Consider the following 72,089-nt stretch of genomic DNA (forward strand, 5'->3'; position numbering starts at 1 on the left):
GACACGCCCTCGGCTCGTTAGCTCCGCCCCAGATGGAATCGGCACGTTGCTTCTCATTGGGTGCGTGGGGGGGTTACTGGCTCCGCCCCTGACGAGGAGCTGACAGCCAGCCCCTTCGGGGTAACGCCGTGGAGCGCATGGTCATGGCGGGTAACCGAGCCGGTGTGAGGACGCACACTCCCCGCCCCTCTGTTGTTGTAGTCGTAGTTGTAGTTGTAATTGTTGTTGTAGTTGTTGTTGTAGTTGTTGTTATTGTTGTTGTTTGGGGAAGAAGATGGGAGGAGGTATGGGAAAGGTCCTAAACTCACTACTGATGCCATATAATCACATTCTGGTGCAACGAAGAGTCATAATTAATGGAAACGAGGCCTTAACTGACATAGAATAAGAATAACTAGGAAGATGTCCGAAAGTTGTCTACGTGTGGTGCGGTGGACCTGGGCACGACATTTAATGGGGGAATAAGGGGAAGGTCGGCTCTACTGATTGTTATTTACATGCAATGGGACTAGGGAATGGGGGATTGGGGAAAGTTGGGGAGTATTGGAGAAAATAGGGGAATATTTACAAGCGGATATGGAGGCCAAATTCCATATTCGCAACATTGCACCCTTCTCTACCCTCGGGGCGTCCCGACCCGATAAATTTTTACCTACTTTAGTGTGGCACGCAATGTAGTTCCCTCTACTATTAACTCTACCCTGAGTGCGACAGTTTTACAGATATTCACAAATGAGTAAATATGTCCCCCTGCGACGTTGCACCCTTCTCCTCACAGAAACACACCCACAGGATAACCGAATCCGGAAAGAATCCTCAAACTAAACATACAGCCGGTAGGGAGCATTATTTACAAGACTACGCTGCTATTTACACTACGATCCAGGACCTGTTTTTGGAGGAACACATGCAGATGTTATGCATAGAGAGAGAGCGCGCTTGCCAACATCGATACACCAACCCACGAGTGCTCTGTGGCCGACGGCCTTTAATAACGTGCAGAGCACCCTTCCCGAGCATCAACAGCACCACCCCACCACCAATCGGTGCAGTCACCATTGTTCATTGGAATAAAAATAAATTCGACAACCCCTAACCCTGCAGGTGTCTCTTGTTCTTCTTGTGGTGCACTTGGTGGTGTTAACTATTAGTGGTTCACCTGTATGGCATAGGTGCCACGTTGATCCATAGGTCCATCCCCGGGTGGTGCTTGGCCGCAAACGAACTGCGGTCCATTGTGGGTGGCCACAAACATTGCGGTCCATATGGTGTATCGATCCCGGCAGCAAACAGCGAAAGTGCAGGCCCACAACTGCGCAGCCAGCACCTCTCTCTCCTCTCTCTCTACCCCAAAGCCAGATCCTCGGAGGTGGGAGACAAAAGAAGAAACAAGTGAGTAAGGTGGTAAGGGCGCAAAAGTGCACGCAATGTAAGGTGATGCACACTGGGGGCACATGGGAACCAGGTGAGACAGGTACGTTCCTATCGTACGCCCCCCCCCCACCAGGTAACCTACATGGCCCCTCCCTTACCCCTTACTGTATCCACACAACACAACACTACCCATAAACATCTACTTTACAAATCAACAAACATCCCTACTGTCTTCCCCGTTCCTCCCATATACCAAATTCGTCTTCTCTCCCTCCTAACCAATCAAATTTGCCATTTTCAACTCTCATCAAAATTTGCCATCTCCAACTCAACATCAAAATTTGCCATTACCAATTCATCATCAGTCCCTCCTAGGGAGGGAGAGATGGAATCACCCCAATGTCTCATCCACGTCGTGATGCGTCTCACAAATCCACAGCAATCTCATTTCCTGCTACAAACCAAGAAAACACAGGTGTGGAGTCATCATCATCACCTCAGGTAAGTGGCTGCGTATGGTGCGACAGGTTCATCAATCCTAACTATCTCCTAAATGACTTTAACAACTTTACACTACCCGGGGTCTCTCTCCGGCCAAACCATTGGCCCTCTTACACTATGGGTTCTAAAAACCAATTCCCATTGGCCAAACTGTGGTGCGCTTCAATTTGGGGTCTCACTCCCCCGATTCATCTCCCGGTGCCCTCGCACAATTTCTGGGCTGCGGCGTGTACCTCTCCCAGTGGGTCTACCCACCTGCACACCTCCACCACTGCAGTTGCCTCCGAGCTTACCTGCTCCTTGCCCTAACCTAACTACCTGGGGAAGGCCCTCTGGCACTCTCCCCACTCGGTGCCCTCTCTGGCACTGGGCTGCCCGATCCACACCCGGGATCCTCAGGCACCCACTCACAACTACCGGCTCCCAGAGCCCACCTGCGGCCTCACCTGGCCGACATCCTCACAGTGGTGGAGTGCCCAACCAACTACACACACTAACAGGCTACACGCCCAGCCATTTCCACAACACTAATGCACCCATTCACAACACCATTCTGCAACCGCACCACAAATGCCAATATCCAACCACAATTTACCTGCACCCTCTACCTAACACTTACACTACCCGCCCCGGGTACTCGTGAAAGGGGTCCACTCTTCCCCCATCCACACCTTCGCACCATGCACACCACTCCGTACCACTCACTCCAACTCTCTCCACACACCTGTACCTGCACACCTGTGCTCTCACACCTGGTGCCACCTGCACCCTTCTCTCCCCAAGCGCATTCGCGCTGATCCACACACTCACTACTCATACACTGCTCCACACACCTGTCCAGTTGCACACCTGTGCAATCACACCTGTTCAATTCTCACAAACACGGCATCATCTCAGCTAACTACTCCCTTCTGAAACTTGCGCTTCCCAGTCGTCCCTTTAAACTATTGCGCTCCCACGTCATTATCATCCATACTAATCTACCTGCGTCCCCACTACAGGTATCAGTCACTAACTAAACTTAACGTTACCTAAGGTCATCTTCTCTAGATCCCTACACACCATATCCTAACCCACCCGGGCTAGTTTTCACTGCCATACACCCCATAAGCTATTGCTCCTTTGCCCCCACATGGGAAGGATGGTGGATTTGCCATCCCACCACATCGGGGGTCTCTCACTACCAATTTTGCACATCAAATTTCAACAAATCAAAAATTTGGCCAATCACTGCCCATCATCTGCCAATCACTACTGCCAATCCCTTGCCAATCATCAAATTTTGTTTTTCTCTAATTTTGGGTCCAAAACACTAACCTCATCACCCAGTCTACTCACTAATACCTCTCGGTGCGCCAATCCCTGTCCAAAGCCCGGCTTCGTAAAGCCAAGCAATGGATGCTGGTTGTTTTGTGCCAGCGGCTGGATGCGTCCGGCATTCGGGGCAGGGACGGGGGCTTACCCGGGCCGAGATCCCACGCACCACCTCGGCGTGGAGCCATCCAATGTCCCGATCTCGACCTGCCGGCACGTCTCAACAAAACGTGGTCGCCATGACGACCCTTCCTATCCAGCTGCCCGCTCCACCTAGTGGAGCACGGACGCGGCCGTTCAAAGCGAGGCCCGGCACGCACCGAGGGCCTGCTTCGGCTAAAAGTCGCTCTAACCTCTAACCCGTCTAACGTCGATGCTTCACCTGGATTCTTACACCCCGCAGCCCGTTCCTTACTCACACATCCAGCCGTTCCCATGCTACCTTTCCTTACACACCCAGGTACACCCATTCCACTCACAGCTTTGGTCACACACCTGACCACCGAACACTTTGGCACACATTCGTTGCTCGCACACCTCACCAATACACCGCTTCGCACCCCTTCCTCGGTCACCTCCTCTGTGACAATCACAGGTGTGCCCTCATTCGCACACCCAATCACGTGCCTCACCACCAACTCCAGCGTGCATTCCCACTCACGCTCTACCATTCCAGGTGTGCATCCTTCCATCCCAGGTGTACATCCTCGCTCACCTGTCACAACTAACTCACGCTCCATGTCACTCCCACTACTTTCACCTCCATTCCTGACAGCGCACTCACCCTTACTCTTGACAGCGCACTCTTTCCCCATGCACCTGTCCGTCACACACCTTTCTCGCGCACACTCTCCCGTCACACCCTCTGTAACACTCACCACAGGTGGACACTCTTCCTTACTTCTGACAGCGCACTCTTTCCTCATGCACCTGTCCGTCACACACCTTTCTCGCGCACACTCTCCCGTCACACCCTCTGTAACACTCACCACACCGCGCTTCCATGTGCCCCCTTGCACACGCGCTACGACCGACTCACTCTCGCCAGCACCCTCACTACTCCTTGGCACGCACTTTTTCCTCACACACCCCAGAGTCGGACTTTCTCGCACACCTCCTCTTTCGCACACCAGACCTGTCGCACACTTCACCAACGGCCTCTCACGAACACCCGGGTCTATCTCGACCCCCAAGCTTCTTAAATCCCCTGGCGCATCATACGCACGACCATATTGGTCACCACTTACACCGGGTCCTCTTCCTCTTCGCTTCTCCTCCATCACCTGCGAATCCCTCATCCGGTTAATGAGCACATCATCACGATCCAAACACAGACTTTGGACCAATTCTTTTATCTCCTCTTTTATCTCTTTCTTATCCCCTCTCCGTCGCTTCTTAATTTCGCTCATCCCTTCTTCCACTTCTTCTAATTTGTGCTTCACCTCTTTTATTCCCCGGTACGTCTCCTCAAGCTCATCCTCTAAGGCTACCTTGACCGTTTCCAGGTGCGTCCTCACCTGCCGGTCCTTCGTCTCCATTACCTCTATCACCTCGTCCAACCTCGTTGTCAGTCCCTCACGTACCATCTGACATTCCCTCTTCGTCGCTACCAAGTCATCTTTTAGTTCTTTCTGTGTCGCCTTTAAACCTCCTAATACCGCAGTGTTCCTTTGAACCTGCTCCACTAACTCCGTCTGTCCCACCGTCAGCTGCTCCACCTCCTGCGTCAGGTCCTCTATGCCCCCTTGTAACTTTACAGTCCCCTTTCTCACCTCTTTCTCCATGTGCTCCTTACAGTGCCTCACCTCCTCGCGCACTCCTCCGACCTCCTCACTCACTCCTCTTCTGATCTCCTCTCCCATCACTTGCATCTCCTGCCCAGATGCCACCCTCATCTGCTCCATTTCCTCCCTGTGAGCATCCAGTTTGGTTTCTACCCCCATTCTGACCCCCTCTATCTGCTGCTCCATTTGTTTAACTTCCCTTTCCGCTTGGTCCCTCATGTCCCTCAATTTGCCTTCCATACTGTTTTCTAACCCCTCTAACCCAGTTTTCACTCCCTCTATCTGATTCTCCTGGGCAGCCATTCTATTTTCTACCCCCATTAACCCATTTTTCACTTCTTTTATCCCGTTGTCTAACCCCTCAAAATTATTGTCTAACTTCCCAAATTTCTTGTCTAACTCCTCAAAATTATTGTCTAACTTCCCAAATTTCTTGTCTAATCCCTTAAAATTATTGTCTAACCCCTCACCGGTACCCCTCGCTTCGTCCCTCATTACCCCCATCTGGTTTCCCATTACCCCCATTTGGTCCTCCAATCGCTCACCCAATCGCTTACTATCAGCCCTCATTTGCTCACTATTAGCCCTCATATCGTCCTTCTGCAGGTTGAGGGACGCCTGCATTTGCGCCATAAATTGCTCCATGAGGGCCTGCATTTGGGCCATCCCTCCCACTTGTGCAGCGGGTGCGGCCGCCGTAGCTACTTGCGAGGCGCCATTTCGCGCGCCCGCTACCTCGTGCGTGACGACGCTATTTTGCGAATCTGCTACCCCCGCTGTTTCGCTCTCCTCACGTGTCTCAATTTGGTCCTGGACCGACCCTGCTTCACTCTCCCCTACCGGACCCCAGCCGTCTTGATCCGCCATAGCGCGACTTTCAAAATTCGGGTTTTGTAAAACAAAACGAATTTCGGCCGCTCCAAATTTTGACCAAATTTTTTTTTTTTTCCTCTATTCGTTTTTTTTTTTCAAAATTTGGTCGGGCCTCGAATCTCACTCCCGACACCAATTGTTACTCTAATAGTACAATTGGTGTTCCAAAATTTGGGCTAAATAAATTTAGTCCCAGGTTCGAATCCAACTCCTGACAACCAATTGTTACAGACGTGGCTTGGATGTTATTTACCGAGCGGTTTTATGGTATGACCACGTCTGCACAAGTTACCCGATTGTGCCCGAACGTTGACTAGTCGCGCGATGCTGGCTCAATAAGAAAAAGAAGACACCCGGCTGGATTACAATAACACAATACGACACCAAGGTTTCGATTCTCAAGACCTCCGGAGGAGATTATATTCGTACGGAAAGGTCAGATTACAGGGGCTAGAAGTATAATCACAGAAAGACAGGCACTTAGACACACTCTTATATTAACCCCGGACAGACGACAGACAAACGGGACAACGGCTGACTCACACGGGGGTTTGATGGCTAGGAAAGGCAGGTATCGATGGCTCCAGGTCCTCCTGGGCTCGGGGCAGGGTACAGTACGGTCCGGTCCGGTCCAAAGATGCGGGGAGGTATCGTCGCGCTGGGGGTGGCGGTGGCTTCTCTCTCCAAGCTGAGGCGCATCTGACGTCACATCCGGCGCGGGGCCGCGTATATCCGGCGGGGAGTGACACGCCCTCGGCTCGTTAGCTCCGCCCCAGATGGAATCGGCACGTTGCTTCTCATTGGGTGCGTGGGGGGGTTACTGGCTCCGCCCCTGACGAGGAGCTGACAGCCAGCCCCTTCGGGGTAACGCCGTGGAGCGCATGGTCATGGCGGGTAACCGAGCCGGTGTGAGGACGCACACTCCCCGCCCCTCTGTTGTTGTAGTCGTAGTTGTAGTTGTAATTGTTGTTGTAGTTGTTGTTGTAGTTGTTGTTATTGTTGTTGTTTGGGGAAGAAGATGGGAGGAGGTATGGGAAAGGTCCTAAACTCACTACTGATGCCATATAATCACATTCTGGTGCAACGAAGAGTCATAATTAATGGAAACGAGGCCTTAACTGACATAGAATAAGAATAACTAGGAAGATGTCCGAAAGTTGTCTACGTGTGGTGCGGTGGACCTGGGCACGACATTTAATGGGGGAATAAGGGGAAGGTCGGCTCTACTGATTGTTATTTACATGCAATGGGACTAGGGAATGGGGGATTGGGGAAAGTTGGGGAGTATTGGAGAAAATAGGGGAATATTTACAAGCGGATATGGAGGCCAAATTCCATATTCGCAACAATATATATATATATATATATATATATATATATATATATATATATATATATATATATATATGTATATCCACGATATCCATTTTTCCGTTCTCCAACCTATAGCTATGTCTTTAAAAACTCAACGTTTCGGCCAGCAACCCAGCGTGCGCCGAGCCTCCACTAGCCTTCATCAAGAGAAGTTCCCTTGTTCACCTCCTCCCAGATATATCTGGGGGGAGGGGTGGGCCTATTCTATCAACCAATCACAAAGCTGCGTTGCAAGACCTCGTGACCATGGACCCATGCTCGGCTTATGTTGCAAGTGTTTTGTGCGTGTTTGAGCGGTGTATTGTGTTTTGCTGTCCGTGTTGCCTGTGTCGGCTATGCCCCACTTTGTCTTTGTCCTCCTCCACGCATCGGTGTGTCTCTGGTGTATTTATGCATGAGAGGTCCGTATGCCTGTGGTAACGCCACAGTCTCCTCTGTCAATGGTGCCCGCGTTTGGCCAGTGTGCCAGGCCTCCAGTATTCGCCTCCTGGCCCGGTTCGGGGATGCCGCCAGCACGTTCACATTGTCCCATAGAGGAACATGGCCCGCCCTTATTCCATGCTTGGCGATAGCAGATCTTTCTGGGTGATTACACTCAAAGGCCTTGTGGTGTTCATTAATGCGCTGGCCTAAGGTTCTTCCAGTCTCGCCTATGTATTCTCCACCACAGTCACATGGAATGGTGTATACCACACCTGTGCAATCATTCTTCAGTCTTTTGTCTTTGACCTTGGTCAGTGAACGTCTCAAGGTGTATATAGGTTGGTAGTTGACCCTCACCCCGACCGGTCTCAAAATCCTGTCAATCCTTTGAGATACCCGTGGCACAAATGGTAGCACGCAGAAGCCCTTTGGTTCCTGTGGCACGTCCTGGGTTCTTGGAGCTGCCAGTACCATTTCATTTTTTGGGCAGAGGTGGTCTGGGTAGCCATTGGCTTTCAATACCCATTTGAGATGCTTGATCTCTCTCCTTTTGCCCTTCAAGGTGGACGGTATATTCCTTGCCCTTTTTACGAGTGTATTCACCACAGCTCTGAATGAATCTGCTCTGAATGTGCTCTGAATTGAATGAGTGAGAATCTGAATGTGCTCCGAGTGCTCTGAATTCACCACAGTGTATTCACCACAGCATCAGTGGAATGTTTCCTTCCATCAAATTCACCTGTGAGGAAGAACAGGATGGGTCGCTTCCATTTTTGGACGTCTTGGTGATGAGGAACCTCAATGGAAGCTTAAGTACCGCAGTATATAGGAAACCCACCCAGACCGAGCGTTACCTCGATTTCACGTCTTGCCATCCACTGCACCATAAAAGAGCTGTGGTGAATACACTCGTAAAAAGGGCAAGGAATATACCGTCCACCTTGAAGGGCAAAAGGAGAGAGATCAAGCATCTCAAATGGGTATTGAAAGCCAATGGCTACCCAGACCACCTCTGCCCAAAAAATGAAATGGTACTGGCGGCTCCAAGAATCCAGGACGTGCCACAGGAACCAAAGGGCTTCTGCGTGCTACCATTTGTGCCACGGGTATCTCAAAGGATTGGCAGGATTTTGAGACCGGTCGGGGTGAGGGTCAACTACCAACCTATATACACCTTGAGACGTTCACTGACCAAGGTCAAAGACAAAAGACTGAAGAATGATTGCACAGGTGTGGTATACACCATTCCATGTGACTGTGGTGGAGAATACATAGGCGAGACTGGAAGAACCTTAGGCCAGCGCATTAATGAACACCACAAGGCCTTTGAGTGTAATCACCCAGAAAGATCTGCTATCGCCAAGCATGGAATAAGGGCGGGCCATGTTCCTCTATGGGACAATGTGAACGTGCTGGCGGCATCCCCGAACCGGGCCAGGAGGCGAATACTGGAGGCCTGGCACACTGGCCAAACGCGGGCACCATTGACAGAGGAGACTGTGGCGTTACCACAGGCATACGGACCTCTCATGCATAAATACACCAGAGACACACCGATGCGTGGAGGAGGACAAAGACAAAGTGGGACATAGCCGACACAGGCAACACGGACAGCAAAACACAATACACCGCTCAATCACGCACAAAACACTTGCAACATAAGCCGAGCATGGGTCCATGGTCACGAGGTCTTGCAACGCAGCTTTGTGATTGGTTGATAGAATAGGCCCACCCCTCCCCCCAGATATATCTGGGAGGAGGTGAACAAGGGAACTTCTCTTGATGAAGGCTAGTGGAGGCTCAGCGCTTGCTGGGTTGCTGGCCGAAACGTTGAGTTTTTAAAGACATAGCTATAGGTTGGAGAACGGAAAAATGGATATCGTGGATATAATTCCCAACCGCCGTTCATTACTTGATATATATATATATACTATATATATCTTATATATATATAAAGCAGTAAAGTATGTTTGTTTGTTTGTCCTCTTATAACTCGAGAACTACTCATCGCAGAGCAAAACCAAAGGCATATTCGGAATCAGTACGTCTCAGAGCAACTACAGCACACCTTAAAATTAAAAAAACTTCGCGTTTTAAAATTATGACGTCATCAGCGTTTTTCGGAACGTTAATTTTTCAACTTCATATTCGGAATCAGTACGTCCCAGAGAAACTTCGTAACGTCAATTTTTCAACTTCATCCGATTGACATGGGACCAATGGCATGTGACAGAGAGTGAAACATTTATTTGACGACAATGACTTCCGACTTCGGAATGTGGGACCAATGCCATTTGACAGGGAATAAAAAATAAATGCGACATTCAATTGATGACAATGACTTCCGACATGACTCCCCCCTCCCCTTCTCTCTCCCCTTCTCCCCTCCCCCTCCTCCTCCCATCCCCTTCTCCCCTCTCCTCTTCTCCCCTCCCCCTCCCCCCCTCCCCACGCCCCCCTTCCCCCTCCCCTCCCCCATCCCCTCCCTCCCCCCCCTCCCCTTCCCCCCTCCCCCTCCCTCCCCCCTCCCCTTCGTCATATATATATATATATATATATATATATATATATATGACGAAGGGTTAACGCCTGAAACGTCAGCTTCTCCTTTAGACTAGTTCCTTAAGAAAGATAGCTTCACCAGCAAGACTAGTTCTTCATTCCATCCTTGTGAATGGCTGTCAGTGATGTCCTATAAAGATGTCTGTTCCTATGTGCCCATTTTCTATTTTAATTTGACACTGAGCCAAGATTAGTTGTTGATATGAGTTTTTCAGAATTTCCTGATGATTGCATACCGCTTGTGGACAAGTTCCAAATAGCAATGACCTCACTGCCAGTATCATTGAAATCGCCACGATTTCCTTCTACTCTGTCCTGAAAAGTCTTCACATCAAACATTTTTGTCACCACAAAACAGAAGTTTTTAACTCCATTAGTTGTGTTTACTTCTCAGGCTGTTGCGTCTTCCTTTGTAGACATTGCTGCATTTCTGGAGAGCGTGAACGTGCTCGAGGGCACTCAGGGAGATGTCCGCACGCCAGACAAGCTCATAGATGGTGTCAACAACACTTACGACGGTTGTCATATGTGGCTTGTGCCACTGCTCCCCAACATGGTAGTTGGTCATAGGAGAAAAATTCGACAAATGATTGAGAATATTGATCTTTGCCTGATTTATGCACATTTTTGTTGATATCATTTGCTGTAGTTACAGTGACATCTCGTAAACTCTCATTTTGTGGATCGCTGCATGCAGGTGAATCGTGTGTACATCATATTTGACGAGCCAGTTGCGATCTCCATGTTGAAGCTATGGAATTACAGCAAGACCCCTGAGAGAGGAGTGAAGGAATTTAGTGTAAGAAAAGGGATAAAGAATCCCAATATAAAGAAGCCCACTCTATATCACAATAATGGCAACTACACTTTTAGGAAATAATTTGAAAGTTGGTTGTGCGAGCAAGGACACGTGCCCATTTACTATCCAGTGACCTACAATGTCACCCTGCAGGTGTTGGTGGATGACCTGCTGGTATACACGGGTGTGTTGAAGCGCTCTCGCTTGAATTGGAGTCTGGATGACATGCCGCCTGTTCCCTGCCACACTATCACGTTTGTGGACAGATCGCTGTCGGCCTCACGATCCCAACCACTCACTCGAAAGTAGGTCATGGAATATAGAGCCATCGTTAACCTCGTGTTTGAATGAATTTTGTTCATGATATTTCTGATGTTGCTTATAATATTATAATTGTTGTTTTATTTTTGGATGCAATTTTTCAGCTCATGGAATGGCGTAATGACAGGGTAAAAGGCAATCATCTCCCAGTGAGGCAATGCAGCAGCAGTTTGCCACAACAAACAAGAGAATGATTGAACAGGAGAATAGAGGAGATGGGAAGAGAGAAACATAGTAACCTGAAAGTAAGAGGGAATGGTTTGTGAGGATTAATGGAGGTAGAGAAGATCCACAGGTAAGGATGGGAGATGGTGGTGAACCGCAAGTTTTCAGCCTTGAAGGGAAGTGTCCTTTTGAACCATCTTGGTCTACAGCTGTCTTTGGTGGCCATTGCTGATTGTAAGGTCCAGAGGTTTGAGCGACGTCTTCAAAGAATGATCATGGAAATATATAGGTTGTTTGTTGGTGATCCTTCTGAAGGGACAGGGTGACAATGTGAGATTTGTCTGGATTAAAGGACACGTTCTAAGTGTTAGACCAATATATGATCCCTTCCAGGTCAGGAAGCTGCAGGTGTTGCCTGTCGATGTGATTTGAAATTGTATGGTATAATGTAGAATCATCTGTGAAGACAAAACTAGGATTTTCCAAAGCATCAGAGAGATGATTGATGTATACTCGGAGCAGGATGGGATCACTATATACTACTTGGTGGCAGCCCAGCGTCTACTATAAGAGGACGAGAGGACTTTCTTGAGAGCTACATGTTAACTGTATGAGTCGAGGAAGTCATAAAGCCAGGAAAGAATGTGGTCTTGTTCAGATGGAGAAAACAAATAGATCAGTTTAGCACACTTTCCATTTCCCAGGATAGTTATAGATCCACAGCCATGACTTTGTAGCGAAGATTCAGGGTCTCCATCCATTGTTGAGAGCAAAGCAGTGGCATTTTCCATGTTTAGTGGCTGGGTTGCAATCCAAACTGATGATTCTTGCTGTAGGTAATGAGACAGCTTAGGATGCTGCAAAGGCTTTGGCAGAGATGCCGTTTCCTCCCCCCCCCCCCCCCCCCCGTCTTCCCCTCTGCCCCCGCCCCCTTCCAGCCCTCTCCCTTTCACAGATCTACCGATGTCCTTGTTCTCTACTATTCATGTGCTTCCCTCTCTCTCCCATTCCATTTATTATACGTTTTACGTGTTTTCTGTTTGTGTCTTTGTGTTTTATGTGTTGCTATTACACGAGCCTCGACTTGGTATACAAAAATAATTTTTAACATTTCAGGTCAATTGGACAAAAATTGACGATTTTATGCAACCTTGACATTTTGATCTAAAAATAAAATCAGCTTCTAGATTTGAATTGGTGACCCAATTGAGTGTCCCACTATTCTTTTTTTTTTTTTAATTTCAGGTCATTCAGATGCAAATTGATGATTTTATGTGATGCTGACTTTTGTTTGACGTTTTGACCTTTTGACCAAATTATTAATTTCCCTTCTCCATATTCTCATAATAAAGCTTTGTTGAAAATTTGATGACAAAACTCAAATGGTAAATTGAAATTTCAGGTCAATTGGATGAAAATTTATGATATTGTGACGCTGACCTTTGACCTTTTGACAAAATTATTAATTTGTTTTCTCGGCATTATCATAACTAGGGCATGCCCGTACTATATCTATATCTAAAATTATATCCCCCCCTCTATTTACATGAAATGGTTTGGTTCATGAAATGTTTTGGTCCATTCGCAACGCCAAAGCGAACGGCGAACGCTTTACATGAAATGGTTTGGTCCATGAAATGTTTTGGTCCATTCGCAACGCCAAAGCGAACGGCGAACGGCTTGCGAGTACAGTGACAATCCCCCCGGGGTTTTAATTAGTTTTAAAACGGAGCTTGGCAACCGCTGGCGTTCTTTAGCCGGCAGCTTCGCCCGCCCGAACGCCGTTACAGTACCTTCGACCGCGAGTTGCTCGGACTTCACTTGGCGGTCAGGCACTTCCGCCATCTGCTCGTGCGAGTACAGTGACAATCCCCCACCCCCCCCCCCTCTATTTACATGAAATGGTTTTTATTAGTTTTAAAACATAGTTTAACGCCAACATAGCGCCAACATAGTTTGCAAACGTGAAATAAATGAATACGCTCTCAAATGTGCCATCCGAGGCAGAGTGTGTCCGCCACGTTCGGCACACGCGATAGCTCGCTGCTCTCTGATTGGTTGAATCGTTTTTTGGACATAGCTCGGTAAGTAATTGTCCGATTAATATGAAACCTTGAAAAGGCACATCCTCGGGTCCCCAGCAATATACCTGGCAAGTTTAAAGTATATCGGACCCGTGGTTGTCGAGAAACAGCGGTCACAGACAAACAAACGTACAGACGTACAGACGTACAAACAAACACACAGAGATTACTGGAATTATAGATAGATAAAGCTTCGGTGAAAATTTGATGACAAAATTCAAATGGTAAGAAGTTACAGCCCGGACAGACACACACATAAAGACAGACACACAGAAGTGATTGCAAAACCTCATCTCCTGTGCCAATAAGGCATTGACAGGCATAACCCATCTATCAAGTCCTGAAGGGATCGATGGAGAAACTTGTGCATACATCTATGACATAAACTAAAATGAGATCATGACGCTATAAACTAGATGGTATTCATAGAATACTTACCCTGCGCAGTCAACTTGTTGCGAGCCAACTCTTCTGGTTTTGAAAAAAATAAAAACTTTGAACCAATATGGCTGCCAGACCACATGAGCAATGACATAAATTTATATTCTCTAATATAATTCTTGCATAGATCACGCTCAATACATTTCAAACTGATCAGACTAAGCGTTGTCCCTGTCGAATTATGACGTCATAATTATGGCAAAATGACGTCATAATTAACAACACCTATTCCCCATATGGAGTTCTTTACAATGAGCCATGTTTCAATTTTTTCCATGCAGCGGTTTTGGAGATATAGAGGTTCAACATTTTTCGGTTTTTCCAAAATGGCGCCTGTACCACATGACCTATGACGTCATGATTATCATTAAAATATTCTACATGAGGAGGTGCTCCTATGGTGAAAATTTCGTGCCCATCAGACCAACAGTTGCTGAGAAAAAAAATTCACAATGATCGGATAAGTGTTGTACTTGTCGAATTATGACGTCATAACAAAGGCACCGCATAACAAAGGCATGACATCATCGTAAACATATCTTATTCCCCAAGGGGAATACTTGACAATGAGCCATGTTTGAATTTTTTTCCATTGAGCAGTTTGGGAGATATAGAGGTGTAACCTTTTTCCAAGATGGAGTCTGTACCACGTGACCTATGACGTCATAATTATAAACCAAAAAAATGTATACAGGCAGAGGCGCTCCTATGGTAAAATTTCGTGTCAATCGGGCCAACGGTTGCCGAGAAAATGAATTTTTTAAATGCAGACACGTACGGCACACGTACGCAACTGAATGCTTACCCCCGCTTTTCGCTTCGCGAGCGCAGGGTAATAAGTTAATAAGGGATATCAGAATTTAAACTGAATGTTTTGTTACATTTTGATGGCAAGCGCTCTCGGAGCATTGGGCGATACAGCTGACTATACAGTGTGAGGCTCTACCCCAAAGCATACTATTATGACGAAATCAAATTTTGGGTTGTTTTCACCGGTACATGTTAAGACAAATGGTACAACTAAACGCACTGTACAGTAACAGTTGTCATTGTTCATGAATGCCAGTTTTAGTCGAATTCCAGCATGTTCAAACTCAGATTTAGCATTGCAAGCAACATTCAGGTGAGCCACTCATCGGATATTTTGGAAGTCCAACTAAACGGTGAATGTTGTAAATAAAGTATGGTCCTTATTTTTAGCTCTTACACGAGCCTCGATGTTGTATACAAAAAAAAAGAAAAGAAAAAAAAGGTCTACGTCGCATGAGCATCCAAACATGATTTTAGCGAAGTTACTCTCTTAGCAAACCTCGGGGATGTTCAATATCAGCATGGTGCATGGGTGGCAATTAGCCAAGGCAAAACTCAAAAGCTGGGTCGGTCAGCCACACAATAGCGCCCAAGTAGCTCACCGACCCATTGGCCACCTGTCTGGTGAATCAACTCCGGTCTCAAAAGCCATTTTAGTGACCACGTTTTCCTATGCAGCCAGAACTCCCGGCAGAGCAGAAAGAGGTTGCAAATGAAAACGATGACTGCTGGTAGAGGGTGAAAGGCTGTTATTCCTTCAGCTGATTAATTGCCGATGTCAAACAAGGCCTAGACGTGCCCCACGAAGCAATTCCTCGTGTATTATAAAAATCGATGAAACTGTGCAGAATATAGAACTCCTGCTTCTCATCCACAGGAAGGTCAAGGCAGAGCAGTGGCTGTAAAGTACCATCCGCAGCATCCCACCCGGTCCATTCGATCCCTCAGGGCACCTGAATAATGGACTTCTGATATGACCTTCGAAAGCACCGCGAAGCGCAAAACCGAGCGTGCACGGGGCCTCGTCGGCACATCCGCCATGTCGGGGACCGCAGGTCATCACCAGTACCGGAAGCCACGTTGGCTCATGTATAGTGGGCCAAGCTTTGAATGCTTTGAAGCGGCTGAAGTTTTCTGGTAACTGAAACCAAGAAGTATACTTCCACTCAGTAAGGGGAATGTGGTGCTTGGTTATGAGTGAATGAATTTTTTGACCAGCAGAACTCATGGGCTAGACCTGTATTGATCCAGATCCAGGTACATGAACCAGGATCCAGGCTAGATTTGTATTGATAGATGCACAATATTCCTTTAGTTGTAGCACAAAGTGGCTTCTATGTTTAATACAGGGGGCGTGGAATTGAAATGATCATGGTTTTCATTTGGCCAAATGAAGCCAACTGGGCTGGGCAGGGGAGGTACTCGAGGTACGCACACTCACCTTTACCATGTCTAGCCTGGGTTCAAATCTTAGACCGCCTATAAACTTTCTTCCCGGTGTTTCAGAGGCAATTGATTCATCAATTATGTGTGCCGTACCTCGGATGGAAGTTGAACTGGATGTCACATCCCAATCTGCCAGCATTCTGTCTTCCACCGACTCCTTTCCAGCCTTGCTCCCCCAGCTCCATCTGTGCTCTGTCCCCCAAAATTCCTAGATCTGCCAGTCGCACAAGATCTGCCAGCAACCCTCTTATGGTTAAACTGCCAAAATCTAGGCTCTCTGCTCACCTTCACTCTTTCATTCCTCTTTTCTCCCACCTCTGGAACAAACTCCCTCATTCTCTTCAATCACAATCCTCCATCCAGGTTTTTAAAACAGCTGTTCACCACCATCTCTTATCTTCCCCCATCCAAAACCTTGATCTTTTCTACCCCCGCTAATTTCACCCCAAATCCACTTTTTTGAAATTCTGACTTCTTTCCTGGAAGTCCTTGCAGTGTCCATGTGTTTTATACGTCTCCTTCCTCCCCCTCTCCCCCCCCCCCCCCCCAACGCCTCCTCCTCCCAAGCCCTCTCCCTCCCACAGATCTCCCGATGTCCCTGCTCTCAAATGTTGTGCTTGTGTGCTTCCCCTCTCTCCCCATCTTGTCCACCGCTCCCCTTATTAAATGTTTTATGTGTCCGTTTTTTTTTTGTGATTATTTTTTGCTCTTTCACGAGCCTCGATCTTGTATATTAAAAAAAAAAAAAATTAGTTGGTGGATATTAAAGGTCCCACGGTGTCCTTTGCACAGAGCAGGTAAGCGTCTGCACCTTGACCAAATTCCAAACAAATACAGATACGTTCAAACGACACTGCCCCCACACCAAATAAATAAATAATCCTCAAGCGTGCGGCATTGCTAAAGTCCTGGCCAGCCGGTTCGTGAAAGACTTGGGACAAGCTTCTCCTGGGCAACCCCACAAAAATCTGGGAATAATTATGGCCATTAAAGAAGAGGAATGGAGCCAACTTCAGATATCACATTTCATTGTACTTGTCAATATGAATATTTCTACATCCGCCTGCAAAAGTTATGTCATCAAAACAAAATTGCTGCAGGCTCTTCCTCAAAGTCCTGAGATGTTTCGTTTGGTCTATAAAGTGAGGTCATGAATATGCTAAGGCGACTGCAATACATTTGTGATATGCTTGTAATAATCAAAGTAACAACAACGAGATGTCAATTTTTGTGAGCTGTGAAATAATTCAATCAAATTTGGGGGAAAAAAGTATAATTTAAATTTTAAAAATCGAATTCTGGTGATATTTAATCTTTCCGATTGAATTTTTCCTCAATCCGGAAATGCTAATGTCTGAAACTTCCTTTAAAATCAGATTACCATAATAGCATGACGTCATCTGATGTTCTATGGTTACAGACCAATCTAATCTTAGTGGGTAGAGAACCAACAACCAACAATGGATATTGCTGCAACAGTGACATAAATCGTTGATGAACTAGATAGACAAAGTTAAACATCGGGGTATAAATACCCCTGGTGCTCACCTGGTGGAATAAACAGTACACTGCACCGACTAAAGGTATTTTAAACCAATTTCAATGGTTGCTAGAAGACAGGGCACCATGTCGAATCATACTAACATAATCATAAGACTTTAAAGTTTAAACAAACAAACTAAGAAATACCTATTTTGGGGGGCAACCCCCTCCCGCTCCCCTGTATACCTTCTCAGACCCAAATTTTTCCAATGCCTTGAACAAACATTGGTACATCACGGATGATGAAGGTTGTGTTCAAGTTACATCAGAATTGCATGTGTAGTTTCTGAGAAGAAAGCAAACACCGATTTGGGGGGGGGGGGGCAACACCCCCCTAAACCCCGAAAAGGGCAGATGGTTTTTAAATCCGTGAACAAACTTTGGTACATCATGGGTGGTGAAGGTTGTGGTCAAGTTTCATGGAAATCGTGTGTGTAGTTTCTGAGATTAAAGCAAATATCTATTTTTGGGGGTCAAACCTGGATCCACTTTTACCCCGGTAAACCCCCTTAGACCCCCGACTGTTTTAATGCCGTGAACAAACTTTATTCACAACACAACAAATATCATTTGTACCAAATTTGGTCTCAATCCCATCAGCGGTTTTGGAGTAGAAGTTTCAAGTGTTTACGGATGAACTGACGGACGGAGGGACTGACGGATGGACGGATGGACGGACTGACGGATGGACGGACGACGCGCCATCACATAAGCTCCCCTGCACTTCGTTCCAGGTGAGCTAAAAAAAAACAGCAAAAAAATGTTTGCAAATAGGACTCATGAATCAAGCAAGAAGGATGAAACAAGAAAACGAAGCCTGGACAGGTAAACAAACAAGACAAAATTAAGTGATCTCATTCAACTTGCTAAATCAGGCATACAAGTTCATACTGTGGCCCAGTGTTACCAACTTGAACAATAAAATGAACACGTGACACCTTGCTTGTTTGATTTTTGTGACTGATAAGTGAGCACTGCAGTAATGCTAATTGCAACTTGCAATGTAATGATTGCATGTGATGTAAGTTGTGTGGATGTGTAATAGATTGGGCTGTGTGTATGACGATTGTCAAATAACTTTGTCTGTTGGATTGTGAGCATTGTGGATTGCATGTACGAGTAGTAGAAGCACCTGCTCCCTACGGGAGCCACCAGGTGGGACACGTTATTACCTCTTCCAACGAAGGTGGCCAGAGGCTATGTTTTCACCACCCATGTCTGTCTGTATGTTTGTTTGTGAACAAGATATCTCAAAGGGTTATGGACGGATTCGGACCTCCCTTGGCAGACATGTCGGATGTGTGAAAAGGAAGAATCGATTTGATTTTGGTGAATAACCGGATCCATATACGAGATTGTTCATATTTTTAAGTGATGATCTTCACTATTAAGAGATGGGACCAAAAATGATACATAGTGTGATATTTCACAAAAAGTTGTGGACAATCAGTTATGACAAATTGAGGTGGATGGGTTGATTCAGTGACCAGAACAAGCCAATTCGATTTTGGTTCCAAATCCATGGTCAGATCCGGCCTAATTAATATCAATGAAATACTAATTTTAAAATGTCCAGCCCGACAGGGGTATGCACTCGGGTGGTTCTTAGCTACATAAGGCAAAAATAAAAAAGTAATTGTTTTTTGTGCCCAATAAGCGTTGATTTCCTGCAATCGGGAACCTCTTGCGATGTTCTGTCACAACTTGAAGCAGATACTGGGTTTGCTGTTCATCCCTTGTCAGGAGACGATTGTACTCTTCAATGAGAGCAACTGCATAAACCAGAGTACAGCTGTACTGTATTCAATTAACTTAAAAACAACTTCAAAATGTGCAGTACATAGCAAGGTCATAGGTCAACTGTAATGGTCAAAATCACAAGTATAGCAGTGGAGCATAAATAATCAACTCCAAACATTGATGCGAGCCAAATATGTGAAATTACAAACGCCGTGTGCAACCCCTAAGTTTAGTCCAAATGGCTTAAAATGTCACCACAAAGGTTTATTCATACATACACTAATGTTTAAGGGTTAGGAGTATGACTTTTCTAACTTTCATTTTTAAGAACCACCCTATGTATGCACTCCACAGAGTGCCGTTTTCGTTATGTTTGATGATTAATACCATGGTCATCTTTCATTAATTCTTGAGCAGAGTACCCATTGTACGGGCAGTCGTGTTCCAGGTGTGCAACATGTGTTCTTCCATAAGCAACAGACTGCTGCCCTCGATTGCTCTCGAAATATCTCGGAGAGGTGTGTACTGTATATATGAGGTGTTACGGATTCGGCCCTTCCGTGGGTGTGGTTGTCATCCACTTATAACCTTGCTGGTGATGTAGTATTATTCTTATCGGGGTTGGAAAGGAAACGACGGTTATTATTGTTTAAAGGAAATGGTTGTTGTGGTGAAAAGGTTAAAAAGCGCTCCTGGTAACAATGAGAGAGGAAATCGGATCGTGACCTGGATGAGGAAAAAGAGCGAAGAAGAAGAGGCGTGGAGAAAAGTAAAAAGACGATCTTGGTTGAAGCTCCGTACGGAGCGGTCGAACGGACAGTGCGAGTGAACCTTGAGTCCTTGAAAGGAAGTTCGTGCGATAGGGGACATCGCCGGAGTGCTGTGGAGCCTGCGTAGTCGGGTATCTGCATTGAGGGTCTGGAGTATCCTTGCCTCGAAGCCCCGGCTCGAGTGAAAGCCGTCCGCCATTTCGCCACACGTGCTGCCTTCAGTGAAAAGGTTTTTGTCACGTCGGCTGGGCATTATTCCCCGGTGGGTTGCCGGGGACGGCTGTGCAAGAAAGTGGCTTTTGAGGATTATAAGGAGATTCGCTGATTGAACCGCAAACGGGTACGTCGGAGCGCGTCTTTGGGAGGTTTTCCATTCCACCACTATTGTGCTGGGTGTTGGACCACGTGACCTCTGGGTTGCTTCGATCGTCCACGCCTCAATTGATTTTGATCGGACATTGATCCAACGATCGCTGGAGCGAATCGACTTCGCCTTGGAGGGGTACAGAGACATTGGGGGAGTGTCGTGAGTTTGGGTAAAGTACTAGATAAGGTGGTACCATCTTAAGATAGTGATTGTTGGGCGAATTGCTATTATTAGTTGCGTCGTGATTCTGTTGTGATTTATAATACTAGGGCATGCCCGTACGTGGGTGCCCGTTCCTTGCCAAAAAAAAAAAAAAACGCTACCCGTACGCTCTACCCCGCCCGTAAACAAAAAAAACAACGCTCTTCGCTTCCGCCCTTCGCTCTGACTGAATTGGGAGAAATAATGCGCATAAGAAATCGAGAAATTATTATTTTCTCCGGAAGAAATCGAATTACGAACCGTAATGGCGCACGCGCTCGGCTCGGCTCGCTCTCACATCGGCCACGCCTACGCAACAACGCGTTCTGTGATTGGCTGCCGGAAGTGCAGTCTTCACTGTCCGGAAGGTCGCAAATCGCAGTTACGATGAATCGCAAATTAGTTTTAATTAGTTTTAAAACATAGTTTAACGGCAACATAGTTTTCCAACGTGAAATAAATGAATACGCTCTCAAATGTGCCGTCCGAGGCAGAGTCTGTTCGCCACGTTCGGCACACGTGATAGCTCGCTGCTCTCTGATTGGTTGAATCGTTTTTTGGACATAGCTCGGTAACTACTTCTCCGATTAATATGAAACCTTGAAAAGGCACATCCTCGGGTCCCCAGCAATATACCTGGCAAGTTTCAAGTATATCGGACCCGTGGTTGTCGAGAAACAGCGGTCACAGACATACAGACATACAAACATACAAACATACAAACATACACACAGAGATTACTGGAATTATAGATAGATATTATTGTTTGTTCATAACCCTTGGTGTGGTTTCATTATTGATTTGATTGATTTCAACCAAGGATAACATATCTTTCTGCCGGGGACCCTCTCGGGGTTCGGAGGTTTACCGAGACCAGGGGATAGGGGAGGACCCCGTAACAGAGGGCATGTTGAAAGGTAATGCCTCCTATTCTTTTTCTCCAAAAGGATATTTGAATAAAACAAAGCACAGTCTGCACATTAGTTCTTGACACTGGGTGTGAAATTAAGGAATACCTTCGTGGATAACATTTTTCTTCCAAAGATGATGTTAAGGCCACTGTTAAGTGCTCGTTAAGTCAGTAGGTTGCACAATTATATTATGACGTCATCACAAAACTACCTGAACAGCATCACAAGATGGCATCACAAAACTGCTTGAACATTGGCAGAAATGTGTGGAACGCAGAGGTGATTATGTTGAGAAATAAATATACACCACGGTAGAATAACGATTGATATGAGTATACGTCTTTGTTTCATTGGAATATCTTCATCTGTTTTTGAGAAAAGAATAGGAGGCATTACTTTTCAACACACCCTCGTAGTAGATACAATACATACATGAGAGCATACTGTACACGCATGCGAGACATTTGTCAACCACAATTGAGAATTGGAGCTCATTTGTATATTTCTTGTGAATGAAATGTCTGTATCCATATTGCATATGAACATTCTGTGTGTGAAAATGAGTATTATTTATGGCAACACAATAAACTTTGGTTATGAGGAATTCTGATGAGGAGCATTAGTCTGAGGGGCTAATTTCCATGGCAAATGTTTGAAGTTTAGATGTATTTTACATCTTTTCATGGGGGTCTTCCTCTATGATAGACGATTTCGGATGGCCACGTATAACTCCCTTATAACTGAAGTTGACTGTAGTAACTCGAAAAAATAATTGAGGTTGAACATATGTCTGCATGATCAGTTTAGTGAATGGTTTCCAACAGCACGAGCTAATATGACCTGATTTAGTATGTGAATGAATGATCGTTTTAAGGCCATTTTCCCCCGCTAGAGTGGGGGTTAGCCTTGCGGGCCCCATGACCTCATGGGGCCCTGTTTTGAGGCAATGTTTTTATGGCCGATGCCCTTCCTGACGCCAACCCTTGGTCGCCTCTTACGATGCGCAGGGATACGGTGTACCTATTCTGAATCCGGGTACACACCGGATCATTCATCCCAGCAAGCTGGTACTCAATTTGCCGACCTCGGAAGGATGACAGGCTGAGTCAACCCCCCTGGTGTTAAATTAGCGATCGACTGGGATTCGAACCCAGGATCCTAGGATCCCAAGCCGGCACCCTAACCGCTAATCCAACACCAGGCTTAGCCAACACCACCAAGCCAACACCACCGCTAAGCCACCACCAACCTGATTTAGTATGTGAACTCACTTAATCAATCTAGTCTTTTCTGTTTACCTGCAGAGGCTTCGTCTCCTCGTTTCATTAATTACACAAGCATGTAACGCAGAGTGGGGTTAAGCAATGGGTTCACTCTGTCTATCTACAGCTGTCAATCTATGATCAATGAGCTACTTAATTTCAATTCAATGTTATAATTTGAATTTGTATATTTGTCTGCATGATCACAAATCATGCACTATTAGAGCACAATCATTAGAGCACAAATCGGAAACGTGAATCTGTACCCGAACCCGCAGTTTAGCAGTACTTTGGGTCTAAATTTGGCAAATTGTATGGAATCTTGCCGAGGGTGCGCAGATACAGAGAGGAGTCAGGTAATTATTTTAGTCTGTCTGTCTGTCTTGCAGGGAAACAAGATTGACATAGAACAACATACTTCGACGTCACGACGTCGACCGATATGCCTCCGCCCACATTATTACATAATTATACATATTTGTACCAAGTTTGATTTAAATCCATGTCAAGCTGGTGTCAATTATCACATTTTTACCTGACATGACCTCTGACCTCACCAAAATCACCAAATCACCTCAATCCTCACCTTTGATGCCAAAATATAATCAGTTCATCTTTGCATCATAATATATACTTCTACCAAGTTTGTTCAAAATCCCATCACTTGTTCACAAGTTGGAGCGGCAACATAATTTTTACTTAACTTGACCTCTTGACTTCCTGACCCCAAAATTTAATCAGTTCATGTTTACATCATTACACATACTGTCCCTGTACTATGTTTGAATTAGATCCCTTCAGCTGTTATCAAGTTATAGACCTTTTACAGACTTTGACCTTTGACCTCTTGACCCCAAAATATAATCAGTTAATCTTTATATCATTATACATACCTGTACCAAGTTTATACATACCTGTACCCTGCACCATTATACTGTTGCGGATATGGGATTTGGCCTCTATCCATATCCGCTTGTAAATATTCCCCTATTTCCCCAATACTCCCCAACTATCCCCAATCCCCCATTCCCTAGTCCCATTGCCTGTAAATAACACTCTGTAGAACCGACCTGCCCCTTTTTCCCCCATTAAATGTCGTGCCCAGGTCCACCGCATCTCACGTAGACAACTTTCGGACATCTTGCTAGTTATTTTTAGTCTATGTCAGTTAAGGAATCGTTTCCATTAATTCTGACTCTTCGTTGCACCAGAATGTGATCGTATGGCACCAGTAGTGAGTTTAGGACCTTCCCATACCTCCTCCCATCTTCTTCCCCAAACAACAACAACAACAACAACAACTACAACTACAACAACAGAGGAGAATGGGGGCGGCGCGGCGCGGGGGAGTGTGCGTCCTCACACCGGCTCGGTTAGCCGCCATTGACCATGCGCTCCGACGGGGTTACCACGAAGGGGCTGGCTGTCAGCTCCTCGTCAAGGGCGGAGCCTGGTAACCCCCCCGCACCCAATAAGAAGGGCGGACCGATTCCATCTGGGGCGGAGCTAACGAGCCGAGGGCGTGTCACTCCCCGCCGGATATACGCAGCGACTTACCGGACGTGACGTGAGATGCGCCCCCGACTGAAGAAGACAAGTCACGACCTTCGAGCGCTGAGTGAGACCTCCCGCATCTCTGGACCGGACCGGGTCGATTTTGCCCCTGAGCCAAGGTGCACCTTGAGCCATCGAAGACCTGCCCCTCCTTGCCATCAATCCCCGTGTGAGTCAGTTTTGTCCCGTTTATCTGTCGTCTGTCGGGGCTAATATAAGAGTGTGTCTAAGTGCCTGCCTTTCTATGCTGTCCCTCTTGTCGTTGTAATCTGACCTTCCGCCCTAATATAACCTCCTCCGGAGGTCTTGAGAACCGTATCCCTGGTGTCGTGTCATTTTAATCCCAGCCGTTGTGTCCTTTTCCTTCATTGATTTAGCGTAGCGCGACTCGGCAACGTTCGAGTATAATCGGGTAACTTGTGCGGACACGGCGGCCATTCCGCTCGGCCCACCATAACATCAAAGTCGTGTCTGTAACAATTGGTGTCAGGAGTGGGATTCGGACCTGGGACTAAATTCATTTAGCCCAAATTTTGGAACACCAATTGTACCACTAGGGTAACAATTGGTGTTGGGGAGGTAGAATTCGATCCGGAGCGCGTTTCCCGCGCTCGAAATTATAACGGTGAAATTTGAATTTGTTTTACGAAAATAAAAACCCGAATTTTGAAAGTCGCGCTATGGCGGATCAAGACAGCTGGGGTCCGGTAGGGGAGAGTGAGGCAGGGTCGGTCCAGGACCAAATTGAGGGACGCGAGGAGAGCGAAGCAGCGAGGGTAGCAGACGCGCGAAATAGCGCCTCGCACATGGCCACGGCGCCCACGCCCGCGACCGTGGTAGCGCCGCTGGTAAATTTGGACCTTTTTTTTATACAAATGAAGGCCCTTATGGCCCAGAATAGCGAGCAAATGAGGGAGGAAATGAGGGCTCAGAGTGAGCGATTGGAGGGCCAATTGGGGGTAATGGGAAACCAAATGGGGGTAATGAGGGACGAAGCGAGGGGTACCGGTGAGGGGTTAGACAATAATTTTAAGGGATTAGACAAGAAATTTGGGAAGTTAGACGACAAATTTGAGGGGTTAGACAACGGGATAAAAGAGGTGAAAAATGGGTTAATGGGGGTAGAAAATAGAATGGCTGCCCAGGAGAATCAGATAGAGGGAGTGAAAAATGGGTTAGAGGGGTTAGAAAACAGGATGGAAGGCAAATTGAGGGACATGAGGGACCAAGCGGAAAGGGAAGTTAACCAAATGGGGCAGCAGATAGAGGGGGTCAGAATGGGGGTAGAAACCAAACTGGATGCTCACAGGGAGGAAATGGAGCAGATGAGGGTGGCATCTGGGCAGGAGATGCAAGTGATGGGAGAGGAGATCAGAAGAGGAGTGAGTGAGGAGGTCGGAGGAGTGCGCGAGGAGGTGAGGCACTGTAAGGAGCACATGGAGAAGGAGGTGAAAAAGGGGACTGTAAAGTTACAAGGGGGCATAGAGGACCTGACGCAGGAAGTAGAACAACTGACAGAGGGACAAAAAGAACTAACGGACCAGGTAAAGAAGAACACAGCGGTAATAGGAGGGTTAAAAGCGACACAAAATGACTTAAAAGATGACTTGCTAGCGACGAAGAGGGAATGTCAGATGGTACGTGAGGGACTGACAACGAGGTTGGACGAGGTGACAGAGGTAATGGAGACGAAGGACCGGCAGGTGAGGGCGCACATGGAAACGGTCAAGGTAGCCTTGGAGGACGAGCTTGAGGAGACGTACCGGGGAATAAAGGAGGTGAAGCAGAAATTAGAGGAAGTGGAAGAAGGGGTGAGCGAAATTAAGAAGCGACGGAGAGGGGATAAGAAGGAGATAAAGGAGGAAGTAAAAGAATTGGTCCAAAGTCTGTGTTTGGATCGTGATGATGTGCTCAGTAACCGGATGAGGGATTCGCAGGTGATGGAGGAGAAGCGAAGAGGAAGAGGACCTGGTGTAAGTGGTGACCAATATGGTCGTGCGTATGATGCGCCAGGGGATTTAAGAAGCTTGGGGGTCGAGATGGACCCGGGTGTTCGTGAGAGGCCGTTGGTGAAGTGTGCGACAGGTCTGGTGTGCGAAAGAGGAGGTGTGCGAGAAAGTCCGACTCTGGGGTGTGTGAGGAAAAAGTGCGTGCCAAGGAGTGAGGGTGCTGGCGAGAGTGAGTCGGTCGTAGCGCGTGTGCGAGGGAGCACATGGAAGCGCGGTGTGGTAAGTGTTACAGAGGGTGTGACGGGAGAGTGTGCGCGAGAAAGGTGTGTGACGGACAGGTGCATGGGGAAAGAGTGCGCTGTCAAAGGCAAGGAAGAATGCACACCTGTGGTGAGTGTTACAGAGGGTGTGACGGGAGAGTGTGCGCAAGGGTGTGCGCGAGAGAGGTGTGTAACGGACAGGTGCATGAGGAAAGAGTGCGCTGTCGGGAGTAAGGGCGAGTGCGTTGTCAAGAGTGGTGGTGAGAGGAGTAAGAGTGACACGGAGCGTGAGTTGGTTGTGACAGGTGAGAAAGGAAGCACACCTGGAATGGTAGAGCGTGAGTGGGAATGCACGCTGGAATTGGTAGTGAGGCACGTGGTTGGGTGTGCGAATGAGAGCACACCTGTGATTGTCACAGAGGAGGTGACAGAGGAGGGGGCGCGAAGAGGTGTGTTGGTGAGGTGTGCGACCAACGAATGTGTGCCAAAGTGTTCGGTGGTCAGGTGTGTGACCAAGGCTGTGAGTGGAATGAGGGTACCTGGGTGTGTAAGGAAAGGTACGAGGAGCATGGGAACGGCTGGATGTGTGAGCAAGGAACGGGCTGCGGGGTGTAAGCATGCAGGTGAAGCATCGACATTAAACGGGTTAGAGGTTAGGTCGACTTTTAGCCGAATCGGGCCCTCGGTGCGTGCTGGGCCTCGCTTTGAACGGCCGCGTCCGTGCTCCACTCGGCGGAGCGGGCAGCCCGATAGAAAGGGTCGTCATGGCGACCACTTTTTGTTGAGGCAGTCCGGCAGGTCGAGATCGGGACATTGGATGGCTCCACGCCGAGATGGTGCGTGGGATCTCGGCCCGGGTAAGCCCCCGTCCCTGCACAGAATGCGGGACGTATCCAGCCGCTGGCACCAAACAACCTGCATTCATGGCTTGGCTTTACGAAGCCGGGCTTTGGACAGGAATTGGCGCACCGAGAGGCATTAGTGAGGAGACTGTGTGAGGAGGATAGTGTTTTGGCCCCAAAATTAGAGAAAAACAAAATTTGATGATTGGCAAGGGATTGGCAGTAGTGATTGGCAGATGATGGGTAGTGATTGGCAAATTTTTGATTTGTTGAAATTTGATGTGCAAAATTGGTAGTGGGAGATGCCCGATGTGGTGGGATGGCAATTCTGTCATCCCTCACAAAAGTGGGGGCAAAGGAGCTATAGCTTATGGGGTGTATGGCAGTGAAAACTAGCCCGGGTGGGTTAGGTTATATTGTAGGGATCTAGCGAAGATGACATTAGGTGACGTTAAGGTTTAGTTAGTGACTGATACCTGTAGTGGGGACGCAGGTAGATTAGTGTGGATTATAATGACGAGGGAGCGCAATAGTTTAAAGGGACGACTGGGAAGTGCAAGTTTCAGAGGGGAGTAGTTAGATGAGATGATGCCGTGTGTGTGAGAATTGAACAGGTGTGATTGCACAGGTGTGCAACTGGACAGGTGTGTGGAACAGTGTGTGAGTAATGAGTGTTGTGGATCAGCGTGAATGCGCTTGGGGAGAGAAGGGTGCAGGTGGCACCAGGTGTGAGAGCACAGGTGTGCAGGTACAGGTGTGTGGAGAGAGTTGGAGTAAGTGGTACGGAGTGGTGTGCATGGTGCGAAGGTGTGGATGGGGGAAGAGTGGACCCCTTTCACGAGTACCCGGGGCGGGTAGTGTAAGTGTTAGGTAGAGGGTATAGGTAAATTGTGGTTGGATATTGGCATTTGTGGTGCGGTTGCAGAATGGTATTGTGGATGGGTGCATTAGTGTTGTGGAAATGGCTGGGCGTGTAGCCTGTTAGTGTGTGTAGTTGGTTGGGCACTCCACCACTGTGAGGATGTCGGCCAGGTGAGGCCGCAGGTGGGCTCTGGGAGCCGGTAGTAGTGGATGGGGCCCGAGGATCCGGAGGACGGACCCGGGTAGCCCAGTGCCAGAGAGGGCACCGAGTGGGGAGAGCGCCAGAGGGCCTTCCCCAGGTAGTTAGGTTAGGGTAAGGAGCAGGTAAGCTCGGAGGCAACTGCAGTGGTGGAGGTGTGCAGGTGGGTAGACCCGCTGGGAGAGGTACACGTCGCAGCCCAGAAATTGTGCGAGGGCACCGGGAGATGAATCGGGGGAGTGAGACCCCAAATTGAAAAGCACCACAGTTTGGTCAATGGGAATTGGTTTTTAGAACCCATAGTGTAAGAGGGCCAATGGTTTGGCCGGAGAAAGACCCCGGGTAGTGTAAAGTTGTTAAAGTCATTTAGGAAATAGTTAGGATTGATGAGCCTGACGCACCATACGCAGCCACTTACCTGTGGTGATGATGATGACTCCACACCTGTGTTTTCTTTGTTCTGTGTGCAGGAAGTAAGGATTGCTGTGAGGATTTGTGAGACGCATCACGACGTGGATGAGACATTGGGGTGATTCCATCTCTCCCTCCCTAGGAGGGACTGATGATGAATTGGTGATAGCAAATTATGATGTTGAGTTGGAGATGGCAAATTTTGATGAGAGTTGGAAATAGCAAATTTGATTGGTTAGGAGGGAGAGAAGACGAATTTGGTTTATGGGAGGAACGGGGAAGACAGTAGGGATGTTTGTTGATTTGTAAAGTCGATGTTTATGGGTAGTGTTGTGTTTTGTGGATACAGTAAGGGGTAAGGGAGGGGCCATGTAGGTTACCTGGTGGGGGGGGGGCGTACGGTAGGAACGTACCTGTCTCACCTGGTTCCCATGTGCCCCCAGTGTGCATTACCTTGCATTGCGTGCACTTTTGCGCCCTTACCACCTTACTCACTTGTCTGCTTCTTTTGTCTCCCACCTCCGAGGATCTGGCTTTGGGGCAGAGAGAGAGGAGAGAGAGAGGTGCTGGCTACGCAGTTGTGGGCCTGCACTTTCGCTGCTTGCTGCCTGGATCGATACACCATATGGACCACAATGTTGGTGGCCACCCACAATGGACCGCAGTTCTTTTGCGGCCAAGCACCACCCGTGAATGGACCTATGGGTCAACGTGGCACCTATGCCATACAAGGTGAACCACTTTTAGTTGACACCACTGAAGGCCACAATACAGAAATGGACGCGGTTGGCGCCTTTCTTTATTTTTAAAGAAGCCAGAAGGCCAAGTGCACCACACGAAGAGCAAGAGACACCTGCAGGGTTAGGGGTTGTTGAATTTATTTTTATTCATTGAACAATGGTGACTGCACCGATTGGTGCTGGGGTGGTGCTTTTGGTGCTTGGATGGGGTGCTCTGCACATTATTAAAGGCCGTAAGGCCACAGAGCACTCGTGGGTTGGTGTATCGATGCTGGCATGCGTGCTCTCTCTCTATGCATAACATCTGCATGTGTTCCTCCAAAAACAGGTCCTGGATCGTAGTGTAGATATCAGCGTAGTCTTGTAAATAATGCTCCCTACCGGCTGTATGTTTAGTTTGCGAATTCTTTCCGCAATTCGGTTATCCTGTGGGTGTGTTTCTGTGAGGAGAAGGGTGCAACGTCGCAGGGGGACATATTTACTCATTTGTGAATATCTGTAAAACTGTCGCACTCAGGGTAGAGTTAATAGTAGAGCGAACTACATCTGAGTGCCACACTAAAATAGGTAAAAATTTATCGGGTCGGGACGCCCCGAGGGTAGAGAAGGGTGCAATGTTGCGGATATGGGATTTGGCCTCTATCCATATCCGCTTGTAAATATTCCCCTATTTCCCCAATACTCCCCAACTATCCCCAATCCCCCATTCCCTAGTCCCATTGCCTGTAAATAACACTCTGTAGAACCGACCTCCCCTTTTTCCCCCATTAAATGTCGTGCCCAGGTCCACCGCATCTCACGTAGACAACTTTCGGACATCTTGCTAGTTATTTTTAGTCTATGTCAGTTAAGGACTCGTTTCCATTAATTCTGACTCTTCGTTGCACCAGAATGTGATCGTATGGCACCAGTAGTGAGTTTAGGACCTTCCCATACCTCCTCCCATCTTCTTCCCCAAACAACAACAACAACAACAACTACAACTACAACAACAGAGGAGAATGGGGGCGGCGCGGCGCGGGGGAGTGTGCGTCCTCACACCGGCTCGGTTAGCCGCCATTGACCATGCGCTCCGACGGGGTTACCACGAAGGGGCTGGCTGTCAGCTCCTCGTCAAGGGCGGAGCCTGGTAACCCCCCCGCACCCAATAAGAAGGGCGGACCGATTCCATCTGGGGCGGAGCTAACGAGCCGAGGGCGTGTCACTCCCCGCCGGATATACGCAGCGACTTACCGGACGTGACGTGAGATGCGCCCCCGACTGAAGAAGACAAGTCACGACCTTCGAGCGCTGAGTGAGACCTACCGCATCTCTGGACCGGACCGGGTCGATTTTGCCCCTGAGCCAAGGTGCACCTTGAGCCATCGAAGACCTGCCCCTCCTTGCCATCAATCCCCGTGTGAGTCAGTTTTGTCCCGTTTATCTGTCGTCTGTCGGGGCTAATATAAGAGTGTGTCTAAGTGCCTGCCTTTCTATGCTGTCCCTCTTGTCGTTGTAATCTGACCTTCCGCCCTAATATAACCTCCTCCGGAGGTCTTGAGAACCGTATCCCTGGTGTCGTGTCATTTTAATCCCAGCCGTTGTGTCCTTTTCCTTCATTGATTTAGCGTAGCGCGACTCGGCAACGTTCGAGTATAATCGGGTAACTTGTGCGGACACGGCGGCCATTCCGCTCGGCCCACCATAACATCAAAGTCGTGTCTGTAACAATACATACCGAGACGGACGGACAACCTGAAAACATAATAACTCTGGCGACTTTGTCAGCGGTGTCATAAAAACATTCCAAATACTAAAATTACTGTTTTACGAAAGGACGTCATAAAAGACACAAACAGCAGGCACAAATAACTAATCAAACGTGTTAAATAACGTCGTGTAAATGACGGTGTATTGACGGTCATAAACTTCCCCAAAAATTGTTTTATACAGCCTTTAAAATTTTTGTTTTATTTAAATTGAATTATTTCCCTGAACACTGTCGGATACAAATGGCCTTGTTGGCACTTTTAGAAACACTGTTTATCAGTTCCTAGCCAAAATGTTATGCCATTTTACACCATCTCTACCAATCAGACAAAATTGCAGCTCATGGTCAGAAATATATATTGTGCTTGGAAATGCAAAGTAAGAGTATAAATGACTCTTCACATATCGTTTTTTCTCAAGACTGCGTGGGGGTAAGGTGTTCTATGAACTCCCGAGTTCTTATTCTCCAAAGACCTTGATGTTCCTGTGTCCACCATATGCAATGTTATCAGGAAGTTTAAGGCCCATGGCACTGTAGCCAACCTCCCTGGACGTGGCCACAAGAGCAAACTTGATCAAAGATTGCAGCGAAGGATTGTTCGATTGGTGGAGAAAGCACCTCAATCAACTGCCAAACAGATTCAAGGTGACCTTCAGACACAACGTACGCCAGTTTCAACTCGCACCATCCGTTGCCAACTCGATGAAAGGGGGTTCTTTGGAGAGAGACCACCCCACTGCTGAGAGAGAGATGTAAGAAAGCCCGAACTGAGTTTGCCAAAACTCACCTGAACAAGCCAAAATCCTTCTGGGAGAATGTCCTGTGGACAGATGAGACCAAATTATAGCTTTTTGGTAAAGCACATCATCTCTAGGTTTACAGAAAACAAAATTAAGCCTTTAAAGAAAAGAACACCTTCCCTACCATCAAACATGGAGGAGGTTCAGTGATGTTTTGGGGTTGCTCTGCTGCCTCTGGCACTGGGTGCCTTGAATGTGTGCATGGCATCATGAAATCAGGAGATTACCAAGGCATTTTGGAGCTCAATGTTCAACCTAGTGTCAGAAAGCTAGGTTTCCTTCGAAGGTCATGGGTCTTGCAGCAGGACAATGACCCCGAACACACTTCAAAAAGCACCCAGGAATGGTTCACGACAAAACTCTGGACTCTTCTGAAGTGGCCAGCAATGAGTCCAGATCTAAATCCCATTGAACACCTGTGGGGAGATCTGAAAACAGCAGTTGGGGAAGGCACCGTTCAAATCTGGGAGAACTGGAGCAGTTTGCAAAAGAAGAGTGGGTCAAACAGCCAGTAGAGAGGTGTAGGAAGCTCATTCATGGCTATAGGAAGTGCCTGACTGCAGTTATTTTGTTCAAAGTCGGTGCTACCAAATATTAAGTCTCAGGTGTCAATAATTTTGTCAATGCCATTTCCTTTTATTTTCTGATTTAAAAGGATATATTAAGTTCTGAATCAAAAACAAAGGTTCTGTAATATTAACAGTGAAATAAAGAATTGTGGAGACCAAATACTTTTGTCAATTTCAACTTGTTTTTTAGAGAAAATGTGAGTTATTTGAAAAAAATGCAAGGGTGCCAATATTTTTGTCCACGACTGTATATATATATACGAGTACATACTAGGTGGGAGTACACAGTGCTGCACAGGTAGGGGTTCCAGCACATGGCTTGCATTGGAAACCTGTGGATTTGTTGACCTCATGATGGTGAGCTTTTCCCCAGGAGTGGTTTCGGGACACGTTGGACATTGAAAAGCTAAGGAGTTATTGGCCTCGTGGTGGTTACCTTTCAACTGCGGCCGGAGGCAGTACTGCCTGACCCCACATCACAATATACACTTTATAGCGGCCTTTGGCCTCAAAGTGGCTTTTAAGGCCAACATGTGGGAGCTTAAAACCATGCCCACATTCTGATGTACCTACATCCAAAATTTGGGGCCTCTAACTCCTATGGTTTGGCTGTGAAAGAGTAACGTACAAACACACAAACACTTGAAATTATTTACAAGATGTATTTTGATAAATTGCCGTGTAAGTTTATTTTGTCCTTTTGGCAAAATTACCAGTTCTTTTGAATATTGCTCTTGGTTGGTGCTTCAGTAGACAATATTTACAACAAAATGTACAGTTACCTGTGCTGTAACGGCTTGTTTCTCCTGACAGGGAACATGTTGCTGTGGCACTAACACAAATTCACGAACATTCATAAGCACAACAATGAAACAAACATGTCGCTAATGCTTCTTTGCAATGACAGGCATGCCTCTGAAGTGTGAGGTTTGCAAGCCACAGCATCACTTTCATGTGTAATTCAATACATTAAACATATATATAACATATAAAACACACCCATTTGACTGATTACAAATCCTTAAAATATCCTAAGTTGTCTACATTCAAAGAAGTAATTCTTCTTTGTCTCCTTCGCAAAACACTTCTTTATCCTATCGCTTGCATTCCTACTATCTTAAATACCTTGCATTTCCTTCGCTTTCTTCTTGGAATTTTAAAATGTGGACACTGGAAAAAAGCCATGTCCTCTGCTTGTCTGACACAAAGCCAGCACCCACTTCAAAAAGAGCAGCACTTATGAAAGTTATAAGTGGTACTCACAAGTCTACATATGTCAGAAACAAAAATGTCCATCAACCTGACAACCACGATTATTGACTAAGGATGAAGAGGAAAAACATCGTATAGAGTGGGTACAACCTTGTATAATCCACCTCCTGATGAGACAGCACCAGTATTCAAAATCAGTGTGTGACAACAACGGCGGTCTGCTGAAGTGCATAACGTCAGTATTGTTGCACAATCAGGATCTTCTCAAAAGAGTCAAAAATGAAGAGTCAAAAAGTTTCACTGATGTTTCCAAACATAAAGCATAAAAACCCAGGGTGGAGAAAATGAGGATCTTGCGGTTTCAAGGTGGAAGCATTTTTAGTAAACACCTTTGAAAATTGCAGAAAGAGGAGTTGTGCTTTGCGTTGCGTCTGACGGACAAATACTTTAACCGTAGTGTGAGCAACGTTGATTATACATATTATTAATCAGCGATGCGCCGGGTCAACTAGCATACTCTCTTCTCTATGAGGTCACGAAGTTTCCTTATTCTCCGGTCACTTGCGGGACGAACAAAACTGTGGGGCCGCAGCACTGCCATGCCGTCCTGCACATGACCAATGATGACAAGGGCACCATCGTCCTCGGTCACATTTGGACAAGGGCAACTCCAGTCCACTCGAACTAGAGTCACCTCAAGGTGTTTTGTGTTGAAAAATTTAAGGCCCATCTTTTCATCTTTGAGGACCTCATCCACCGTGAAGCGCGCATAACCGGAGTCTTGCTCAACGACGAGCTCAGTGACGCTGCCAATGATTGCAAAGTCACCGCGGCAGAAACTTGTGGAAATCTTGTGCCGGGGGCGGCAGCTCCTGCAGTGGCGGGGTCGTACACGTTTTGGGCAGTACTCCGCACAAGCCCTCTCGCTTGGGAAATTGTTTGCATTTCCCTCACAGCCACCAAATGCAAAGCGTTGGCACACCTTGCTCAGTGGATTGTAGGCCCACTTGCGCTCCCAATCCTGGCACGGACCCTGCACAGGTGGTAGCTCGCACGGTATTGCACTACGTCCACAAGTTGCCCAGCATATGTCAAATGTTGCAAATCGGTTTGATGTTTCACTGACATCGCACACACCATGGTTATCTGTAATTGTGCTACAAGTGTTTGCCTTTCCATCATAAAACCAACGCGTCTTATTCTCACCGCATGGTGTTGATGCCTGACTGGCAGTTGCAGAGCAGATGCCATCAAGAAATCGCAGATCACCTCCAGGAACTGACCCAGAGCCAGATGGAGAGTCATGAGAGATCACAGAGAGTGGGAAGTGGGCACGGATTAAACCAGCTATGTTTCCAGCTGTGCATGTGTACACTCCTGCATCAGCCTCCTCTGCATTGTAAATGACAAGCTGCCCAATGTTGGTGACCACCACATTTCCATAGAGGTGGTCAGGTCGCATGATAAGGTTGTGATGATCTTCGCTTTGTTTTTCCCACGTGATATCTGGCCGTGGATGGCCACCAACTTCACACTGCAGGCTCACAGTACCACCACTGAGCACTGATTGAGACCGAGGGTTGGCAAGCATGGCTGGTGCTATTGGCTCTCCGTGTGAGATGCCTGGTGGGTAAGCGGCAGCTGGAGCCACTACAGGCTGAGAGGTTGTGGGCTCCAATGGCAGTTTTCCAATGGAAAAAGGTCCTTGATATTTGCAAGGCACTATAGTAAGAGTAACACCCTTGATGCAAGCCTCGGCATCCATGTAGCATCGGTTGTAGTATATCAGGCCATCTGAAGCACACGTGAAGCTTGGGTCTTTCTCACACCGGTCGCGACACCGGCATACAGGCTTTCCCTGCCACACCTCACACCGTGCGCCCTGCTGTGTGCACAGGAATGCATGACACGACACAGCTGTCTCGCCCTTCACAGTCCCAGGTATGCTTTCTGGTCCACCGTGGTGCCTGTTGTCTGCAAAGCGTGCAGCCACACAGCTTTTGGAGCCGCAGACATTCAGACAGCACTTCTCAAGGCTCTTGCAGAACTGCGGGTGATGGAGGCAAGGGACAAGTGCATGCTGCTAAGTCAATACGTCTCAAAGTTGAGACAGGAGGAGGATGTGCACATAAATGGTAGCTAGCATGCGCGCTTGCAGACTGGCTCCATAGCAAGCAATGTAATCCCCAAGTTCACACACCGTGCATGAGTCGGGAAGGCGATGCATTCACTTGGGAATTCCGGGAATTCTCAAGGTAATTGGAATGCACTCAAGGGCGGCAGCAGAAAAGCATCAAATTTCCCAATAATTTGACAAATAGCAACTTAGTTAAATACTGTGGAAGGCTTAGTCATCGGCTTAAGGGAACATTGTTTTCAAGTGATGTACTTGCAGTTGTTAAGCAAACGAACATGAAAAGGCTCGTTTATCATAAAAAATGCGTGAAACCACCAACGACTGGGGGTTTTGTCACCAGGACAACAGACTTTGCGATCTATCAGGAGAGGATTGGAGACGCGCCTGGTCGACGACAATTAGACAGTGATGTGAGAATGACGCTTTTCAGGACAGGAAATTGTGAAAGGTCTCCTGTGAAGAGCAATTTACGACGAGACGTTATATTTCTCCACAATGGCCAAAAGAACGACGACACGCACTCGTTTTGCCAAAATGGTCCCTCATTGGGATCTAGCCGTCGCTCGACGTAACGAGCGGGATATCGGACGTGGACAATATTACCTGGTCAACGGTGCACTCGTTCTCGCAGGTGCTCTGCGCGTCCACCCAGAGGTTTGGATTCAACTCGTTGGGGCAAACTCCCGCGTGAGGCTGCGGTGGCGACGCCGCACTTCGGGGAAACATCCAAGAAAAGAATCCAACCACGATCCACGCCACTGCCATGCCCGGTCTGCCGGATGAAGGACGACGAGCCAGGGTCACGTACCTGTAGTCGTCCGTTCCGCACCGTAACACCGATACCGTGTGCTCGCCTCTGTGGACTTTTTATTCTGGCAAACACACCCTTTCGGTTCCTCTTCCTTATAATCTCCACTCCGCAACCCCCAAATCCCCACGTTTCCCTCCTCCCCGCTCCACCTGCACGACCCCGCCACGCTTGCGCCATCGTGACCTCTGCCGAGCAGAATCCCGGATCTGAATCAATACACCTGATGCGATCCGGAGGCTGTTCTGCAGCTGTACAGTACAGGTCGTTCCATGTTGGCTTGGCATCATGATTTGCTATTCTTCATTTGTTTATATACATCTGTTTTTTATTTAATTCTATTCCATTTTCTTGTCAATAATGGATTTTAAAGTGATTGATTGCTTAATAATGGGGCCGCGCTGCTCATCGGTGATCAGGTTAACGTACCAAGATGGTCGCCAAGTCACGTGACCCTGAATCTCTGGTTTCGAGATCACGATGTAAACTCCACGAATGCAATTATTGGGATTTTCTGTGAAGGATGTTCGTTTAGACCCTCAGAAGTAGGTCTATTTACCGGGTGAGGTTTGCCAAAGCCATGGAGGGAAAATTGCCGCCGGGAAGCCGTGATGGAGATTTACGCGCCGCACCGTGCAGTGCCGGCACACGCATCCGTCATGGCGCACCCCGCTGAACTGCCTGAGAGGATGTGTAAGAGGACTAGAGGGATATTGGGGGATGGGGTTGGGGAGCGACGCGGTGCCGGCTGAGGCCGTGACCCCATAGCTCCCATGAGCCGCCCGAGTCTCGCCTGGCCGCCTGCCTCGCCGAGAGCGATCGAGCTCGCTGTGCGCTTCATTATTTGAAATCCGTGACAAAAGAGGGAGGACGAAGATCGTGCATCAGCCTTGTCAAGGAGATGTGCTGTATGAACGATGCTGGAGTAGCAGGATGAACGTCGTGGTGTTACCGCCATGACTTTGGGGTCCAGGATCCAAGCTGAAGCATCGGTTCTGCATATGATTAAATATGGCGACATCCTTCCTCGCGTAATCCTCTTTTCAATACCGATGGGTTCCTTGATTACTTGCAGTCATGTACTCGATGCTAGAGCTGCCTGGAATATCCTTTACAAGTCATACTCTGTTTATTCCATGTCTAGACTGAAATTTCAGCAGATCCCTGTGAGACTGGTACGTCCGATTTTAGTAGGATCAAGACCAGAATTAGGGACCTCTCCTTCTAACTGTCTGTGTTTCATTCCCGCCCACATTATATAAGTCGTCGGATTAGGGCCTCACATGCAGGGCATTTCATCATCAATTCCTTGGAATTATGTCAATGAAGCCGAAGTGTCCAATCCGGCATCCGGCACCATTTTCTGGTGGATGTTGAAGATCCATTGTACCTTTCAAAGAAGTGCACAAATTGTGTGCACAACTGCACATACTCTGGGCTAAATCCAAGAAAAATGCAAAGATCTTTAATGGCCACTGAATACCCCTGATATGCGTATCGGCAAAGTAGTTACTACCCAGTCCCAGTGTATATTCTCTGCCGAGTGACTGATTTGACAACACTGATGCTCTGGGAAGTGCACGATGATGAATCCAAATCTAGAACGACACTCTGACGTCACGACGTCGACCGATATGCCTCCGCCCACATTATTACATCATTATAATACTTGTACCAAGTTTTAATTTAAATCCCTTCAGCTGTTCTCAAGGTATCACATTTTTACCTGACATGGCCTCTGACCTTTGCCCTCTTGACCCCAAATTTATTCAGTTCATGTTTACATAATCATACAAACCTGTACCAAGTTTTAATTTAAATCCCTTCAGCTGTTCACAAGTTATCACAATTTTACCTGACGTGACTTCTGACCTTTGGCCTTTGACCTCGGGACCCCAAAATCGAATCAGTTAATCTTTACATCATTATACATATCAGTACCAAGTTTGAATGAGATCCCTTCAGCCATTCTTAAATTATCGCGGTAATGAAAACCGATCACGGACGGACAGACGGACTGATGGACGGACAGCCGGACAGACAACCTGAAAACATTATGCCTCCGGCGACTTCGTCAATGGAGGCATAAAATATATTTGTGGTTTAGTCTGAACTCAACTCAATTTTGTCTCACCCCAATCCAGATCCTAGCAGCTTGCAGGATAATTTTTTCCTCATCATTTAATATTGTCTACAACTGTCATGCATTCAGGTAACCCTTTAGATTTGATAATCACCTTCACTTTAGGAAAATCACCATTCAGGTAGTTGCATGGGGCTGCTGCTCTGGTTATTGAAAGATTCATAAAAACGTGTAAACCCTTCTCAAAACCAATATTGCAAGCATTGTGATGGGATGGCCAGCTAGGTCCCATCTCGAGGAGAAGCAGGTTCTAATAAGCATTGCCCTCCTCTGCCTGATCCTTTACTCCAAAAGGCAGATGAAGTTAAAACAGCATGATTAAAAGAAAATTACAAAATAAGGACATATTGACTAGTTCAATATCGAGTGGAAATCAGATTAATATTACATTATATATCTATATATATCTATATATATATATACAGTCATGTGAAAAAATAAGTACACCCCATGTAAAGTTTTGACTTTTTCAACATATTTCAACATACAGCTATTTGATCTTCATCTATCTATAATTCCAGTAATCTCTGTCTGTCTGTCTGTACGTTTGTTTGTCTGTGACCGCTGTTTCTCGGCAACCACGGGTCCGATATACTTTTAACTTGCCAGGTATATTGCTGGGGACCCGAGGATGTGCCTTTTCAAGGTTTCATATTAATCGGACAATTACTTACCGAGCTATGTCCAAAAAACGATTCAACCAATCAGAGAGCAGCGAACGATCGCGTGTGCCGAACGTGGCGGGCACACTCTGCCTCGGATGGCACATTTGAGAGCGTATTCATTTATTTCACGTTTGCAAACTATGTTGGCGTTAAACTATGTTTTACAACTAATAAAAACGAATTTGCGATTCATTCGCTTTCCTGCGCGTTTGTGCACGCGATGGCGATTTCTTTACCAAACTCCGGAAGCCGTTCGCTTTGGACCAAACCATTGCATGTAAATAGAGGGGGGGGATTGTCACCACTCGCAAGCCGTTCGCTTTGGACCAAACCATTTCATGTAAATAGAGGGGGGGGGGGATATAATTTTAGATATAGATATAGTACGGGCATGCCCTAGTCTATCTATAATTCCAGTAATCTCTGTACGTCTGTACGTTTGTACGTCTGTACGTTTGTCTGTGACCGCTGTTTCTCGACAACCACGGGTCCGATATACTTTTAACTTGCCAGGTATATTGCTGGGGACCCGAGGATGTGCCTTTTCAAGGTTTCATATTAATCGGACAATTACTTACCGAGCTATGTCCAAAAAACGATTCAACCAATCAGAGAGCAGCGAACGATCGCGTGTGCCGAACGTGGAGGACACACTCTGCCTCGGATGGCACATTTGAGAGCGTATTCATTTATTTCACGTTTGCAAACTATGTTGGCGTTAAACTATGTTTTAAAACTAATAAAACCGAATTTGCGATTCATTCGCTTTCCTGCGCGTTTGTGCACGCGATGGCGATTTCTTTACCAAACTCCGGAAGCCGTTCGCTTTGGACCAAACCATTGCATGTAAATAGAGGGGGGGGGGATTGTCACCGTACTCGCAAGCCGTTCGCTTTGGACCAAACCATTTCATGTAAATAGAGGGGGGGGATATAATTTTAGATATAGATATAGTACGGGCAATGCCCTAGTTTCAACAATATTGATAGATAAAGGTGATATAATATAACAAATATCATGAAACATTTACATTTTGTATTCCATTGTATAATTTACATAAACATAAATGCAAATTTCGCATGTGGAAAAAGTAAGTACACCCCGACATTTATCACTACTTCAAATACCTAAAATTAGAATCAGGTGCACCAGCTCAGGTGCAAATGATTAGAACATCGTTAGAGAGGATCTTGGAGGAATCTGTCTTATTTAAACCTCAGACATTTCGTTTGGTTTGCTCTTTGTTGTTGAAGTGTGCGGCGTCACCATGCCTAGATCAAAAGAGGTCTCTGAGGCCTTCAGAAAGAAGGTTATAGATGCCCACGAGTCTGGGAAGGGATTTAAAAAGATCTCCAAACAATTTGAAATCAATCATTCGACTGTCCGAAAGATCATCTACAAGTGGAGAAGATTCCAAACAACTGCCAACTTGTTCAGGCCAGGCCGCCCCAGCAAGTTCAGCCCGAGAGCAGACCGCAAGATGCTGAAAGAAGTCTCGAAGAATCCCAGAATGTCAACACGGGACCGACAGGTAGGTCTTGCCACTGTTGATGTCAAAGTGCACGAGTCTACCATTAGAAAGAGGCTGCACAATTTGATCTACATCGGAGGTGTGCCAGGAGGAAACCATTGCTGTCCAGAAAGAACATCAGGGCAGGACTAAAGTTTGCCAATGAACACCTAGGCAAAGACCAGCACTTCTGGAACAATGTGCTCTGGACAGATGAGTCAAAGGTAGAACTATTTGGCCACAGTACCAGAAGACATGTTTGTCAAAAACCAAAGACAGCATTTGACCACAAGAACCTGATACCAACTGTAAAGCATGGTGGTGGAAATATTATGGTTTGGATCAGCTTTGCTGCATCAGGGCCTGGGCAGCTCACCATCATAGAATCCACTATGAATTCTTCATTGTACCAGAGGGTGCTTGAGGATAATGTGAGGCCATCTGTCGGAGAGTTGAAGCTCAACTGAAGGTGGACCTTGCATCATGACAATGACCCGAAACATACCAGTAAATCCACCAAGGAATGGCTGAAAAGAAAGAAATGGAGGGTTCTGGAATGGCCAAGGCAAAGCCCAAAGCCCAAATCCCATCGAGATGTTGTGGGGGGATTTGAAACGAGCTGTGCATGCAAGAAACCCCTCAAACATCGCACAGCTGAAAGAATTCTGCATGAAGGAGTGGGCAAAAATTTCTCCTAGTCGATGTCAGAGACTGGTAGACACTTATAAGAAATGCATAGTTGAGGTTGTTTCTGCCAAAGGGGGCAATACCACCTATTAGAGCCCAGGGTGTATTTACTTTTTCCACATGCGAAATTTGCATTTATGTTTATTTAAATTATACAATGGACTACAAAAAGTAAATGTTTCATGATATTTGTTATATTATATCACCTTTATCTCTAAATATTGTTGAAATGAAGATCAAATAGCTGAATGTTGAAATATGTTGAAAAAGTCAAAACTTTACATGGGGTGTACTTACTTTTTCACGTGACTGTATTTATGTATATACAGACTTGGCATTTAATATGGAATTTTTTTTTTGTGGGGGTGAACTTACTTTTCAAGATGTCTTAGAACCAAAAGTTCATTGGAATTATGTTGAAATTATTCTAGATTTTGTTAATGTGACCTTTAAAAGAAACAAAAAGCACATTTGACATTTCGAAACAAATAAATTGATCCTTGAAAGTGATGTAAACTGATATCGAACTCAATTCATGGACAGTACTGTGTTAAACTTCTGTACCTTTTCCAGAAGTATCTCTTTATTTTGCACATTAGCCAAAATTTTTTTTAACAAAAACAAAAGTTAAATTACGACTGGGATTACGGACAGTAAAATTACAGTTCAGTACTTCGTGTAACCCCCACGAGCATTCAGGAGAGCACGTACACATTGAGGCATGCTGTTCACGAGATTTGCCAAGGTTTGGACAGGAATCGCTTGTCATGCAGAGACAAAAGCCTGCTGCAATTCATGCACAGAGGTCGGCTGCTGGTCCAAGTGGTCGATTTGACGCGTTAATTCTGCCCACAAGTTCTCTATCGGATTCATATCCGGGGACATGGCAGGCCACTCCATATTCTCTACACCAGAATCAGCAAGAAAGTGTTGGATCGTGCGAGCACGATGAGGCCGTGCATTGTCATCTTGGAAGACAAAGTTTCATCGAAAGTCTGCACGAGCAAATGGAAGCAATGTTTCTTCCAGAATGGCCCTGTACTTGAACTGGTTCAGGTTTCCATTCAGAGCAACCAGGTCAGTTTTGCCCCCTGCATGAAAAGCAGACCAAACGGTCACCCCACCACCTCCAGCTAGGACTCTTGGCACTATACAATCTTTGTTGTAGGCTTCATGCACTTGTCTGCGTACACGGACGTGGCCATCTTGACGATAGACCAGAAATCTAGACTCCTCACTGAAGATCACGTGATTCCAGTGTCCTGGCTGCCATTGACGGTGCTCTCTGGCCCACTGCAATCGGCGCTGGTGGTGTTGTCTGGTCAGGCGTGGCTTTCTCACGGGACGCCTGGCATGATAGCCTGCTTGAACCAGTCGTTGGCTGACTAGCCTTCTGGATACAGGCACATTTGTCAGTTGCTGCCACTCAGCCCTAAGCCGATTAGCTGACTTGGTACGGCCATTGCGGACTAACCGGTGCAGCTGGCGATCATCCCTTCTTGTGGTTCTGCGGGGATGTCCTGGCCTCGGTATTGGAGTAGGGACACCCCTCTGAGCATTTCGTTTCAGGATCTTTAACACCTGACCTTGAGTGATGCCATACTGCCGAGCAATAGCACGCTGTTTCCTGCCGTAATTTCGTAAAGCCACCACTCCCTGACAAACAGCATTGTCGAGTTGACGGACCATCTCCAGAGGAAGCGGCAATAACTTTTGGAGACGTGCAGCAGTTGTTTTCCACTAATACAGAACGCAACAACCCTTATATACCTGATTGTGCAGCCAATCATCAAATGCACCTCTCCGTACATTTTGCCACGCCACCTGTGATATAATCCTGTTGTTGACTTCTTGCTGTGACAGACAATCAGTGACATGGTTCTTTTAACAAATAAATCACCAAAGTGGAAAAGAAACTCACCAGATTGATATACTGATTTAAGAAAGTAAACCCAAGTCAAGAAAAAAAAAAAATTCCATGTTAAATGCCAAGTCTGTATATATATATATATATATATGGTGGGTGGGTCAGGTCATATATATATATATACACGTCAGGTGGGTCGACAACAACTGTTGACTACCTGATGGTGCGTAGGCGAGATAGAGGGCACCTCTGGGACACAATAAATAAATAAATATATATATAATATATATATATATATATATATATATATATATTATATATATATATATAGATATATAGATTTATATATGTATACAGTGCATTCAAAAAGTATTCAGACCCCTTCACTTTTTTCACATTTTGTGATGTTGCAGCCTTTTGCTGAAATCGTTAAAATTCATTTTTTCCCTCATCAATCTACACTCAATACCCCATAATGATAAAGAGAAAACAGGATTTTAGAAAGTTTTGCAAATTTATTAAAAATAAAAAACTGAAATATCACATTGACATAAGTATTCATACCCTTTGCTATGACACTTGAAATTTAGCTCAGGTCCCTCCCATTTCTCTTGATCATCTTTGAGATATTTCTACACCTTGATTGGAGTCCACCTGTAGTAAATTCAATTGATTGGACATGATTTGGAAAGGCACACATCTGTCTATATAAGGTCTCACAGCTGACAATGCATATCAGTGCAAAAACCAAGCCATGAGGTCGAGTGGATATGGGGTAAACTTTAAGTAAAAGGAAAAATAAATTCGAAAAGGTCCTATTTGGGGAACCACAACCGAACTGGCACCCCTATGCAACACACCCTAAACAACATACCCCAAACACGACTCCCAAATGACCAACATTCCCACAAACGCAACAATATGTATGTTTGCTCTTTTTAAGAACCCACTGCCCTTCTGGCCAATGAAAGTTGCATATAGCCACACAAGGTATGGTATGGTGTCCAATGCTTTGCTGTTTCAAACCCGTCTGAATGGCTCTTCAGCTACAGACATTCACAAGTAACAAATACATGACAATGTTATTGCTACACTCCCATATCAATAGCTGGACTAGTTTCATCCTCTATTCATGTACCATGTGCAATGCCGATAGCAATCATCTTACTATGATTCACCAAATGTCTGTCTGTCCGTCCATCCGTCTGTCCATCCGTCCGTCCGTTCCCAGGTACCGCAAAAATGGCTGAACCGATCACAACGATATTTTGGGTGGGTAATCCTGGGATCCCCTCGAGTAAAATAGGCTATATTGTTTTTCCAATTTCAGCTTTGGCCTCCAGCATTTTCAGGTTTGGACTCCCGCATAACGTTATTTTCCTGGGTGCCGCACAAACGGCTGCACCGATCGCTTGATGGCTGCACTGCACAGCTGCACCGATCGGCTGCACTGATCGGACTCGGTGACCTCGGACAAAGACCTTTTATAAGGACTTGGGTTGAATCTCTGCTTGAGAGAATGCCAACCCCCTCCACACCATCACGGTCGTCTCTCCAACTCACAATCCCACGAGATATGCGGAAAGGACGACCCAAAACCAATTATCTTCTTTTTGATTAGTATATAAACATCATTAAAAGTAAATAATGACCTCGGCCTAAGTTCAAACGACATGGGTGTAATCTCCACATGAGAGAATTCCACATAGCTATTTGGGCGGTATATAAGCTAACAGATCGCTGTCTCCATCGATCTTGCCAAGGCTGTAACACCTATCGGCTCAAAATCCTTTTAACAGTTGACTTGGTAGTTTTTACAATGAAGGAAACATGAACATTGTTGTTAAAAGTTTATTTTGTGATTAATTTGTGATTGGAGTTATCTTGTTTGGAATGAAAAAAGTGATATCGAGTTCAACGTGAACTTCGCGGATCGCCATATTCAGATTCGTCACGGACCCACGATCGATGTTTCTATACGTGAACGTACCCGGTTGTTTGCGAATGGGTACATTTTTCATAGAAGTCCTTCACGACTTGCTGTCCATGTCTGACGTGCGACTGAAGGTACTACAGGAATGTGGAATATATTGGTTTCATGCTTTAGCATTCGCCGTATCTGCATTGCCTGTTTGCTTCTGGCCTCCCACCAGTGCGTAGCACGGGTATCTCACTCGTCATATAAATACCAAAGAACAATCACATCTCTCACGTAATCGGGCCTTCGCATGATTGGGTATTGATATGTATAGGCATTGCACTTTGTACATGTTTGGGAGCCTTGTTGGTGCATGTTCCTGTCTACGCTTCTGGTCCTCGGTGGTGTGTGCTTCTCCATATACGAACACACTCACACTGCCAGATAAATGTGAGTGATTTATATTTTAAATAACTTGAACAAACATAGTTCGACAAAACTTTAAAAAAATGAAACTCGACACCTTAACATTAATTTTGACTTGACCTGTATTTCTCATTCTTTCTTATTTTCCTGTTTCCACAGGTCGGCAATGAAATCATGACGACTTACAATCCAAAGTATAGTGCTTTAAATATTGTGGTGTGGTTTGAAGAGACCCAACCAGTAGTAATTGTTGAATGACGTTTTAGTGAGGATAATGGGGGAAAAAAGAAGGTTTAACACCCACGATAAACACAATGTGCTAAAGTCCTCACTCCTCATGATATCATCTACCACATAAAACCCAATGTCTGTCTGTGTGTTTGTACAGATGTCTGTCCCCATTCAAAAGGGTAGGTTTTAAAGGCCAATCTTTTAACACCAATGTGCGTTTACTACGATCTACTTTTGAGGATAAAACAATTTTTTTGGGAATTGTGAGACAAGGACGAATCAATTCGATTTTGGTGAAGATCCAATTGCGGATTCGGATAAGATAATTTTTTAATTTTCGAGTGATTCTTCACCATTGATCGATCGAGCCAAAAGCATGATATTCCAAAAAGTTGTGCATGAGTTGGTTGGATGACAGTTGTAGTTGGAAAAACACCCGATAATGACCACGTCCTCAACCATTTCTCGGACATGCATTTGCCGATGTTGTTCAAACTTGGCACACAGAAAACGAATGATGGCTTACATATGCACGTCATTTCCTTTCGAGTTCAGATCCAAGATGGCCGACTGACGGCCATTTTGTTACTTAAACGTGGCCCCAACCATTTATCGACATGCATTGACCGATTTTGTTCAAACTTGACACAAAGACAATACATGAGAGTATATATATATATATGCAGAAAATTTTGTTTTGTAATCCGACCAAAGATGGCCGACTGACGGCCTTTAACTCCACGGGGCTGTGACAAAATTACTAAAACCACGGGGCTATGACATTTTATGTCTTTTTCTTCTTGTTTTGAGTCTTTTTGAATTTGATATTTTGCGATGGTTTGGATTTACATTACGTGTAAGAGAAAAATTGTAAATTTGTAAAAATAATGTGGTGGCCGAAGACTTTTTCATCATACGGTACTAAAATATGCAACTTGGTGTCTGTCTGTCTGTATCTCTGTCTTTTGGGCTGCGATATAATATTCAGCCTTACTTATCCAATCGCAACCAAACTTTACAGGGAGACGAAGGGTCACATGACGGAGATTGTAGCGATTTAACTTCCGTCCCTCCCCAAGGAGGATTTGTGCCTTGGACAAACTCCTTGTGAAGGTGTAATATGACCCCACTGCAAAGCCACAATGAGCCGGCGAAGACAAAGCCTCTATAGATCTTTTTCGCAATTGTTTATGCATACTTCCGCATCCGCAAGATGGCGGCCCCCATGCAGCGATTTGGTGCGTCAAAGCTTCGAAATTCTCAAAGGATCCAGCAAAATCTGGCTTTTCAACACAATACGTACGCGTTCATTCACAACACCGGCTTCGCCGGCTACTAGTACCGAATGCAAAGCCGCAATGAGCCGGCGAAGCCAAAGCCTCTTGCCACTATTTTACCCATCACTATGGTATCAGTAGGTTAGGTAGTTGGTAGTAGGTAGGTGTAGTAGGTACCGTACCTGGTAAGACTTGGTAAAAGAGAAGAGCAGACAGTCCTCCCCAATACCTGCATACCTCTTGCCACTATTTTACCCATCACCATGGCATCAGTAGGTTAGGTAGTTGGTAGTAGGTAGGTAGGTAGTTGGTAGTAGGTAGGTAGGTAGTTGGTAGTAGGTAGGTGTAGTAGGTACCGTACCTGGTAAGACTTGGTAAAAGAGAAGAACAGACAGTCCTCCCCAATGGCAATACCTGCATACAATAAATGTCACAAGAAGCTTAAGGAAGTAACTATACGATGTGCTAGCTTAAGGCCTATTTTTAACTGGGCTTAACATACGTTTTCACAGTAAGTGTGTAGTCTTCTAACTTCAGTCGCTGTCAGGCGCCAGGGCTGGTTCTCTGACTCTCCGGGCACGGCGGCGTCGTCCACCAGAAGAAGTTAGCTTGCAGTGATTAATTCGGTGAATTCCGTCTCAACTTCAGATATTTCCGGCCGTGAAAAACTATCCGTATTTCTCAACTAAATATGTAAACCGCTTATACCATATTTCTGGCCATGAAAAACTATCCCATACGGCCGCGAGATTTCTAAAAAATAATTCTTCGTCAATGTTAGAATATTTGATGCCGTTTTCACCGTCCGAAACGCATAATAATATTTTTTCAAATGCTCGAATCTCATTGGTTCTGGTGTTTGATGACGATTTTCGTTGAAGATAACGAGGTTGGTCTTAACGTATTTTAATTACTAATAAGAGGTTTCATTAGATTGTGAATCAAAGAACGACGGGTGAAACAAACTCCTATTGAACTTTTTCGCAATTGTTTTATGCAAACTTCCGCATCCGGTCGATGGCACCCACCGGCCACCATTGAGCACTTTCATTTTAGAAATATTTTTGCAAATGCTCGACTCTCATTGGGTCCGATGTTTGGTGACGCGTTTTGTTGAAGATAACCAGGCCCGTGCGGGCCGATGTTGGTCTTAAATTATTTTATTAATACATCGGAGGTGCATAAGATTGTGAATCAAGGCCGCGAGATTTCTAAAAAATAATTCTTCGTCAATGTTAGAATATTTGGCGCCGTTTTCACCGTCCGAAACGCGTAATAATATTTTTTCAAATGCTCGAATCTCATTGGTTCTGGTGTTTGATGACGATTTTCGTTGAAGATAACGAGGTTGGTCTTAACGTATTTTAATTACTAATTAGAGGTTTCATGAGATTGTGAATCAAAGAACGATGGGTGAAACAAACTCCTGTTGAACTTTTTCGCAATTGTTTTATGCAAACTCCCGCATCCAGTCGATGGCTGTCTCCAGCACTCCATCCAGTGAGCGCTTTCATTTTAGAAATATTTTTGCAAATGCTCGACTCTCATTGGGTCCGGTGTTTGGTGACGCGTTTTGTTGAAGATGACCAGGCCTGTGCGGGCCGATGTTGGTCTTAAATTATTTTATTAATACATCGGAGGTGCATAAGATTGTGAATCAAACGACGACGGGTGAAAGAAACTCCAAATAAACGTTTTAAATTTGTTATGCATACTTCCGCCTCCGCAGGATGGCTGTGCCCACTGCGCTTCGGATTCTCGAGCCAAGGCATAATCAGGTTTTCAACATAATACGTACTCGTTTATTGACAACACCGGCTTCGCCGGCTACTAGTTCCGACTGCAAAGCCGCAATGAGCCGGGGAAGCCAAAACCTCTTGCCACTATTTTACCCATCACTATGGCCTGGTGTTGGGCTAGCGGCTAGGGTGCCAGCTTAGGATCCTAGGATCCTGGGTTTGAATCCCGGTCGATCGCTGAATTAACGCCAGGGGGGTTGACTCAGCCTGTCATCCTTCCGAGGTCGGCTAATTGAGTACCAGTTCACTGGTAATTCCCTGTTTGTCGTTAAAGGCGGCAAAAAGGGTTGGCGTCAGGAAGGGCATCCGGCCGTAAAACATTGCTTCAAATAGGGGACCGAAAAAACACCAACAACCACGGTTCCCGAAAAAGGCCAACCCCCGCTTTGCGGGGAAAAATGGCCTCTAAAGGTGGTTTTTTTTTTATGGCATCAGTAGGTTAGGTAGTTGGTAGTAGGTAGGTGTAGTAGGTACCGTACCTGGTAAGACTTGGTAGGTAGTTGGTAGTAGGTAGGTAGGTAGTTGGTAGTAGGTAGGTGTAGTAGGTACCGTACCTGGTAAGACTTGGTAAAAGAGAACAGCAGACAGTCCTCCCCAATACCTGCATATAATGAATGTCACAAGAAGCTTAAGGAAATAACTTAATAAGCTTAATAATCATTGTTTCCGTTTCCGGTCCGGTCGTGAGAGGACGCTGGCGTCACTTGCTCGCCGCTTCTCTGACTGGACCATTGTCCGTATCTTGCTTTCCTGGTGGTCGTGGCGGATTTTTGGCCATTGAGTCTTCCTCTGCACGGTCCCGGCTCTGCTCTGCTGCTCCTGGCTTCACCTGCTCGGCTCCTTCGCTGTTTCCTCGGGCTCACTCTCGTGGGTTGTGCCCATTGTTTGCAGCGGCGGTGGTGGCGGTTTGCTGCCGTGATCTTGATTAGCGGCGGCGGTCGTTTGCCGCTGCATTTGCCGCTTTGCCTCCTCAACCTTGGCCTCGTGCTCGTCTCTTCGCTCCTGTCTGCCCTCTGCATGGTCCCGGCTCTGCTCCTGGCTTCACCTGCTCGGCTCCTTCACTGTTTCCTCGGGCCCACTCCCGTGGATTGTGACGATTGTTTCGCCTCCTCACCCTTGGCCTCGTGCTCGTCCCTTCGCTCCTGCTGGCATGGCTCTGCGGTACTCCGCCGCAAGGCTTCTCCTGCTTAAAACCCGCTCCACCCCATCATGCATCTCTGCAATCAAATCGAATGGACTCCTGTGTCGACCCAGGTACATTCACCGTGGCTCCGGTCGTAAGTTTGTTTATTTACAATCAGGTCACTCCATCCCCATCCTTTGGTCGGCTCAGCGCACTCCCACTCATCGTCCCAACACACCTGGTCACAACAACGCACAAAATCGCACCTCCTGTCTGCGAACCCTGGCCAAATCACCTGGATTCATACCCGCCGTACAAAACAACATCAAGCTCACCCTGTTCAATACCCGGTCCCTCAACAACAAATGCCTCATCCTGAACGACTACATCCTGGAAAATAAACTGGACTTTCTCTGTCTCACTGAGACCTGGCAACAACCACTGGACTACTACACGCTCAACCTCACCACACCCAATGGATATTCTTACATCAATAAACCACGCTCGGAGGGCCGAGGTGGTGGAATTGCCGTTATTCACCGACAAGACATCAAGACCAACCTCATCTCCATCTCATCTGCTCCATCATTTGAACACCTGGCTTTTAAACTCTCTGGTTACGCACAGTCAGTCATGGCTGTTGTCTACCGCCCTCCCAAACCACACCCATCATTCCTGTCTGACTTCTCCTACTTTCTGACCCAGCTATGTTCCCTCTCCCCCTCAATCCTCCTCCTTGGTGATTTCAATATCCACATGGACTCCACTGACTCCACGCTAACCACTGACTTCACTGATTTACTCACCTGCTTTAACCTCACTCAACATGTCAACTTTCCTACCCATAACCGTGGTCACATTTTGGACCTTGTCTGCTCTACTGGACTAATTTTGCACCATCTCTCTGGCTCCGACCTCACTCTCTCTGACCACCTAGCCATCACTCTGACCATCAACATCCCCACCCCAGCACCAAGGCATTATCGCACTATCAACTTCCGTAAGCTAAACGCTCTTTCACCTACCTCATTCTCATCGACCCTCTCTGAAAAAATGTCCACTTCTCCCTTCGTTGACCTCCACACCCCTTCTGACCTCACTGACTACTACAACCACACTCTCTCCTCCTGCCTTGACCAACTTGCGCCTATAAAAACCAAAACAGTTTCTTTCACCCATTCTGCTCCCTGGTTTACCCCTGAACTCCGCCTGATGAAAACTCGTGCTCGCCAACTTGAAAGACTCCGCAATAAAACAGGTCTCACAGTTCACTCCCAGGCCTACAAGGACCACATACAACACTATAAAGATGCCCTCTCCCGCGCCCGCTCCGCCTACTACTCTCAAATTATCCACTCTGGCTCCGGAAACCCAAAAGCACTCTTCTCTACAATAAACAAACTCCTCAGCCCCCTGAACACCACCACCCAGTCATTCACAATAGACAACTGCATCTCCTTCCTTTCATTCTTCCAACGCAAAATTGAAAACATCTACAACAGCTTGACCACCGCCGCACCCGCTCCCCCTCAAACCACCTGCCCCCCCCTTATCCTGCCATCCCCTGTCTCAATTCTCCCCAGTCTCCCCTACTGACCTCTCTGAACTCCTCATCGGAATGAAAACTGCCACCTGCACTCTTGACCCCATCCCCTCCAGCTTTGTCAAGGCCTCCCTTCCTGCTCTCTCTCCACTTATCATTGCAACAATAAACTCCTCCCTGTCTACAGGCATCGTCCCACCATCCCTCAAAATTGCTGCTGTTACCCCCATTCTGAAAAAACCTTGACTAAACCCTGACACCCTTAATAACTTCAGACCCATCTCCAACCTACCCTTTCTGTCAAAGGTTTTGGAACGCGCTGTAGCCACTCAACTCAAACATCACCTCTCTGCCAATAACCTGTATGAAACATTCCAATCCGGATTCCGCTCCAACCACAGTACTGAAACTGCTCTCCTCAAAATCACCAACGACCTTCTCCTCTCCTCGGACGCTGGCAACCTCAACATTCTCATCCTCCTCGACCTCAGCGCCGCCTTTGACACCATCGATCACACAATCCTCCTCACCCGACTTGAAACCACCTTTAACATTACCGGCACTGCCCTCTCTTGGATTAAATCATACCTCTCTGACAGACGTCAGTTCATCTCCATCAATAACTGCAAATCCCCCACTGCTCCCCTCCCCCAAGGTGTCCCCCAAGGTTCAGTTCTTGGCCCCCTCCTCTTCATCCTTTACCTGTCCCCCCTCGGTCACTTAATCCGCCGTCATGGTCTCCAATTCCACTGCTTCGCCGATGACATCCAGCTTTTCATCTCCACCAAGTCCATCTCCACCGCCACCCACTCTATCCTGACAAACTGCATCACTGAAATAAAATCCTGGCTTCAAATCAACTTCCTCAAACTTAACTGTGATAAATCTGAACTAATCATCATTGGCCCAAAAACGCTCACCAAGTCCACCCATAACTTTGCCCTCAACATCGACGGTTTCCCAGTATCCACCTCCCCTCACATCCGGAATCTTGGCATCATCTTTGACCAAACCCTCTCCTTCGACAAATACACTAAACAGATCACAAAGACAGCCTTGTTTCACCTGAAAAACATCGCCCGTCTCCGTCCATCCCTCTCCTCCGTGGCTGCAGAAACCCTCATCCACGCCTTCATCACTTCCCGCCTGGACTACTGCAATAGCCTCCTTTATGGTTCACCCTCAACAATCACCAATAAACTCCAATACATTCAGAACTCCGCTGCCCGTCTACTCACCCATTCCCGGACCCGTGACCACATCACCCCCGTCCTTTACAAGCTTCACTGGCTCCCCATCTCCCAGAGAATCCAGTACAAAATCCTCCTCTTGACCTACAAAGCCCTCCATAACCTGGCCCCATCCTACCTGGCTGACCTCCTCTCCAGACACACTCCCACCCGCAACCTCCGCTCTGCTGGTACCAACCTCCTGACCCCCCCCCCATCCGGACCAAATTTAGATCCTGGGGGGACAGGGCCTTCTCCATCGCTGCTCCCACCCTCTGGAACTCGCTACCTCACACCATCAGAGACTCCTCCTCACTCACCACATTCAAAACATCACTCAAGACCCAACCTGTTCAACACTGCATTCAACATTTAACCCACAGCATCTAACCCCTGACTATCTCCTCTCCTTCTCCCTCCTTTGTGCTTTGAATATTTCCCTATTGATTCTTCTTTTTTTGCAATTGTTTTTATGTTTTGCTATGCATTATGTTTTGCACTCTGTCAAAGCGTCTTTGGGCTTCCTGAAAAGCGCTATATAAAATAAATGCATTATTATTATTATTATTATTATAACTATACGATGTGCTAGCTTAAGGCCTATTTTAAGAAATTTTAACTGGGCTTAACATACGTTTTCACAGTATGTGTGTAGTCTTCTAACTTCAGTCGCTGGCAGGACTGGTTCTCTCCGGGCACGGCGGCTTCGTCCACCAGAAGAAGTTAGCTTGCAGTGATTAATTCGGTGAATTCCGTCTCAACTTCGGATATTTCCGGCCGTGAAAAACTATCCGTATTTCTAAACTAAATATGTAAACCGCTTATACCGTATTTCTGGCCGTGAAAAACTATCCCCGACGGCTGCGAGATTTCTAAAAAATACTTCGTCAATGTTAGAATATTTGATGCCGTTTTCACCGTCCGAAATGCGTCATAAGCTTTAAAAAAATATTTTTTCAAATGCTCGAATCTCATTGGTTCTGGTGTTTGATGACGATTTTCGTTGAAGATAACGAGGTTGGTCTTAACGTATTTTAATTACTAATTAGAGGTTTCATAATATTGTGAATCAAAGAACGACGGGTGAAACAAACTCCTATTGAACTTTTTCGCAATTGTTTTATGCAAACTTCCGCATCCGGTCGATGGCGCCCACCATTGAGCGCTTTCATTTTAGAAATATTTTTGCAAATGCTCGACTCTCATTGGGTCCGGTGTTTGGTGACGCGTTTTGTTGAAGATAACCAGGCCCATGCGGACCGATGTTGATCTTAAATTATTTTATTAATACATTGGAGGTGCATAAGATTGTGAATCAAACGACGACGGGTGAAAGAAACTCCTAATGAACGTTTTAAATTTGTTATGCATACCTCCGCATCCGCAAGATGGCTGCACCCACTGCGCTTCGGATTCTCGAGCCAAGGCATAATCAGGTTTTCAACATAATACGTACTCGTTTATTGACAACACCGGCTTCGCCGGCTACTAGTACCGACTGCAAAGCCGCAATGAGCCGGTGAAGCCAAAACCTCTTGCCACTATTTTACCCATCACCATGGCATCAGTAGGTTAGGTAGTTGGTGGTAGGTAGGTAGGTCGTTGGTAGTAGGTAGGTAGGTAGTTGGTAGTAGGTAGGTGTAGTAGGTACCGTACCTGGTAAGACTTGGTAAAAGAGAATAGCAGACAGTCCTCCCCAATACCTGCATACCTCTTGCCACTATTTTACCCATCACCATGGCATCAGTAGGTTAGGTAGTTGGTAGTAGGTAGGTAGGTAGTTGGTAGGTGTAGTACTAGTAGGTACCGTACATGGTAAGACTTGGTAAAAGAGAAGAGCAGACAGTCCTCCCCAATACCTGCATACCTGTTGCCACTATTTTACCCATCACCATGGCATCAGTAGGTTAGGTAGTTGGTAGTAGGTAGGTAGGTAGTTGGTAGTAGGTAGGTGTAGTAGGTACCGTACCTGGTAAGACTTGGTAAAAGAGAACAGCAGACAGTCCTCCCCAATGGCAATACCTGCATACAATACAATAAATGTCACAAGAAGCTTTAGGAAGTAACTATACGATGTGCTAGCTTAAGGCCTATTTTTAACTGGGCTTAACATACGTTTTCACAGTAAGTGTGTAGTCTTATAACTTCAGTCGCTGTCAGGCGCCAGGGCTGGTTCTCTGACTCTCCGGGCACGGCAGCTTCGTCCACCAGAAGACGTTAGCTTGCAGTGATTAATTCGGTGAATTCCATCTCAACTTCGGATATTTCCGGCCGTGAAAAACTATCCGTATTTCTAAACTAAATATGTAAACCGCTTATACCATATTTCTGGCCGTGAACAACTATCCCGTACGGCCGCGAGATTTCTAAAAAATAATTCTTCGTCAATTTTAGAATATTTGACGCCGTTTTCACCCTCCGAAACGCGTAATAATATTTTTTCAAATGCTCGAATCTCATTGGTTCTGGTGTTTGATGACGATTTTCGTTGAAGATAATGAGGTTGGTCTTAACGTATTTTAATTACTAATGAGAGGATTCATTAGATTATGAATCAAAGAACGACGGGTGAAACAAAGTCCTATTGAACTTTTTCGCAATTGTTTTATGCAAACTTCCGCATCCGGTCGATGGCGCCCATCATTGAGCGCTTTCATTTTCGAAATAATTTTGCAAATGCTCGACTCTCATTGGGTCCGGTGTTTGGTGACGCGTTTTGTTGAAGATAACCAGGCCGTGCGGGCCGATGTTGGTCTTAAATTATTTTATTAATACATCGGAGGTGCATAAGATTGTGAATCAAACGACGACGGGTGAAAGAAACTCCTAATGAACGTTTTAAATTTGTTATGCATTCTTCCGCCCACGCAAGATGGCTGCGCCCACGGCGCTTCGGATTCTCGAGCCAAGGCATAATCAGGTTTTCAACATAATACGTACTCGTTTATTGACAACACCGGCTTCGCCGGCTATAATAGGCTATCATGTGCTTAATGTGGAACACCTTCCGTACGTATAAATTATTATAACCACAAACGATTCAGTCAATTCTGTCCAACCTGCAATTACATTTTTAAACTGCCGCCACTAAACTGGGAGAAGTTTGGAGAAAACTCGACCTGCTTAAGGCATTATAATTATATACTTATCGCGTCTCCCTCAGACGAACGGATCAGAGCTGTCTCGACTTGCTAGGCCAAGGTAAAGCGGCAATGATCTTGAGCGATAACAAAGCTGCTCACATGAATCTTTACTCATGAATGATGATTCTCATCATCTGTCTGATTTTTCTAGCCATCACATTATATGTGGACGGTATATGGATTGTCGATAACGTATATATTGGAGCCTCATATGTGATTTCTCCTGGCTATGGTTTCAAGGGTGATGTGCGATATTGCTACAGACACCACGACAGCCCAATTGTGACCTTCTTTTGATGAATAACCATTTGTTAGCATTTTGATACTCGCCACATGGAAATGTTGACGTACTTACGCATGGGCGGTGTATCGGCAAACAGTCGCTGTTTCGCACACCTACCAGTACTATTCTAACCAGTTATCCAGTTCAGTCAAGTTGTGTCCGATTTCTGGTGACTCATGATCAGATGTCTTCAAACATCCCTATCCTGAACGGATTCCCAAAGCTCTGGCAGAAACAGCTTGGTTGCTGCCTTTACCCCATCCATGGGTGATGTGTCCCATTACATTACGAGGTATGCACACTCGTCCTCGAAGCTGGCCAGCCTGGGTTTGAATCCCGACCCAGCTGCCATTCCGGTGTTTCATAGGCAGGGTGATTCATCAATGTGTGTGCGGTGCCGTCCCTTGGATGGTAAACTGGCGTCCAGTCTGCCGGCCTTAGTTGGTGGACTTTAAAGATCCCAGACCCAAGGTGTCCTTCACAAAGAGTAGGTGAGCTATTGGCAGCACCCTGAACAAATTACAAACTCTTGCCTTATCGTTAGTCGAACGTCAAGCCTGGCCACCCGGTTCGTGAAAGACTTCGGCCAAGCTTCCCCCAGCCAATCCCACAAGAACATGAGAATAACTGTGGCAATTAAAGGAGAAGAATATTCACAAACCAATGTCCGCACATGGTGCGCGCGCACGTTCATGTTGTCACATCCCCTCCCCCCTCCCCACCCTAGCATTATCTGCGCATGCGCAATCGGGACGAATGCAGAGCCAAATTTCTGCTGAAGTACAGGTTATTTTTCCCATTGATGTACTGATACTTGTTCAAAATGTAACATTCAATTGAAATTAAGTTCTTCCGCGATCATACACTACTCACAATAAGTTAGGGATATTGTGGGAGTGAGTTTATTTTTTATAGGGGTTAGGTTAGGTTAGGTTATGGTATTGAAATCAAGAATGCTGTGTTTTTTTCACACATTAATAACCATAGAATTAGGACCAACAACTTTTTTCAACATAATTAATACACAAAATCAACCACACCGAAGAACCTGCCAATAACCCTAACTTATTGTGAGTAGTGTAAATTGACGTTACTAGACAGATGAACAGACAGACAAAGGAAACCAATTGCTAAACCCCACTTTTTGCTTCATGTGTGCTGGCTAATTATCGAGATACGTTTGTTTCAGTGCCCGAATATAATTTCCCTCGTGCATGGTGAAATGTGCAGGAAAGTTTTCAGCACAAAAGACAGCGATCTAGGACGAGGAGCCATATAGTGGAATTAAAGAAGAGCAGAGTTAAGACAATAATAAGTCAGCGGTCTTTTCAGGGAGAGATTGGTAGGATTTGTGAGTACGGTATAGCTTGTGTGTGGACGGTGTTGGTGTAGCGTAGGCATGATGGGCCGAATGCCCTTCTATGCCAAATTTCCTTGTACTGTATATCTTTTGCCTAACTTGTCCCTCTTGTCTCATACAAGTTGACTAGTCGACTATCTCCAAAGGATTAACTAGAACGGCACTCAGTAGAGAGCATCCCTCCGCCTGGTTGGCCGTATCACTCAATGGTGAAGAATCACTTTAAAAAATTCTACTAGCCGGATCCGGATCTTCACCAAAATTGAATCGATTAGTCCTTGTGACACACACAACCTGTCCAACAGGTTTCGTCCAAATCCATCCATAACTTTTTGAGATATCCCGCTTTGTATAGTTTTTGGCCCGATATCCCAATGGTGAATAATCACTTTAAAAATTCTAGTAGCCGGATCCGAATCCGGATCTTCACCAAAATCTATCATTTCGTCCTTGACACATACGCTACGTCTATGCCAAATTTCGTCCGAATCCGTCCACAACTTTTTGAGATATTTTTTCACAAATAAACAAATAACCGGACAGACAAACGGACAGACAGGGGTGAAAACATAACCTCCATCCACATTTGGTGGTGGAGGTAATCATTTGTCTCCATTGTAATTACTTATCCCCACTTGGCACAGCTACATTGGACCAACGGTGGGCTTGAGCTGACATTGTGGGTCGACACACACAAACGTTACCAATGTTGCTTAAATTTTTGGTTTTGGACGGAAATAGACAGTTGTCTTCATGAATAATGATGACGTTCAGCAACGTTTGGTGTTAGGTTGCCAAGGACGGACCAACATTGTGAGTATGGCCAACTTTGAGCAAACTTTGATCCAACGTAGATATATATACATATACATATATATATATATACATTTTATATAATATGCCACACAGTATTTAAATGCTGGATGCGTAAATTGCCGTTTTCTACCCTGCGCTAGCGAAAAGCGGGGTTAAGCGATTGGTTACGTATGTGCGTACATATGTGGTATGTGTCTGCATTTTAAAAATTAATTTCCTTGGCAACCATTGGTCTGATTGACACGAAGTTTTCAGCATAATATGCGTCTACTCATGGATAATTTTTAGTGATAATAATGACGTCATGCGTCACATGTTACGGACGCCGTCTTGGAAAAACTTTGCACCTCTATATCTCCGAAACCACTCAATGGGGAAAAAAATTGAAACATAGCTCATTGTCAAGTACGCCCTATGGGGAGCAAGGTTTGCTAATGCTGACGTAATTGGTGTCTTAATTATGACGTCATAATTTGACATGTACAATGCTTAGTCCGATCAATTTGAAATTTATTGAGCGTGATCTATGCAACAATTTTATTGGAGAATATAAACTTATGACGTCATCAATCACGTGGTCTGGCATATATATTGGATCTATATATTGGATCCAAGAAAAAAAAAACCCCTCAAAAAACAGAATAGCTGGCTCAAACCAAATCCTTCTCCACACTGTGCAAGGTAAGTATTCTATGAATATCATCCAGTTTATTCTTTGAACAGTATAGTCGTGAGCCTGGCCCTTATGCTGCATGAAAGGATAAAACAGGCACTTGCCACAAGTATCCTTCTTCTTTCTTCTTTCATATGGAGCACATGGCTGCGGATGGCATAATTTTCTGAATGTGCAGCCATACCACTGATGCAGTGCCTCCTGTATATTAGAGCAGGAATTGTACTGCTCCTCTCCCTATTCCATCTCCAGGCGCTGCACGGCGTCATCGCCGGGCACTAAAGGGGTGCTGGCGATGACACGCCGAAACGGCGTACTCAGTTTTCACTCCGTTTGTTTTCTTTCTTGTTACTTGCAAAATCGAAGATTTTTCAAGTACTGTATATTGGTCGGTTTCGTTTGTTATTCCGTTTGTCTGTTTGTTTGTCACAGGCCTACAGGTCACAATTCTAAATCGATCGTCACGAAACTTCATCCAGTTGTAGAGGTCGTCACAATTGAGAAGCCTATTGATTTTGAGGTCAAAGGTCATCTGGAGGTCAAATTTCTAAAATCGCCATTTTAAATCCGATTGACTTGAAAATTGAACAGCATTTGCAAATTGTGTCACTAAATAGGGAAACCAACTAGATTTGAGGGCAAAAGGTCAAAGGTAAACTCAAGGTCAAACTTCCAAAATCAATATTCATCTGAAAAACCATAGATTTTCAACCGATTGACTTGAAAATAGAACAGCATTTGCATATTTCCTCACTGAATTGGGAGACAACTATTTTTGAGGTCAAAAGGTCAAAGGTCAACTCAAGGTGGAACTTCTAAAATCATCCATTTTCATTTGAAAAATAGTCACTTTTCATCCTATTAACCCGAGCTTTCATCGCGATCGTCAATTTTAATCTCGATGAAATGGACAATTCGATGGATCAATGGTATCCTTTTTGGGGGGTGGAAAGGGTGGATTTTGCAAGTATCGTGCTCTGCATGACGTCTTCTTGTTTGTTTGTTTGTCCGGTGATATCTCAGCCATCCTTTGACCAAGGAAGCTGAAATTTGGGCACAATAGTGAAAAAGTGCTTTGGCAAAAATATAGATGTATATTTTGATTGATCAATTCATTGATTAATTACTGAATTATTATCGATTTATTAATTCCTTATTTATTTTCTTTCTCATCTGGGCAATATCTCAGGCACCTTTTGACCTAGGAAGATATTTGGACACAACAATGACCAAGTGATTTGGCTTTAAAGGGTATTATTAATTTATTGATCAATTGATTTTTTTTTTTAATTTTTCGATTAATTACTTAATTTTCAAAAAGTTACAGATTCGGTTGAAACAGTGGTAGTTTAGGTATGCTATTAGCCAATTGATTAAGAAATTAATTACTTTACCATTACTATTTATTTATTTTAATTACGCAATTAATCAATAAATTATTGTACACCGCTCCCTCCCAATTCCGTCTCCATGTGCTCGCTGAAGGCGCTCCAGCAATGCCGCACGCTTGAGGATTATTTGTTTATTTATTTGGTATGGGGCAGTCCAGTTTGAATGTATCGGTACTTGTTTGGAATATGGTCAAGGTGCAGACGCTCACCTTTTCTGTGCAAAGGACACCGTGGGATCTTTAATATTCACCAACTAATGCTAGCAGATTGGAATGTGACATCCAGTTTAACTTCCATCTGAGGGACACCGATGAATCACCCGGCCTGTGAAACACCTGGATGACAGTTTATAGCTAAACCGAGATTCAAATCCAGGCTAGACAGCTTAAAGGCGATTGTGCGTACCTATGGCCTATATACTACCAGTCTACCAGCTCCCACCATCAAGATATTTTCTAAACACCTAGAACTGGAACTACAGTAAGGATGTAATTGCATTATGTGACCAGCTGGTGGTGTAAGGTTCACGTCCGAAATTGTTTTGAGCTGCATTTGCTTTTCGGAATCTGATCCTGCAACCTTACAATGCTACTCGCGCAATCGTGTGCTCTAACCAGGTTATGTTCTAAACAAGTGGATTGTTCTCTTTGAAACATATTGCTCTGCTCTGCAGCCAGCTGGGTGGGGAATATGTGTAAATAAGTATGATTGTCTGGGTCCAACTCTGTACCGAGACTAATTGAGTGCAGTGTAAACTTCACAGCTCAGTATGCAGTTCCACTTTTGACCCATTTTACTCTGGCTTTACTCCCTGAGGAAGGAGCTGACATTATTGTGCAAGCAATGCCAAAAGGCAGCATTACCCATCACAGAGCAAACATCATACATTCAGCGAATGTGCACCTGCACATTCGCTGACATCCTTCACACGACCGAGCAGACCATTCGCCCTGATAAATGCAGTGATGCAAATCGGAAAGTAAAGCTAATTTGGCAATCCAATGTGGTTTTAACACAGGTGTGAAGGGTAAACGGCAACGCAAGGATGTTTTCGCAATGGCCTCGTATATTTGGACCGAAATAGCAAACTCACCTCAAGTAAATGTAAAAATAAAAGGACCGAGGCCAGAGAAAGGTGTCTATACTATAAATGATCTGTCTGTCTGTCTGTCTGTCTTTCTGCATATGTGTCTGTGTGTCACAATATTTCTTAGAGATGGCCTAACATATCTCCGTCAAGCTTTCAGAGGTTCATCAGTGAGTGGCAGGGAGTATTTTAGGGGATTTTTTTTTTTTTTTACGGTGTAACCCGTAGGGCAATTCCATCTGAAACGGAGTTTGTCTGTCTATCCAGTGTATGTATGTTTGTATGTTCCATCCGCCGACACTTTTCGGGTTTATTCCCTTTAAAATTCGCTTTCTCTGCAACTGTTGGTTCGATTGACACGAAATTTTCACCATCGGAGCGCCTCCTCCTGTATAATTTTTATGATAATGATGACATCATAGGTCACGTGGTAAAGCACCATCTTAGGAAAAAACGAAAAACTCTGCTCCCCTATATCTCTGAAACCGCTCCATGGAAAAAATTGAAAGAAGGGTCGCTGTAAAGTAGGCTACTCCCCATGGGAAATAGCTTATTTTAATGATGTCATAGGTGCATTCATTATGACGTCATAAATCGATGAAAATTAGAACGCTTGATCCGATCAGTATGAAATTTCTTGACCGTGATCTCGGGATAAATTGGTCGAGAAAAAAAATGGATGATATCATCGGTCACATGGTTCGGCAGCCATATTTTTTACGGCATAGCTCATAGAACACTGCTGTCTGGAACAGCTTTCGTCTGTCCGTCCGGTGTATGTATGTATGTCTCTCACAATCAGAGCTGAGCTTCTGGTCACATGACAGTGGGACAGCAGATCTTCCACTCAGCAGATCAAAGCCTGGCCATGCCATTGTTAGACTATCTGGCTTTTTTGTTAAAAGTTGGATTTTTTGGGATTGTTATAAAAGAAAATGCTCTATATATAGTGTCTATGCCTTTGTGGGTACGTGAGAGGTAATGATAAACGATCCCTAACCCCATTTATTAGTGGGTGTAGGGTAGTGTTTTAAGCCCCCCACAAACAATAATCATACAGAATGCCACCATGATTAGAACAACACCGTGCATCGGCAGGTACACCTGCTAGTCTACAATAAGCAAGAGTTAAGAAAATAACTAAAAGGTCCGATATTTGCCAAACAAGAGGAGAAAATTTAGAACATAGACAATTTCTATTTTGTGCCACTTTTCTGTGCCATAACGTCAAGGTTCATGAAAGAGTTAATTGACCAAGCATGAAAGTATAATATCTTACTATAATTCACCAAATGTCTGTCCGTCTGTCTGTCCGTCCGTCTGTCCGTCCGTTTGAAGGTACCGCAAAAACAGCTGAACTGATCGCAACGATATTTTGGGTGGGTAATCCTGGGATCTCCTGGAGTACAATAGGCTATATTGTATTTCCAATTTCAGCTTTGGCCTCCAGCATTTTCAGGTTTGGACTCCCGCATAACGTTATTTTCCCGGGTGCCGCACAAACGGCTGCACCGATCACTACACAGCTGCACCGATCGGCTGCACCGATCGAACTCAGTGACTTTGGACAAAGACCTTTTATAAGGACATGGGTTGAATCCCTCCTTGAGAGAATGCCAACCCCCTCCCCGCTATCACGGCCGTCTCTCCAACTTACAATCCCACGAGATATGTGGAAAGGACGACCCAAAACCAATTATCTTCTTTTTGATTCGTATATAAACATCATTAAAAGTAAATAATGACCTCGGCCAAAGTTCAAACGACGTGGGTTTAATCTCTACATGAGAGAATTCCACATAGCTATTTGGGCGGTGTATAAGCTAACAGATCGCTGTCTCCATCGATCTTGCCAAGGCCGTAACACCTATCGGCTCAAAATACTTTTAACTGTTGACTTGGTAGTTTTTACAATGAAGGAAACATTAACAATGTTATTAAAAGTTTATTTTGTGATTAATTTGTGATTGGACTCGATTTTGTATCGAGTTCAAGTGAATGACGACTTGCCGTGCTGGTTTCTACTTTTTAAACGTGAACTTCGCAGATCGCCATATGCAGATTCGCCACGGACCCACGATCGATGTTTCGATACATGAACGTACCCGTTTCTCTGCGAACGGGTACGTTTTTCATGGAAGTCCTTCACAAACTTGCTGTCCATGTCTGACGTGCCACTGAAGGTGCTACAGCAATGTGGAATTCATTGGTTTCATGCTTTAGCATTCGCCGTATCTGCATTGCCTGTTTGCTTCTGGCCTCCCACCCGTGCATAGCATGGGTATCTCACTAGTAATGACAATTTGGTGATGAATAACAGGTAGGCATGAACCAAACAGGAGGCAGAATCAAGGTAACATTGCATCAAATGTCTGTACGTAATAGGGCCAAAACGTCAAACTAGCTTATTGGGAGTACTATTGTGACTCAGTGCACTCTGCGCGCCTCATGGCACGTCGTTTCAGGGGGATAGGCATCTTTGACCATTTCGGTGTCTTTTGGGTCTTTTGGGTTTTCAGGGTCTTTCGGTCTTCAGGGTCTTTTGGATCTTCTTGGCCTTTAAGGGTATTTTGGGTCTTTGGGGTGTTTTTGGGTCTTCGGAGTCTTTTGGTTCATCTGGGTCTTTAAGGGTATTTGGTGTATTTTGGTTACTCAGGGTATTTCAGGGTCTTTTGGGTCTAAAGGGTATTTAAGGGTCTTTTGAGTCTCCACAGGTCTTTTTGGGTCTTCGGGGTGTTTTGGGTCTTCGGGGTGTTTTGGGTCTTCGGGGTGTTTTGGGTCTTCGGGGTGTTTTGGGTCTTCGGGGTGTTTTGGGTCTTCGGGGTGTTTTGGGTCTTCGGGGTGTTTTGGGTCTTCGGGGTGTTTTGGGTCTTCGGGGTGTTTTGGGTCTTCGGGGTGTTTTGGGTCTTCGGGGTGTTTTGGGTCTTTGGGGTGTTTTGGGTCTTTGGGGTGTTTTGGGTCTTTGGGGTGTTTTGGGTCTTTGGGGTGTTTTGGTGTTTTGGGTCTTCGGGGTGTTTTGGGTCTTCGGGGTGTTTTGGTGTTTTGGGTCTTCGGGGTGTTTTGGTGTTTTGGGTCTTCGGGGTGTTTTGGGTCTTCGGGGTGTTTTGGGTCTTTGGGGTGTTTTGGGTCTTTGGGATCTTTGGGTTCTTTCAAGATCTTTGGGGTCTTCAGGCACAATAGTGAAATTGTGGTCTTCAAGGTCTTTTGGGTCTTCAGGGTCTTTTGGTTCCTCTGAGTCTTTAATAATATTTTGGGTCTTCGGGGTGTTTTGGGTCTTCGGGGTGTTTTGGGTCTTCGGGGTGTTTTGGGTCTTTTGGGTGTTTTGGGTCTTCGGGGTGTTTTGGGTCCCTCAGGTCTTTTATGTATTCAGGCTCTTTTGGATCCTCTGGGCCTTTAAGGGTATTTTGGGGTCTTTGGGGTATTTTGGATCTTTGGGGTGTTTTGGGTCTTTGGGGTGTTTTGGGTCTTTGGGGTGTTTTGGGTCTTTGGGGTGTTTTGGGTCTTTGGGGTCTTTGGGTTCTTTCAAGGTCTTTTGGGTCTTCAGGGGCTTTTGGGTCTTGAGGGTCTTTTGGTTCCTCTTAGTCTTTAATAATATTTTGGATATTTGGGGTGTTTTGGGTCTTCGGAGTCTTTTGGGTCTTCATGGTATTTTGGGTCTTCAGGCTGTTTTGGGTCTTCGTGGTCTTTTAGGTGTTTTGGGTTTTCAGAGTGTTTTGGGTCTTCAGGGTCTTTTGGGTTTTTGGGGTGTTTTGGGTCTTCAGGGTATTTTGGGGCTTTGGTGTCTTTTGGGTCTTCCAGGTCTTTTGAGTCTTCAGGGTGTTTTGGGTCTTTCAAAGACCCCAAAGACCTTGAAAGAACCCAAATGGTGAGGCAATACATGTTTTGAAGAAAGGGAAGAAATCTGTTGATGCAGAGTGACCAAGATCTCCATACTTACAATAACTTGGCCATGGAGTGGATCAAACCTACTTTGCGTTTTGGTTCCACAGATTCCTTCTTGACAAAACCATGTTAAAAAAGCTGAAGTTACCTGTTCGAGAATTGTCTCAGCAGTATTTGATAATTGTTAATATTAATTGTCTCCCAAACAATATATAGCATGATATTTCAAGAAGTTGTGGATGCATTTATGACAAAATTAAGTGGATGAGTTGGTTAGGTGACAAGAACAAGCCGATTCGATTTGGGTTCATGTCCGGATCCAGATGGTCCATGACCAGTGGAATCCAAAACAAATTGTTCAGCCTAGCGGAGGTTTGCGCTCTACTGGATGCCAATCTATTTTGTCAATGTAACGTATTTCCATGTCCTTTTCCAAGCCACAAAGTATTTTTGTACTGGCCGTGTGTGTCCTTGTCTCGGTCGGGTCGCATACTCTTGGAGACCTTATTCCGGTCTGTTCTCCCATCCCCATTTTCCTTTAGTTTATTCCCTTGCTTGTCGCACCATCGCCCCAATTGTCAGTGTGCCTTCCCGCTATGTCACTGTCCTCTTGCAGACCCCACTGCACATTTTGGTGTTTTCCAAGCTCCCCCCATGTGAACTTATTTTGGAGTATGTCTGGCAAGAGAGGAATTGTGGGTGAGAGATTACTGTGGAATGCAAGTGATATAAATATATGAGCTGTCTGTCTAGCCCGGGTTTGATTCCTGACCTGACTTTAAATTGGGATTGGTTCTTTGCAGGGCAGCAAGGTGTGCTGTGCCTTGGATGGACACTAAGCCAGGTGTCCCATCTCCGTGCATTAGTTGGTTGATTTCAAATATCCCATCGTGCCCTTTGTAAGGGGTCTGCGAGTTACCAGTGGTACCCTGAACTAATTAAACATTCCTGCCCAAACCCTCTCGCCAACCCGCAGTTGGCAAGAGTGGTGAGTTGGCATGAGTTGCTCAATACAGTGGTTTAGGGGTTGGCAAGAGTGGTTTAGAGGTCGCTTAATAGCCACGATGTCCTTCGTGAAGAGTATGTGTGCTGTCACTGGCATCATGGCCAAATTCAAAATTCCTGCCTGAAGTAGCAGAGGGCATTGCATCAGTGGTGCAGTGCACCCTTAGCGAATGATGCAATCTGCGGTCTTGTGCTGCATACGAACGAAGTTGACTTCATCATTCTAAATTCCTTTTTGATAACAGCAACCTTGATTGAACAATCATCCTAATGTTAATTCCAAAGGTTTTGATTAGGCCATGGTCTTGGTGATAAACCCTTGCATATCATTCACTTCAACGTTGATTGAAGGAGGACAATATTAAAGACTTTGATTTATTCTTACTACACCAACACAGCAGCATTCTTTATGCATGCCCTATTTGTCCCGTTGGTATATCCATTTGCTCGTGGCATCATGGGTGTTCACAGTTGGCATATTCAAGGTCCACCAGAGGATAGGCCAGCATTCCAGGTATCAGCAGAGGGCACCAGGTTTAAAAGCACTTAAATATGCCATTAGAAACAATTTCTGGACTGGATGCCATTCCAAAAATAATGGCACCACAGCAATGAACGTAAATGCCCACCACAGCAATGAAAAGTATAAAACCTTTGTTTTATTTTCTATTAGTCTCTTACTTTATATTAGCTTCCACAGGTGGGAAAAGACATGCCACGTATGTGCTGTATAAACGTAATTTTTTGGTGGTCCTTATTTTTTAAGTTCAGATTTTCACTCTTGCTGCCTCATTTTGTTCAAATATACAAATAAATAACTCGCACCAAATTTTATCCATGTTGATTAACAATTAGCGGTTGCTCAATGAAATTGAAGTTTTATCTTAAGGCTTGCATATCTGCACTTTCTGAATATTCCAGAACATATGCTAGAATATTTCTAGATAATTCTGGAATGTTTTAGCACCTTTTGGAAATATTCTAGCATGTTCTGGAATGTCCCAGAATTTTTGTGCCAGCAGGCTGCACTAACAACAGCCGACAGGTTCAATGGCTCCGAGCCAGATCACGTGTCCATGGTCACGATACCGTGGTAGTTGGACCACTGGGCCAGCGGATGCATTGCAGTAATTTGGTGCCACGTGCCTGATCTCTGATTACCAGTTGAGTGAGGCTGATGAAGCACATGACACGGCCTTTTATAGAGCAATAGTCACCCACAACCATTTATTCTTCAAACTTACCTCTCCAAATTGCAATGACGATCATGACAACTCAAATACCAGGTATATGTTATAGCAGTTGTGGTCAAATACCAGGTATCCAATTGTGATGGCTTTTCCCACCTAAACTACAGGATGATGGTTGACCTAAACCCTAAAAATCACATAAAAGACAGATTACAGAGGGTATAACATTAATTAAAGGTTCATCTGTCTATACAAAACGACGCATAAAATATGTAATATAAAATCCAATATCACGAACAAATGACCTCACGCTTATGCTAAGCCATTTACTACGGAGATAACTAAACCATGCTAAGCAACATTAGCCCCTGAGTAACATTAGTCATTTCCGCAAATATACATACATACATACATACATACATACATACATACATACAGTCGGACCCCGCTTCCTGGAAATTCTATAAATAGTGAAACCCGCGAATAGCGGGGCATTGTTTCAATTGAAAAAGGGGGGATAGCTTTCCGAGTCGCAAAAATCGGCGAATAGAGAGGGCCAAACCAGGAACGGTGAGGCAAAATCCGCGAATGGCGACGCAAATCCCTAGAATGTCGAAGACAATCCATGAAGGTTGATGAAAGTCCCGGAAATGGCGAGACAAAACCCGCGAATGTTGACGAAAACCCACGGAGGTTGATGAAAATCCCGCGATGGTCGATGAAAATCCCGTGAATGTACGCCGCAGCATTGTTTCAATGTGGAAAAGGAGATACGTTATAGGTTCCCGGCGGTTCCTGATTCATCGAGGAAAAATTTTAATGTTTGAAATGTTTGACCGCAAATGCACATGATTACAGTTTCACAAAAATGCTTACAAACAACAACAACAACAAAAATACAACACCAGGTACCATTTCAAATTTATTGAAGGAATGCGCATACGGTTTATTAAATGTGCTTAACCATACCATACCGTACTGCGAAAGTAAAAAACAACAACACCATCATGTACCGTTTAAAATTTTTATTTTACAAACACACAACTTTCAGATGATGGTGATGAAGATTTAATATCCCAATAATTCGTCGAACTTTGACGGCGACCCAAATGATGATGCAGCAACATCATGCACTACTTTCTGGCTCAGGCACATCACTTTCTTCTGCCTCTTGGTTGTCGACGCATCTCCGGCACTGGTCTTGCATTTGGGAGCCATAATTGAACGATGAGCAGAACGAGTCAAAACCTCAGATCCAAGCTCAGGTCCCATATACAGCGCGCACACACACACACACACACACACACACACACACACACACACACACACACACACACACACACACACACACACACACACACACACACACACACACACACACACACACACACACATATATATGTATATATATATATATATATATGTATATATGTCAAGTCATAGATTCTTTATTGACAATTCTCTGTTATGACAGCCGACGGCATGTCCCAAGTGAGGTAAACCCCGCCGGGAACGCGAATAGAGCGGCGTGCAGGGAGTGTTGAGATTCGTGCGGAGGCACGAGGGTGCGCGCCAAGACGGGGGGGGCGGCGTGGCGTCATGGCGTTAAGATGGTAGTGCCAGGTCAATCGGCGATCTCTGAATTTAAATCGGATTTTTGTCATGTGTGTTGTGAAATTAAACGTCTATCCGAGAATCCTGGCAATGTTCGTTTTGTCAAAAGGTGGTACAAACCTGCGTTTCCGCCGTGCGGCTCCGTGGAAGTTAGAGTAGAGTTATTGTGTTTTTAGGCAAAAGCCGAGCGAGCCGCGAGTCACGGGTGTGCGGTATGAGGTTGCTCGGAGGATGTGTGCCCAAATGCATTGTGGGTCATTGCGACTTTGCTGAATCTCGGACGCTGGATGTCGGACGTTCATGCGCGCGTGGAATGTGTAGTTTCAAGCGGAGTGCTCGAATTGCAGATATAAACTTGAAAAACATTAATTATATAATCATAGCGGCGCCTGAATTCTAATAAACATGCTTCAGTTTGTGTTTAAAATGAGGTCATGCCGGACAATGGTATACGTGTGCTTTTTTCAAGGCTGGTCATAAAACCACGCCCACATGCGCTTGTTTTTGCGTAATGCAAGTAGAATGACATGAACCTATCGTTAACTATATATATTTTGTTTTAATCTCAGCAACGCATGACTCTGTATAAACATGCTTTGGATTACTCATGTACACAAACCCATAAAATATATGGGTTTGTTTGGCTAAGCATACACTCTTCTCTTTGTGAGTTACAGTTCTGTTTTCTCGGAGCCCAGAAAAACAATTGGTCCAAATGATAAAGGAAAGGCTGACTCCCCCGAATGATAACGGTGGGAGGGACTCTCGCCAGTCGCTTCGTTCTCTCGGAGATTTTTCTGATAAATCGTATTTGGTATATAAGTGAATGAGAATCAATGCGTTGCCAGGAAGGCTTGACTTGGCATGAGATTGCTGTAGATTGCTGTAGACGTCGGTCTCCTCCGGATCCGTATAAGTTGGCTTTAATAAAAAACTGCGTCATTTTCCAGGCTATTTGTGGACTTCTTTGCAAACGAAGAGCTGATTCTTCACAGATGGTACCAGGAGTGGGGTGTCAACAGACGCGGAGGACGGGAAGCGGAACCCGGGCGACGGAAGGAAGGCTGCTCGAGGCCGGGACGCTGGCACTCTAATTTGATTAAGGTGAGCAATTGTCTTATACCAGAGGGCTATCTTTCCAAATTTGTACCTTGCTTCTTCGAACGGGTTCAGTCCGCTTCCCTGTCATCCGCGCTGTCTGCACTCGAACAGAATTGTAAGTAGAGGCTCATTTAGGCCTCAGAATGACGTGGTTTTGTTAAAGCCAGGATAAACAAGTAAGGATAAACAAGTAAGGACTTAACAGTAAGCTTAAAGTTACAGTTAGCACCAGGAGGGGAAAGTGAGGTCGGACAGCCGTAAAGGTTGAGCCAAGCCAAGAACTTTCCAGGAAGGATCAGCCCAGAGCAATAAGATGGGAAGCAAGCTAACGAAAGAAAGGGAACCCCTTAAAGGAACCCCGGCATCTTTCATGTTTAAGAGGCATCATTTTGCCGCGGTAAGACCATTAAAGGACTGGGCTGTGTTAACTAAAGATTTAAGTAGTCCCTGGCCAGAGGAGGGATCGTTTGCACTTGACAAGTTGGAAGTGTTGAACGGAGCTTTGGATAAGCTACAAAGGGAAAAGAAACACTTCCCACCCGATTACTGGAAAGTGTATGGCTGGTGGGAAAAGGAAGGAATGAAGCGACTGGCAGCCTCAAGACAGGCTAGCTTGGCAGGGGAAGTACTGAAGCTTCAGGGCCAAAAGAAACAAGCTGACAGGGTTCAGCAGGACAAAACAATTAAGGAGGTAGTTAAGCTAGCAAATCAGCGGCTAATGCCGCTCGTCCATAATCCGGACCAAGACCCCGCGACAGGGGAGGTAGCCACCATGCCCCCACCCCCCCAAGCCCTGAGCCCTGTCCCCGGGCTACAGGCGCCACCTCTCCCACCCCCGCCCCTGTTCCCCCAGGGGTTAGACCCCCATAAAACTAGACCAGCCGCCCCTCAGGTTCACCTTAGCCCGGGCAATCCTTTTAGAGGACAAGAAATTAATGGGGCGGACAGCGGGTTCACGGCCCCAGAGGGG

At 45.7% G+C, this 72,089-nt stretch overlaps 2 protein-coding genes across 2 annotated transcripts in view; one reads left to right on the forward strand and one right to left on the reverse strand.

Annotated features, from left to right (window-relative positions):
* Window positions 1-17,039, forward strand: part of KATNIP (katanin interacting protein) — a 131,253-nt gene extending 114,214 nt beyond the window's left edge. Inside the window, exons 14-17 of the mRNA XM_068102874.2 lie at window positions 10,622-10,761; window positions 10,903-11,004; window positions 11,158-11,309; window positions 15,703-17,039. Of these exons, the coding sequence (XP_067958975.2) occupies window positions 10,622-10,761; window positions 10,903-11,004; window positions 11,158-11,309; window positions 15,703-15,730 (422 nt within the window). The 3' untranslated portion in view covers window positions 15,731-17,039. The remainder of the gene's footprint in view (window positions 1-10,621; window positions 10,762-10,902; window positions 11,005-11,157; window positions 11,310-15,702) is intronic.
* Window positions 17,040-34,695: 17,656 nt separating this feature from the next.
* Window positions 34,696-37,197, reverse strand: LOC137417106 (WAP, Kazal, immunoglobulin, Kunitz and NTR domain-containing protein 2-like). Its single transcript, XM_068102870.2, is given in 2 exon segments — window positions 34,696-36,258; window positions 36,952-37,197. Coding segments are annotated over 2 exon segments (1,725 nt in total). The 5' UTR covers window positions 37,114-37,197.
* Window positions 37,198-72,089: the final 34,892 nt, after the last annotated feature.

This window comes from Myxine glutinosa, chromosome 10, assembly GCF_964187855.1.
Source record: "Myxine glutinosa chromosome 10, kmMyxGlut1.1, whole genome shotgun sequence".
Classification (NCBI taxonomy): domain Eukaryota; kingdom Metazoa; phylum Chordata; class Myxini; order Myxiniformes; family Myxinidae; genus Myxine; species Myxine glutinosa.